The sequence below is a fragment of the Azolla caroliniana genome, unplaced genomic scaffold (genome assembly GCF_043228905.1).
Source record: "Azolla caroliniana isolate FFs.n. ecotype wild unplaced genomic scaffold, voAzoCaro1.0.p SCAF_17, whole genome shotgun sequence".
NCBI lineage: Eukaryota > Viridiplantae > Streptophyta > Polypodiopsida > Salviniales > Salviniaceae > Azolla > Azolla caroliniana.
This window is the reverse complement of record NW_028230452.1, coordinates 10,448,241-10,520,329: the sequence shown is the minus strand read 5'-3', so window position 1 is coordinate 10,520,329 and position 72,089 is coordinate 10,448,241. Positions and strand designations below refer to the sequence as shown.

Here is a 72,089-nt window from a genome sequence, read left to right as displayed (position 1 = left end):
CAACAAATCCAAGCAATGGGTCAGACTATAGTGCTCGCTCTACCCCTTCCCATTTCCAACCCACATGAAGCGTCGACCCAAACAGAACTACCAAGTTTCGTCGAGATGGTTGATATAGCCACTCAAACCAACCCAAACAACCCTCGCGAACAAACGATGGTATCCTCTCAGACCGAGGAAGATATCAGAACGGCCATTCGCAACTATGAAGAAGACATCGCCCTACACAAGGTAGTTGCGGACAAGGTCAAAGAATGCTACGAGCGGGCCTGAGGGGAGGTTGAGAAGATAAAGGAGCAGACCGCAAAAATGGAAGCCAAACTACAGAAATTGTTCCATGATCGGACGGCCCAACTACAGGACGCTGAAAATAACGCCGCAACATCTATTAAGTCTATACAGGACATCGTTGCTGCAAAAGTCGTATCTTTAAACAAGGAGCTCATTGAATTACGGGTATGCTCTAGTCAGTTCCTACAAAAATGGGACCAAACCGAGCAAGAACGATGCCAACTGGCGGACTCCCTTCACGAACATCAAATGAACTCAACGTTGGAATTCGAAAGGCAACGCAAGTAGTATTTGAAGGAATCAGCCGACAATATGGATCCTCTCCTCCGCCGGTTCGACCAATTAAAAGAGAGATCGTCGCCCTCAACACATGCGAGATCCTCAAAGTCAAACTGCAGCGGGAGGCGGAAGAAGCTAAAAGAGAGACAACCACACTCCAAGCCAAGTACGACATTCGTGAGGAACGACTTTGCACGAAGAGATGCTCGCTAGCGGCTGGAAGGAATGGTCGGCTCAAGGTGTCGAACTCCAGGTGTTACAAGCTAACATCGAGAATCGAAAGAAAGAAGGTCGCAGTTTCTACAAAATGGACGAAAATAGTATACAAATGGTCCAAGAAGAATTCACAGAAGACTTCCAAGCCTTGGCCGAAACGCACACCATGGCAATCGAAAGCCTCCTTGAGGAATTCAACGACGACCAATTGCTATTGATGCTAGAAACGGAACGGGCTTTTCACGAAACTGTTCCCAACAAGACCAAGGAAGACGAAATGAAGCTAGCACCATAACCACACCAAGAGTTGGAAACCCCCACCTCACTAGCAATGTAGATAGATATTGACCATGAGCCCGATATTTCGGTTGAGCAAACCCCACAGAACAAGTCGGAACCAGTTATCTCGGTGGTGACGATGGAGGGAACAACTGTGCACCCAACCTCCGAAGGCATCCTCGACATTTTGACAGAGGACTGAGTGTTCCATAGCCATATTACCGCTCTTTGTATTTTGTTCATTTTTGTGGGTTTGAGGTGCCAAGTGTTGTCTATGGGCCAATTTTTGTATATTAAGTGTGAAACGAATCGAGAGGTAGGCAAAGTACGTGAAGGCAATCGTAATTAGAAACATACGTGCAACCGAAAATGATGGAAGACTAAAGCACGCCAAGTGCTAAAGCACACCAAGGGTGTAAAGGAAAAGCTATAAAATGTGAAGGAGAAATGAAAGGAGGGAGTGGAAAAGAGGAGAGAGGATGCCCCCTAGCTAGAATAGGATCCTAGAAGCATACTTTTGTAACTCCGGCCATGAGTCGTATATCATTCATTGTTCCTCCACACATATTTTAAATATGTCATGATATGGCAAGACTCGAACCCATGACCTTATGTCTGTCTCAGTACTAATATTCCTCTCTATTCCTCTTAGTACTAATATTCCTCTCTTAGTACTAATTTCTTCTCTGTCTCAGTACTATTCCTGACAGTTTGAACCGATTTTGTCCTCCTACCATCTCTTCCTTTCCTCCACTTCCTTTTATCTTCTTACATATCCCCTTTTTTCTGGTCTTCTTTCCGGTTTCCCTCATCTTGTTACCTCTTTTTTCCCTTCATACTAATCCTCTTATCCTCCCAAGTAAAATGGAATATGTTAGCGCTCAGGAATACCAATCTGTTTCCACGAAGCTCTAGTTCTTTAAAGAGAAATTTGTATACACTAGAACAAGAAAATCACCGTTTGTTGGGGGATCTTCAACAAATAGCACTAGAAAAACAACAATAACGGGAGCTAACGTTACGTGTACAACAACATAAAGCGACTATTGTATCACTACAACAACAAGGATCAAACACTCAAGGGACTCACAAAGAACCTAAGATCGATCTTGCTGCAAAATTTGATGGGACCCAATCTTAGTTTAGAGGTTTTCTAAATCAGGTACGTTTAGTGATTCAAATGCATCCTTCTCGATATCCCACCGATGCATCACGAGTGGGACTAATAGGCACTCTACTTAGTGGCTCAACATTGGCATGGTTTGCTTCGTTGTTAGAAAAGGAAACTCCATTACTAAACAATTTTGAAGAATTTATAAGTGAGTTTTAAGCCTGTTTTGGAGATATTGACAGCATAAGGACAACAATCAACAAAATCCGACGATTACGCCAAGGTGATCGTCCAGCCTCCGCATACACTGCAGATTTCCGCCTACTCACCACCGATATCCCTTGGGATGATCAAGAATTGATGGAGCATTTTTGTTATGGTTTACGCAACATTGTCAACGATTTACTCTTGACCTTCCCCGAAGAACCAAAGGCATTAACAGAAGCAATCAGTCATGCGGTGAGATGTGACAACCGCCTTTTCAAACAACATTTGGAACAACAATTCTAGATGTCAAGGGCAAGATCAGAACCCACCTACGCGGAGCTAAATCTTGCTTCATGGATAGGAATTTTGCCCAAGCTCATTAGATATCTTTCAGAAAACTCCTGTGTCCAGCCTTTGTAGTAGTCATTGATGGTCGTTCCATTGCTTCCGGAAATATCATAGAAGAGTCAGAACCCGTTAATATTGTCCTAGATAATCTAGCGTGTGTAGTATCATTTAATATAATTAGTATCCCAGAACATCCCATTGTTTTAGGATTACCATGGTTTGAATTACATAACCCATACATAGATTGGAGAACAAGAGAAATCCGGTAACGACAAGCCCGAGGATCTATTCATAAGATTGCAACCATTTCGATGTAACATCAGTTGCGGGAAGAAGGACGCAAGGAAGAAATGTTTCTCTTCACAATATCAGTAAAACCCTCTGACACCATTAAAGAGGAGTATCATCATTATGCCGAAGGTTTTGATAAAGTACAAGCCAATACTCTTCCTCATCATCGACTGTATGATTGCCCCATCGATTTACAATCGGGACAAGAGCCACCATGGGGACCGATCTACAATTTGTCACCAACCAAGCTAGAAGTCCTTCGAGCCTATATAGAGGAGAATTTGGAAAATGGTTTTATTCGACATTTGAAATATCTAGCCGTCGTGGCTTGAATAAGGTCACCATCAGAAATAGGTATGCACTTACCCTTATCTCAAGTCTTTTAGAACGGATGAATGGTGCAAGGTTCTTCACAAAGATCGACTTACGGGAGTGTATAACCTCGTACGGATCTAACCAGGAGATGAATGGAAGACCGCGTTGTCATGAAGATCCGTCACTAAGTGTGAATCGCGAGGAGGAACGATCGGGGTTCTGGACCGAAGGGATTCGAAGTTGGCACAAACTTTAGCAAGAGAGTATTTATGATAATTTGAGAGAGAGAGATTGAGATGAAATGCTTGACTTTAGATTGAGAAAGATTGATATGGCGAAAGAGAGAGATTAAGATTGAGCAATTGACTTTAGATTTCAGAAACAAGTTACACGATCAATTCGATAACGAATTTTCTTCTCTTAATTTCATATAAAAAAAAGTACCCTCCCTTTCTCTTTTTTATTTCCTCTTTTATAGATGCTCTCATGCATATGATGCATGTGATCCATGCTTGTCATTTGGCGCTCATGCGTTACATGTGATGCATGAGAATCATTCTACTCATTCAAGGTCTCATGTATGGAAATTTACATGTAAAAATATAATGATAAAAATATTATTTCAAGAAAATATCTTGGCTTAGTGGTAAACCTATAGACTCTCAACTTAGAGGTCTAAGGTTCAAATCCACACTTGCACTCCTTGTGTTTATATATATGTATATACATATATTTATTTATTTATTCATATACCTATCCGGTCGCCGGATCCCGGTTCACCGGTCTGGTTTTGGTTGGCCAAAACTTGTAGTTAGGCTACACTCATTCATCATATTAACTTTGTTCAAGTCACCTTGAACTCTCTATGCTCCACACAAAGATAATAGCTTTTTCTCTACTTTATATATTGTAGGGTCCTTGTTTGTCCTGTCTATGTGCGATATCTCACAGTTTACTTTTCTCTTCGTCCTTTTACTTCACTCCCACATAACTTGTCACTTAGATGTCCGTTTTTTATGTGGTAAAGCACATTTGAAATCTCTTGAAGACCTCCATCTTTTTGTACCTAGATATTAAACTTATTCAAAATATTATCTTCACTATTATTGTTTTGTTTTTCTCGTGAGAAGAGCCACACTCGATTTCAAATGTTCCTTACAATTTTCACACTATCGCTGAAAATCTTCACAACATCCACCCCACCAAACCGCACGTCCTCCGATACGTGCCAAGAAGAGAGAAAGTGAGATTTTGGCAGTAGTGATCAGTATGACTCCTCCACATCCTCATTTACTTCTGTTGGACTATCTTTATCGTCGAGGTGATCGAGGACAGGAGCCTCGTCTTGTCTTTTCTTGAAAAAATTTACTCTTTTTCCGGCAATGGGTATGACCAACCTTGATCCATCTAGCTCTGCAAGGTGGTATGTGGCATTGTCATTGGCACTTATCACCACATACGGTCCGAACCATCTTCTTGCGAACTTTCTTGTTGTACTGTGTTGATTGTCAAGGCTGCTATCGTAGACCAATACCCAATCTCCTTCTTCGATCTTCTTGGGACACAGTCGATGCGTCTTGTCAAACCGAATTTTGTTCTTCACTCGGGCTGCCTCCATCATTTTTCGCGCATGTTCTAGATCTTCAGGTCTCCTTTCAAGTTGCCTTATTTGTGCCGCTAATAATTCTTCTCGGCTCATCTCGTTCACCCATGGTATCGCTACCCATGAGGCGATCGTCCTTTCGATGGGCATCACCGGCTTTTGTCTATACGTAAGCTTCGTTGGCATATACCCTATCACTGAGTTGTGTGTCATTCTGTCGTCCCACAAGGCATAGGGCAATAGTCGTGGCCAATTCCCAACTCGACCGTTGCATGCTCGTACGATGGCTTTGACGATAGGTCCATGCCCTCGCTTGATCTTCCCATTCGCTTCCGGATTGTAGACAGTCGTGAGGGAGAGCTTCACGCCTAGTCATTCAAAAAGCTCCATTGCTTCATGTGCATCCAACTCCCCTCTATCGGCGACTATCTTCCCCACACATCCGTATCGGCAAACAACCTCTTCAAGTAGAAATTTGCAAATAGCTTACGTCGTCTTATTCGTCAAGGCCCGTCCTTCCACTTGATTTGTCAAGTCTTCTCTTGTCAGCACTAAGTACTTCATTTGTCCCACTCCAATTGGCATCGAGACCAGATCCACCATCCATTTGAAGTGTATGGTGAGTGGGTATGTCGGTCGTAACTCATCACGATGACGTATATTCAAATGTACTTGCCAAGATTTGCATGTGGACACAAAATGGAGTACATCTTTGTACATGCTCGGCCACCAATACTTTTCCTTCAACTTTTCGAACGTCGCCCATGTTCCTCTATGACCTGCCCAAGCACTCTTGTGGAAGTCAGTCATCAGCGTCACTTGCTCTTCTTTCTTCACCACCACTCGACGTGGTATTCCTGTCCTTCTTTTTGGGCGTCACCAAAGGAATCCTCCCTTCAAGAAGTATTGGTAAGCTTTCTTTCGGATTCGTAGGGCCTCCTCCTTCGTCAACGAAGCATTCGTCGTCATTGATCTTAGGAATCTGCCGATTAGTAACCACTCCCCTTCGTACTTGTCCTTGTTGAAGGCGTGGAAGGTTAGCATGTCCTTGTCTTCCACTGATAATCGAGCCATCTTGATTAGTCGAGGGTGACATCTTCATCTTCCGAAACCATGTCACTTTCATTCTCAAATCTTGCCCTCGACAGCATGTCAGCCATGGCGTTCTTCTTCCCTACAATGTGACGGATCTCTAGGTTTAAAGACTTGATATACACGATCCAGCTTAGCATAGCTAGATCTGGGGTCACACATCCCGAGATCATTCCGAGGATTGGGAGACAATCTGTCTCTATTATCACTTCCGTCCTGATCAGGTAATCTTTGTCCGTCTTCACTGTCGACACAGTACCCCAAGGTTCCCGCTTGACTTGGGCGTATCTTTGTTGTCGTTCATTGAGAACCGGATGGCATATCGCGCATTATCTTCTCCTTCTTGGTTGATGACCCACCCAATTCCGGTTGGGCTCGTATCTACAACCACATAAATCGGCTTCCTTTCGGTATAATTGGCCTTTCTTAGTGTTGGAGCTTCAAGAAGTAGTTTATTCAAACTTCGCATCGCGTTTGTATGCTTGCTTCGCCATTCAAACTTCATTCTTTTCTTTAGTAGTCGATATAACGGTTCGACGACATGAGCGTAGTGAGGAATCCAGATATGATAAAACACACATGCTCCAAGGAACCTTCGAACCTCCGTTTGGTTTTCACATTCTTCTTTCATGTCTTGGATCGCGTTTACTTTGGATGGCGAAGGCTTCCGGTCGTATGCTCCATACAAGTGACCTACCACCAAGATCTTTGGTTGCCCGAATGCGGATTTTTCTCCCGAAAATGTCAAATTCGCATCTTCGAGCCTTTGAAGCACCTTCTCGCAATCTTTCATATGATCCGCGACGAACTTTCTACACCCTTCCTTATCTTTCGATTCATCTTCCTCCTCATCCGAACATCCTTTTATTGGAATATCATCCAAGAATGGCATCGTGATGTCCAGGATACAATCCTTCAAGACTTTGTTCATGGCATTCACCATATGAGCGACCGAGTTCGTTGCGCCTTGAGGTAAGGTACACATCCGCACAAGCCCGATCGGAGTCCTCATGGTTTTAATGTCACGATTGTTGATCACCAATTGGAATTGTTCATACCCGGAGTACAGATCGCCAATGGAGTAGATGGACCGGCCCGCAAACGCCTCGGCAAATTCGTCCACACTCAGACCGATTCCGGCATTTCAAATTGTCACCTTGTTGACAGGTTGAAGATCTTGGATGAATTGCAATGATCCATTCTTCTTCGGCACCGTGAACCAACTATTGGAATAAGGAGCATTTGACGGTTCCAGAATTCCCATATTCACTTTCTCCTTTAAGAGCTCGATCAGCTTCGGTAGGTGTGCTCTCGGAACCGGTGTCGTGTGAATTTTCACACACAATGTAAAAAAAATAATGAAATAATTATTATAGATTAGATTAGTAGCTTACTATAGAAAGATGGATATACTCAAGAGCTTCAAAACGTTTTTTACTATATACAAAATGGAGAAATACATATCAAGTTATGTGAAAATAAAGTTTGAGAAGATAGGAAAATTAGAACTATCTCACAAAGATAGGAAAGTTAAGGCCCTGGCTATATAAGCACCTTGAGCTCCCTCATTCTTTATTTGTGCTAAGAGCACTTTGGCCACCTTGTCTTGATGGATGATGGTGGGCAAATTTCTTAAAACCGGAAACCGGCCGGTAAGCAAATCTGGAAACCGGCCGGTAGGTAAACTGGAACCGGAATTGGCAAGCAAACTGGAACCGGAAACCGGCCGGTATGCAAATCGGAAATCGGTTGGTATGCAAACCGGAAACCGGCCGGCAAGCAAAACCGGAACCGGAACCGGCAAGCAAATCGGAATCGGAACCGGAATTGGCCGGTATGCAAACCGGAAACCGGCCGATAAGCAAAACCGGAACCGGAACCGGAACTGGCAAGCAAACCGGAACCGGAACCGGCCGGCAAGCAAAACTGGAACCGGAACCGGCAAGCAAACCGGAACCGGAACCGGCTGGCAAGAAAAACCGGAAACCGGCCGGTAAGCAAAACCGCAACCGCAACCGGCAAGCAAAATGGAACCGGCCGGCGAGGGATTCGGCGATCGGACGAAACCGGCTACCGGACGAGGTTGGACGCGGACGGACGGAAGACTGGATCATGCAACAAACTAAAGTAAAGTGAAGAGAACTAAAGTAAAGGCCATGTGGACGCAAGCAACTAAAGTTGGAGTGCATGCAAAAAGTAAAGGTCAGGTGGACGGTCACATGCAACTAAACGAAAAAGCCATGCAACTAAAAATAGATGCAACTAAAAGAAAAAGCTAAGCAACTAAAAGTAGAGGCCATGCAACAAAAAGTGGAAAGGCTATGATCAAGGGAGAACTCCATATATATTCCATTTTTTTTCCTACACTCGGACTCTCACCATATTATCTCAATTAATTTTCTTTTCCTTCTCAGCTACCTTATCTTAGGGAAGCCATAACTCTCACTAATCCTAATCTTCCCTACGGAAGCCATAACACTGAAAAACCTTAATCTTCCCTATGGAAGCCATAATACTCATATAACCTAATCCTAATTTTCCCTATCTTATCGAAGCCATATCTCTCAAGTAAAACCCGAATTTCCTTACGGAAGCCATATCTTACTCATAACTCTAAATTTTCATACGGAAGCTATTCAACTCATAAAACCATAATCTCTTATCAAAGCCAAAAACCCTAATTTTCTATAGAATTCATATCTTAATTTCCTCTAATCTATTACTCTAGCCATCTCCATTAGCAAACTTTTTGTAATCCTAATCTAGGGATTAATTGTAATTTTCCTTTCTACTTGTTAATGAAATTTGTTAATCTTTCTCATTTCGGTTAATTCTTAGTACATAGATACACGAATTTGATATCCTCTAGTCAAAGGCCCCGGGGTCTTGCCTCAATATTCACGTATCCTCGTCGTATTTTCGCGACACCGGTATCAGTTTCACATTCCAAGGCACATGCGGCACCGTGAAGATCACCATTGGCTCTATCGTCCTTGGATCAGCACATCCGATTTCTCGTGGGAAAAATGCGAAAGCTATCCCATGTCTCTCAAGCATGTCGCGAAACATTCGCTCCTCTTCAGGGAGAAGGAAATCCTCCCTTCCAACTCGTAGTTTCCCTTCGTCTCTTTGGTGAAGACATGACCTATTGTCTTTAGATCTCTTAAGCTTGGATTGTTAGCGACTTCCTTCATCTTTTGCCAGGTATCTTCTGGTAGCGGAACTGCAACTAGCTTGACCTTCTTATCCACCGTTTTATATTTTGTGTTGACGTCAGCTTCCTTCATCAAGATGCTTCAATGATATTCATCGATGATAACGTACATGTTGATGGAGCTAACCGAAATCACGTGATGATCGTGAAGATAGCTCAAGTCCACGACGTCCTCGATTTCGCCGATGGTGTCGTTAAATGAGGCTTCTTCCATAATATGAGTCACGAACTCTTCTTCTTCTATTATGTTTTCTTCTTTCAGCATCTTCTCGAAATTTTGTATCCGATGCTTGTCCTTCTTGTCGGGTAGTACTAGTTTACATGTGCCACTAGGTGTGACACATGTTGCTTCTCCTTGCAATCCACACACTCTACTTTCTTGTGGGGACTTGCGATTGCTCGGACTATTTGTGCCCCATGCTTCAATTGTCTGTTCTAAAATTCCGGGGATTCGCCTCCAAGACTATCTCGATTTCTTTCATGATTCTCTCGCACCATTAGGAATTGGATTGATCTTTGGTTGTCAAGACTCTTTATTCGTGCGAAGGCTGCTCCATTATCGAACACTTTGGTCTCGATCCGAGATGATGTGATATACGGTTGTCCTAGGATGACAGGATGCGACGCCAATTCTTGCATGAAGAAGTGTTGATCCATCTCCACATCCCCGATCATGACTTTAACATTGGGACAAGCTCCGTACAAGTCCTCCGTAGTCTTTGTTGCCGCATGAATCTTCCATCCGTGATTTGTATTGATTGTCCATCTTCCTTTTCTGTAGAAGTCAGTTGACATGAGGTTGATCTCCGAGCCGTGGTCGATCAAGGCTACCACGGTCTCTTTGTTCTCCCCGATCTTCACCGGCGTCTCCGTTGTCGCTCGTGCCCAATGAGGTCGAGTGTAGTGGTTGTCCACCATATCTTCATCGACTTCGTCTCTTGCCATCGTTATGGCATTCGTTTTTGCTTTTTGCGGCTTCTCTTCTTCCTCGTCCGACTGTTGTCTTTTTCTCTTTACAAGGTCCACGATCATGTCATGGAACTCCTAGTTCGTAATGCCAAGCAATTCCCTCAAGGACAAAGTCACATGGCTGTCAAGAACACGTTCCTCGAGAATCTTCTTTAGGTCAGTCGTCCGACCTTAGCTTATAGGTAGGCATAGTCCTTGTCATTCGAGCGGGGTCTTCCACACCAATCTTCACGGGCCGAACCGTTTCTTCAACTCGTTTGCTCGACTCCGCTTTTTGGCTTGCGTCTCCTTCCTCCATTTGCAAGGGTCGACTCGTCTCTACATCTTCTTTCTTTTTCGCGTTCCTTGTTTCATGTCTTTTTTATGGGCCTTGCTCTTCTATTCTTCTTCGACGAACACCTCGTGGTTGTCGCACATCACTCCCGCAAGTATGGTGTTGTCATCCACCGGATCCGACCATCCGGTTATACTTTGTACACTTCGAGCCGCAAGCTCTACTTCGTTCAAAGTGACTTTTCCCTTCTTCTCATATTCGAGAACGGAAGTCCAAAACTTTGCTCCCGCTCTAGCAGCTTCAGTCTTGTCTTTCCCGACTCTTATTCTGGCCGACGCAGCATAAGCATCGCATCCACATGAGTCGCATCAGCATCCTCCATAGCTTAATTCATTCCTCCTCTTCCGAAATTGACCCGTAGGGGACTTCTAGTCTCGCTCGAGCAGATCATGTTGTTATCTATGTACACGATATTTTGTCGAATGGTGTCTCGAAGGCTCGAACAATCTCTTCTCATTTGGTCCATGCCATCGCACCACACGCATCTAAAGGGTTCTTTTCCTTTGGGCCCCCGATGATTCATGTTGGCTAGCATAACCGTCTCGAACTTCTTTGCCAGTTCTTCGATTATGTTGTCATCAATCTTCTTTTCTTCTGGGCTGCTTTGTTTGGGCGTCTCAACTACTTTCGGTTGTCTTGTTTTCTCCGCAACAGTTGATCCCGCCAAGTCGGTGTCATCAACCCACTGACGACGCTTGTCGAGCCTATTGCATGCTCGCTTCACTGTAACCTAGTCCGCCACAAGCCCATTTTCTTGGGTATCATCTTTGAGAAGAGTCCCCAATTCTCGTCTATCCTTCATGTCCAGAACTTTCAAGAAGTACAAAGTCTTGTCCTCCTCAAGAAGCACTTGGTCCGTGTTGGGGAGACGACTAAACATTTGGTCGAATTCGTCGTACACCCCCGAGGCGCTCATCTTCTTATTCTTCTTCTTCTCTATCCACTTCATCAGGGCATGTCGAGTCATCCTCGTTGAGTCTTCAGTCACGAACTCCGCTAATATTGCTTTCTCAAACTTGGACCATGTGACAGAAATTACACGCTCCCTGCGTAATGCTCGGCCTCAACCGAGCTTAGAATCAAACACAGAAAATGGGGAATGAACACACGACGCAAAGGTAAGAGAAGAGTGCACAGGATGTTTAACGTGGAGAACCCTGAGAGGGAAAAACCACGGGAGTCCACTGACTCCAAACTATCACTATATCACAATGATTACAATAGTGAGTTCACGGAGGCAACAACCTTGTGCTGACGATCTTCTGTTGGGAGACAGGTCCCTCCGGATGGGAAGGGAGAAGAACAGTCCTAATGACCAAACCGGATGAGGAGTACCCGGCTTCGGAGAGCCGGATGGTGCAGACCCGGTGAGAACCGGATGAGGAGTACCCGGCTACGGAGAGCCGGATGGTGCAGACCCGGTGAGGAGTGCTCACCGGATGAAGAGACATATTCGTAAATATGTTTCTGAGAGCCCATCGTGGCTATATTTGTAAATAGCCGAAAAGTCATATTAGTATAAATATGACTTAGGGCAAACTTTTAGAGAGTGGTTGTCATTCTTGTTGGCGCAAGAGATCAGAGCGCGTAACTATGTACAGAGAGGGAGAGAGAGAGAGGAAGAGGTCGTTGCCTCTGTTGTAACCGCCGCCTATGGCGAAGATAGAAAGCTCGAGGTTGTTGCCTCGGTGCTTTACTGTTGTACACTGTAACATAGTGATAGTTTGCAGCCTGTGGACTGCCGTGGTTTTTTCCCTAGTTTGGGTTTTCCACGTAAACATCCTGTGTACTCTTCTCTTCACTGTGTCGTGCATTCATTCCTGTTTTTTGTGTGTGTATGATTCTAAGCTCGGTTGTGGCCAAGCGTTGCGCATAGGGGACGGGTAGTTCCCGACAAAGTGGTATCAAAGCGAAACGACACCGAAAATGGACGATTCGTTGGGAGGCATGTTCAAGCTCACCGCGAACTATTCAGTGTGGAAGTCGAAGATGAGGGACATGCTCGTGGTTAAAGATCTTTGGTTGCCGGTTTAGTTTGGGGACAAGAGACCGGACAAAATCGACGCCACGATATGGGAGGTGACGCACATGAAGAAACCGGCCTACATACAGTGCTTCATCGACATGAGTCTATACAACAACTTCAATGAAGAGAGCAAGGCTCATGAGCTCTGGGAGAAGATCGGCATTATGTTTCAGAACAAAAATGTTGTTAATCAGGTTTCGGTATTCCGGAAGCTAGTAAGACTCCGGTACCAAGATGGCTCCAGCATGGCGGAGCACATGAATGCCTTCCAGGGGCTGATTCACCAGGTAACATCATTGGAAGTACCTCTCGCCGATGAGGTACTAGCGCTACTCCTGCTCGGTTCCCTCCCGGATAGCCGGGAGACGTTGGTTGTGACTTTGGGCAACGCCGGGCCGGAAGGAAAACGATTATCCCTAGCAAGAGTGAAGTCGAGCTTGCTAGATGAGGAGGCGCGTCGGAAAGATAAGGATATGAGCTTCGACTCCAAAGCACTCCTTACCGAATCGGAACGCGGAAGACATAGAAACCGTAGTCCCCAGAACCGGGAAAAGTCGGGGACACGTTCAAAGTCAAGGGGGAGGCCATCTTGCTTCTATTGTGGCAAGCCGGCACACTTCCAGAAGAACTGTCGCCATTTCCGGAAAGACAAGGAAACCGACGGTACCGATTCGAAGCGGACACTGGACCGGAACGGTAAAGACCGGAAGGGAACGACGGCAATCACGACAAGTGAAGAAGAGTTGAACAACGGCAATCACTGAGGAGAGTGAGATAAACCTTGCTGGCGACGAGATGACCTAGGTGGTCGACTCCGGAGCGTCGTTCCACCTTACCCCGGATCGTAAATGCTTCTCACCCTACACAGCTGGTGATCACGGTTGTGTCCGGATGGGGAATGAAGGTACATGCCGAATTGTCGGCTTAGGAGACGTGTGGCTGACGACACCAACCGGATGCAAGATGCTTCTAAAGGATGTCCGACACGTTCCGGAGGTTCGCCTGAACCTGATATCAGTCGGTCGGCTAGATGATGAAGGCTACACGGGTAGCATTCGGAACCGTGTCATGAAGTTCAGCAAAGGGAGCATGATTGTGGCTCGGGCCCGGAAGGTCAACACACTGTACCTGATGAATGCTCGGTTATGTCCGGAGGAGGTGAACGTGGCATCCGACACTGCCGGTGAGCTGTGGCACAAAAGGCTATGTCAAATGTGTGAGAAGGGGATGAAGAGGCTTGCAGACGACAACCTCATTCTAGTGAAGAACGTGCACTTAGAGAAGTGCACTGATTGTCTGGCCGGTAAGCAAAACCGGACCTCCTTCCAACCAAGGCCACCAATGAGACGTAATATGCCACTGGAGTTGGTGCATACGGATGTGTGTCAAGTGGACACGAAGTCACATGCCCTAGCGCAGTACTTCGTGACGTTCATAGATGACCATAGCCGAAAGCTGTGGGCCACACCATTGAAGATGAAGGATCAAGTGCTATCTTTCTTCAAAGAGCTCCACGCGAGACTGGAAAGAGAAACCGGCCGGAAGCTGAAGGCGGTTCGAGCAGATAACAGAGGTGAATACCGGGGGCAGTTCGAGGAGTACTGTCGCTCGAAGGGAATCCGGCTCGAATTTACCGTGCCGAAGACGCCGGAACTAAACGGCCTGGCCGAGAGGATGAACCGGACCATAATGGAGAGGGTCTGGAGTATGCTGGTGCGTGCAAAACTACCCAAGAAGTTTTGGGCTGAGGCACTATCGACAACGACATATGTGATAAACAGATCACCCTCAGTACCCTTGGACGGAGAAACGCCACAGAGACTATGGACTGGGAAAGAAGTGTCCTACCGGCATTTGAAGGTATTCGGGTGTCTCGCGTACGTGCATGTAGCTAAGGACCAGAGGGGAAAGTTAGATCCAAAGACCCGGCCATGCATATTCCTCGGTTATGGCGACGATGAGTTCGGCTACCGAGTGTGGGACCAGGTCGACAAGAAGGTATTCCGGAGTCGAGATATTATCTTCATGGAGGACAAAACGCTCGCCGACTGTGAGTCGGAGAAGAAGATAATGAACTCCGAGTCGACCAGTAAGGATCAATTCTACGATGAGCAGACCCAGCCGGCAAGAGACCGGTTAGCACTCGAGGAGCCAGCCGGTTATCATGAGGATACCAAACCGGCAGAAGAAGAAGTAGAGGAAGCTGAAACCGAAACCAGCCAAGACCCCGAATCGGATTCGGATGAAGAGCAAATGGAGGAGCCGGTTACTGAAGACCAGAGACAGAGATATCCTCTCAGAGAGAGAAGGGTCCCCTGGAGATTTCCGGATGCAGAGCATGTGCTGCTAATCGATGAGGGGGAGCCAGAAAGCTTCGAAGAAGCGAAGGATGACACCCACAGCCGAAAATGGTTAAATGCCATGCAAGATGAGATGGATTCCTTGCATGAGAACCATACGTACGAACTGGTGGACTTGCCAAAAGGAAAGTGGGCACTCCGAAACAAGTGGGTGTACAAGTTGAAACTGGGAGATGTCGGTAACCCCCCGAGATACAAAGCCAGGATCGTGGTGAAGGGGTTCCAGCAGAAGAAGGGCGTGGAGTTCGACGAGATATTTGCCCCGGTAGTAAAGATGACCTCCATCCGGACGGTGCTGAGTATAGCGGCAAGCATGGACCTCGAGGTAGAGCAGTTGGACATGAAGACGACATTTCTTCACGGTGATCTCGAAGAGGAGATCTACATGCAGCAACCGGAAGGATTCGTGGTGAAAGGGAAGGAGCACCTGCTGTGCTAGTTGAAGAAGAGCCTGTACGGACTGAAGCAGGCTCCCCGACAATGGTACCGGAAGTTCGACTCCTTCATGACCGATCAAGGGTACCACAAGACGCAAGCCGATCACTGCGTGTTTGTGAAGAAGTTTGAAGGAGGCGACTTCCTGATACTCCTTCTGTATATGGACGACATGTTGATCGTCGGACGGGACCAAGCTAAAATACGGATGCTGAAGAAGGCTCTCAACCGGACCTTCTCAATGAAAGACTTGGGTTCGGCAAGACAAATGCTGGGGATGCATATCATCCGGAACCGGCCAACGAAGCAACTGTGGCTGTCACAGGAGAAATACTTGACAAAGGTGCTTAAACGTTTCAACATGTCAAATGCAAAACTAGTCGGGTCGACACTTCCAGCAAATTACAGGTTATCCGGTAAGCAAAGTCCGAATACGAAAGCAAAGAAGGCTGATATGACGAAGGTTCCATATGCCTCTGCCGTCAGGAGCTTAATGTACGCAATAGTGTGTACCCGGCCAGATATAGGATACGCAGTTGGAGTGGTGAGCCGGTTCATGAGCAATCTCGGCAAGGAGCACTAGAATGCGGTCAAATGGATACTCCGGTACTTCAGGGCACTTCAAACATGTGTCTCCGATTCGGCTCCGGAAAACCACAACTTGACGGTTTCACCGATTCGAACATGTCGGCTGATGTGGATACCAGCTGGTCTACATCCGGGTATGTAATGACATATGCAGGGGGAGCTATTTCGTGGCAGTCGAAGTTGCAGAAGACGGTTGCGTTGTCAACCACGGAGGCGGAGTACATGGCGGCTGTGGAAGCTGGCAAGGAAATATTATGGATGAATGACTTCATCGAAGAGCTCAATATCCGGCAAGATGAATACCGGCTCTATTGCGACAGTCAAAGTGCCATCCACCTTGCTAAGAATGCGGCCTACCATTCCCGGACGAAGCATATCCAGCGAAGGTATCACTGGATCCGGGAAAGAGTAGATGACAAGGAGTTCAAGCTGACGAAGATTCACACGGCCGAGAACGGGTCAGATATGCTGACCAAAGTGTTGATACCCGACAAGCTGGATGCATGCTGGAAGCGGATCGGACTAGTAAGACACCCCATGCCGGAGTGAAGGGGGAGTTTGTTGGGAGACAGGTCCCTCCGGATGGGAAGGGAGAAGAATAGTCTTGATGAGCAAACCGGATGAGGAGTACCCGGCTTCGGAGAGTCGGATGGTGTAGACCCAGTGAGAACCGGATGAGGAGTACTCGGTGTCATGTGAATCTTCACACACTGTGTAAAAAAATAATGAAATAATTATTATAGATTAGATTAGTACCTTACTATAGAAAGATGGATATACTCAAGAGCTTCAAAATGTATTTTACTATATACAAAATGGAGAAATACAAAACGGGAACCGGAACCGGCAAGCAAAACTGGAATCGGAACCGGCCAGCAAGCAAAATCAGAACCGGAACCGACCGGCAAGCAAAATGGAACCGGCTACCGGACGAGGTTGGACGCGGACGGACGAAAGATTGGATCATGCAACAAACTAAAGTAAAGTGAAGAGAACTAAAGTAAAGGCCATGTGGACGCAAGCAACTAAAGAAGGAGTGCATAGAAAAAGTAAAGGTCATGTGGACAGTCACATGCAGCCAAAAAAAAAAGCTAGGCAACTAAAAGGTAGAGGCCATGCAACAAAAAGTGGAAAGGCTATGATCAAGGGAGAACTCCATATTTATTCCATTTGTTTTCCTACACTAGGACTCACTCTCCATATTATCTAAAAAAAAATTTCTTTTTTTGGGGGAGCTCTCTTATCTTATCGAAGCCAATAACCCTAATCTTCCCTATGGAAGCTATCTCTCAAGTAAACCATAATTTCCATACGGAAGCAATCTCTCAAAATCCAAAATTCCTTGTCAAAGCCATATCACTCAAGAATCATAATCTCTTATTTCCTCTTATCTATTATTCTAATCATCTCCATAAGATAAAACTTTTGTAATCCTAATCTTGGGATTGATTGTAATCTTTCTTTCCCTTTTATTAATGAAATTTGTTAATCTTTCTCATTTCGGTTAATTCTTAGTATATAAATACACGAATTTGATATCCTCTAGACAAAGGCCCCAGGGTCTTGCCTCAACGTTCACATATCCTCGTCGTATTTTCGCGACACCGGCTACGGAGAGCCGGATGGTGTAGACCCGATGAGGAGTGCTCACCGGATGAAGAGACATATTCGTAAATATGTTTCTGAGAGCCCATCGTGGCTATATTTGTAAATAGCCGAAAAGTCATATTAGTATAAATATGACTTAGGGCAAACTTTTAGAGAGTGGTTGTCATTCTTGTTGGCGCAAGAGATCAGAGCGCGTAACTATGTACAGAGAGGGAGAGAAAGAGAGGAAGAGGTCGTTGCCTCTGTTGTAACTGCCGCCTGTGGCGAAGATAGAAAGCTCCAGGTTGTTGCCTCGGTGCTTTACTGTTGTACACTGTAACATAGTGATAGTTTGCAGCCTGTGGACTGCCGTGGTTTTTTCCCTAGTTTGGGCTTTCCACGTAAACATCATGTGTACTCTTCTCTTCACTGTGTCGTGCATTCATTCCTGTTTTTTGTGTGTGTATGATTCTAAGCTTGGTTGTGGCCGAGCGTTGTGCATAGGGGACGGGTAGTTCCCGACATCTTCGCGACAAGCGGCGGTTACAATAGAGGCAACGACCTCTTCCTCTCTCTCTCTCTAATCTTGCACCAACAAGAATGGCAACAACACTATTCTCTGTTTGCCCTAAGTCATATTTATACTAATATGACTTTTTGACTATTTACAAATATAGCCCTGATGGACTCTCAAAAACATATTTACAAATATGTCCCTTCATCCGGTGAACACTTCTCACCGGGTACTCCTCATCCGGTTCACACCGAGTCTTCCGTAGGCGGGTACTCCTCATCCGGCGCTTGCCGGGTACACCACATCTGGTTCTCACCGGGTCTTCAGTAGGCGGGTACTCCACATCCGGTTCACACCGGGTCTTCCGTAGCCGGGTACTCCTCATCCGGTTCACACAGGGTCTTCCGTAGCCGGGTACTTCTCATCCGACGCTTGCCGGGTACACCACATCCGGTTATCACCGGGTCTTCCGTAGCCGGGTACTCCACATCTGGTTCACACCGGGTCTTCCGTAGCCGCGTACTCCTCATCCGGTTCACACAGGGTCTTCGGTAGCCGGGTACTCCTCATCCGGTTCACACAGGGTCTTCTGTAGCCGAGTACTCCTCATCCGGCGCTTGCCGGGTACACCACATCTGGTTCTCACCGGGTCTTTCGTAGCCGGGTACTCCACATCCGATTTCAGCCTCGGCCGAGTTTGCTCATCAGTACTGTTCTTCTCACTTCCCATTCGGAGGGACCTGTTTCCTAACACCATGTTGTCTTACCTTCTTGAAGCTCGATGACGCGTGTTTGGATGTTGTTGGTGATTACCCTTTTGAAACTCATGATATATCGTGCTTTAGACACGTCTCTTTGATTTATCTCCCTTTTGTATGCATTAAGGAACTTCGTAACGTTCCTCCCCTCAAATTGGCCCTCGAGCTCTACGACACGGTCAACGGCCTTCTCCACGCTCGCATCGTTGTCTCGAGATCTCATCATTTGTTCGACGATCAACATCATCCTTTTGAAGTCTCCCGCTTGATTGCTCGAGGACGCCATCTCCAAGTATTGGTGTCGACTTGATCCTTCCTACCGCCTCTTTCACGTCGAGTTCACCACTTTATTATGTCGTCAAGATCCGTCACTAAGCGCGGATCGCGAGGTGGAATCGCCGGGGTTCTGGACCGAAAGGATTCGAAGTTGGCACAAACTTTAGCGAGAGAGTATTTCTGATAATTTGAGAGAGAGAGATTAAGATTAAACGCTTGACTTTAGATTGAGAAAGATTGATATGACGAAAGATTAAATGTCTTCGCTTAATGGTAAGCCTATAGACTCTCAACTTGGAGGTGCAAGGTTTAAATGCACACTTGCACTCCTTGTATATACATATATTTATTTATTTATTTATATATCTATCCAGTCGTCGGATGCCGCCGGTTGTCGCCTCCGTCGCCGGCTCACCGGCTCTGTCGTCGGTCCGATTTCGGTTGGCCAGAACTTGTAGCTAGGCCACACTCATTCATCATATTAACTTTATTCAAGTCCCCTTGAACTCTCTATGCTCCACACATAGACACAAAGATAATAGCTTTTGCTCTACTTTATATATTGTAGGGTCCTTGTTTGTCCTGTCTATGTGGGATATCTCACAGTTTTATTTTTCTCTTTTTCCTTCTCATACTTTACTCCCACATAACTTGTCACTTAGATGTCCGTTTTTTATGTGGTAAAGCAAATTTGAAAGCTCTTGAAGACCTCCATCTTTTTGTACCTAGATATTAAACTTATTCAAAATATTATCTTCACTATTATTGTTTTTTTTTTCTCGTGAGAAAAGCCACACTCAATTTCGAATGTTCCTTACAATTTTCACACTATCGCCGAAAATCTTCACAACAGCGTTTCGCACCAGATATGGGCACTTCGAGTATACGGTCATGCCGTTCGGCCTCACTAATGCGCCAACAGTCTTCGAGCACATGGAAAATGATATAGTCCAAGATCTCTTCGATGTTTGTTTGATCACCTATTTGGATGATCTACTGGTTTATTCGAAGGCCCAAGAAGAGCATGACTCTCATGTACTATTAGTACTAAAACCACTTCGAGAACATGGTGTTTATGCAAAGCTAGAAAAATGTAGTTTCGAGGGCAACCAGGTGGAATTTTTGTGTTATGTCATCTCTTCAGAAGGCATCTCCATGGATCCAGCTAAGGTCAAAACGGTGGTAGAGTGGCAAACTCTGTGTCCATTGCGAGATGTGCAATGGTTTTTAGGCTTTGCCAATTTCTATCGCAAGTTTATACATGATTACTCAAAGCTTGTTCTCCCTCTCACACAACTTACTAAGAAGGGACAATCATTCATTTGGTCTGAAGAAGCGGACATGGCTTTTGAGAATCTTAAGAAGGCATTTACATTGGCTCCTATTCTAACTCACGTTGATCTGGAAAAATGATTCATCATGGAAGCAAACATGTTAGATTTCGCATTGGGTAGCATTCTATCATGACTTACATTATGTGGCTTTCCACTCACACAAGTTTGACGCCACCGAAATCAACTATGAAATTCATGATAAGGAGCTATTAGCAATCGTGGACTCTTTTACGCAATGGAGGCATTTTCTAGAGGGATCCTCTCATCAAGTCACTGTATTTAGTGATCACAAAAAACCTTGCCTACTTTTAGAGTGCTCGTGTGTTAAATCAACGTCAACCTCGGTGGGCCCAATTCCTCACGCGTTTCGACTTGAAAATTACATATTGTCTAGGGAAGCCCGAACGCTCCCTTGTCACGAGAGACCGAATTTCAAATGCCTTTGCGAAAAGAGAGGTGCATGGGCAAGCCCGAATGCTCCCTTACCACAAGTCTCACGAACACACAAGTAAGATTTACACTAACACGTAAGACATGATTTCGAACACCTTTGAGAAAGGAGAGGTGCATGGGCAAGCCCGAACGCTCCCTTGCCACAACTTGCATGAACACACAAGAAATATTTACACTAACATGCAAGACCCGATTTCAAATGCCTTTATGAAAGGAGAGGTGCATGGGCAAGCCCGAACACTCCCTTGCCACAACTTCCATGAACACACAAGCAAGAATTACACTAACACGCAAGACACGTACGTTTGAATGCCTTTGTGAAAGGAGAGGTGCATGGGCAAACCCGAAACGCTCCCTTGTCACAAGACACACAAACAAATAAGCAGAAACGAAGATAACATATAAGACACGTAGGTTTGAATGCCTTTGGGAAAGGAGAGGTGCATGGCCAAGCCTGAAACGCTCCCTTGTCACAAGACACACAAACAAATAAGCAGAAACAAAGATAACATATAAGACACGTAGGTTTGAATGCCTTTGGGAAAGGAGAGGTGCATGGCCAAGCCCGAATTGCTCCCTTGTCACAAGACACACAACAAACAGGCACAAATGACGATAACAAATAAGCACAATCAAGATTTACACATAAGACAAGTAGATGAAAGAAAACATTAGTTTATATCAATATAATAGATTCTTTTATAATATAAGAATCATGTTATAATGGGTTGGATGCGAATATGAAGGATTGTTTATAAATGAATGGGGAAAGAGAGATGGAGGAAAGAAGAGAGTGGAGTATAGAAGGAGTTTCTTTGTTGATGATGCTTCTCGATGTTGTTGATCCTTCTTCTTCCGCTTTCCGATTGAGTAGAGCTTCTTCACTAGAATAGGCTCTTATTTATAGGTTTAGGATTGCTTGCCTTTTTCCCCTAAAAGAAAGCTTTTCTATATGAGTTGACTTTTCTTTTCCTCACTATTTCTGTTTTCTAGCCTCAAATTTCACATGCAACAATTTGAGCATCTTGTTCACAGTCGCAACAACCAGGTACAGACTATCGACTATTCGAATGTCATGATGGATTACTATTCTTTAAGAAACTCTTGTATGTTCCTAATGGTTCTTGCCACCTTCGAGTAGTCCAAAACTATCATGAGGTAGGCATTTTGGTAGTACTAAGATATTAGATTTAGTACAACAATCATCTTGGTGGCCGTGTATGCGACGATTTGTTGAAGATTTTGTTCGGACTTGTGATACATGTTATAGATAAAAAATGCCAAGGCATCATCCATATGGTTTATTAGAACCATTACCAAAATCCAAGCAAGCCATGGCAATCCATTGCTCTAGATTTCATCACAGATCTTCCGGTCTCTAAGGGATTCAATGCGATTTTAACAGTAGTAGATCGATATACGAAGATGACTCATTTCCTACCATGTACTAAGGAAATCTCCAGTGAAGAAACCGCCGAAATTGTCATGCGTGAAGTATGTCGGCATGATGGCCTTCCTGATAATATCATCAGCGACCGTGGACCCTAGTTCGTCTCGAAATTCTGGAAGCACCTTTTTTAAATGCTCAAGGTCACTTGTAACCTCTCCTCCGGCTACCACCTGCAAACCTAGGGCTAAGCAGAACGAACAAATCAAACGCTGGAGTAGTATCTTCGGTGCTTTCTAAGCTATCATCAAGATGACTGGGTGGATATTCTCCACTCCGCGGAATTTGCCTATAATAACTCTGTCCACTCATTGACTAAATTTACGCCATTTTATGCTTATACAAGTTGTCACCCCCGGTGGTGTGTATTGGAAACCCCATAGTTACCGACAAATCCTTGCGTAGAGGATCGTTTGGAGCGATTATGCAAGATACAAGCATATTTATCTACTCATCTACAACAAGCTCAACAAACACACAAGGTTTACGCGGATCGTCATCGGCTTCCATCCAGTTTTAACATTGGAGATCGGGTATGGCTACTATGACGACACATCAAGACTACTCGCCCATGCGAGAAGTTGGATTATCGGTGATTAGGTCCTTTCCGTATTATCGAAAAGATTAATGATGTCGCTTTTCGTCTCGATCTACCCCTGCAACTTTGCATACATCTAGTGTTTCATAGTTCTCTCCTCGAACCCTATCAGGACAGCACCATTCCAGGACGTATTCCACAACCTCCACCCCCAATCAAACTTGAAGAAGGACCTGAGTACGATGTTGTCGCCATTGTCCATTCCAAGATTGTTCGCAACAAGCTCTACTATTTAGTCGATTGGCTAGGATATAGTCCCAGCGAGCGTACTTTGGAACCAATAGAGAATGTGACCAATGCTTGTGCTCTTCTTGAAGACTTCCATCGTCAATATCCAGATAAACCAGGTCCTCAATCTAAAATGACTCGTGACACTCATCATTTTAAAAGGGGGATAGTGTCATGATATGGCAAGACTAGATCCCATGACCTTATGTTACAGGGAACCGGCTCTTCTCGAATGTTGTCCATAGAAGATCCTAGGCGGGTAGATTTAGTGGGTAGGAAGTAAAGGGGAAACGGCTCCTTCCTTGCCTATAAAAAGGAGGGAGACGAGAAGGGAAAGGGGATCGCGGAGAGTCGAGGACGAAGTGCTGTCGGTTTGCGTGCGAAGGCTCTCTCTCTCTCTCTGGTTTGCAAACGCCATAGCTTCCTTCTATGCAGGTTTCGGGAGGCTCGCGCTGCTCTGAGGAATGCCCGAGTGCTTCCGGCAGCACCTCCAACCTACTCCTTCCTCTCAGTGCGTTTACGAGCAGGTATCGGCATCTGTTCGCCGGCATGTTCGGTTGTAACCGACATCGTGTTTTGTTGTCTTCGTGTTCTTGTTGTTTGTCTTTGTCAATACATACATACATTCGTGTCTTTCTGTGTCGCTGTCCCACTTGCGTCTTTGCGTCGAAGGGCCGTGTCCCTGTGGATCTACGCTCGCACGTAGAGGGATTCTTCCCCTCCTCTCTTGCTCTTTGGTACAGGACCCCCAAGGTTCCACCTCATTCCACGCATCCGCGAGGAATACCTCGACATCTTGGTGAACCCGACGTGAAAGAGGCGGCAGAAGAGCAGAAGATGAAAGGGTCGGATCTTGCAGAGGCCATGGCTTCGGCCGTGGATCGGATACTGAGCGCACGCGAGGGCTCCGGCGCCCTCGACAGAGCCATTGAGGCGGTCGTCGGTACGATCGGCCGGTTCAGCGGAAAGGATGCCACGAAGTATTTGGCGTCCTACGGGGCAGAAATGTTGATGCAGGACATTCCGGAAGAGAGGCGTCTTGCCGGGTTTCCTCGAGTGGCGATGCCGAGCATCCATGCGGAGGTGCTCGAGGTGCGGGCGGAGAGCCGTACCTGGGAGGAGTTCGAAGGCCGACTCCTGGAAAAATACGGGCTGGACGACGCGCTCCGGCTTTCGAAACGAGACTTCATGGAATGGTGGAGTCCCCCGGCAAGGGAAGAAACGCGCCGGCACTCCTCCGGGAGTTCGAAGAACGCTTTGCGCGCCTTTCGGCGCTTGACCGAACCATTCTAGATACGAGCTAGGTCCTGCTGTTCGTCAAGACGGTGGACAAGCGGGACCGGGATCATGTTGGCTCCTTGCTGGAAACCGAAGACGGGCTGACGACCGACTGGGAAGAGGTTAAGAGAGTCTGTGGCCGTTTCGACAAACGGTGAGAATGGGCTGATAACGGGGCGGCCGGTGCGGGGTTTGTCACAGCAAGGAGGCTTGAACCAACACCGCAAGGGCGAAGGGAAGAAACCCGGGAATGGCTCGAAACTAGCTCGGCTACGACCGGCATGGTCAGTGGCTCGCCCGGAGGAGCAGCGCTGGAGGAGTTGACGCGGGCGATAAAGGATCTCCAGATCGCCCAGACTCGAAGGGAAGGCGGCGAACCGGCTCGTGACCGACGGCCGGCAGTAGGGAACAGGTGCATGTGGTGCGACGAGGTCGTCCACATCCGGAAGGACTGCGGCGATTTCGCAGAAGCGTTGAGGAACCGGGTGGTGTACCTGTGGGAAGGCCGGGTGCACGCCGGCGACACCAGAAGGGCCCTAAACCGAAACGACGGACGAGGAGGTATGAAGAGACTGATGGAAGAGGCAGCGGCCCGACACGTGGAGGCCATCCACTACTCGGCGTTGGCCGGCATTCAGGTCAGGGGCAGCGAGGCCCGAAAGGAGGGCAAAGACGGATTCTGGTCGACAATGCTGGAAGGTCTTGCCGGCGCACGGTTGAAGAAGGATGAAACGGACCGCGCTGAGAGATGGGTCCGGGAAATAATCGGGTGGAGCGATCCGGTCGAGGAGAAGACGGGCTTCGTAGAAGCCGCCTGCCAGAACTACGAGGCTCTGGTAGAAGACAAACGAGTAGGAAAGCCGGAGCGGCCGGGCCTTCACAACGGTACGAGACCCGATTCGGGCAACGACGGAACGATGCCGGCGGGCCCAACTCGCAAGATAACCCCAGGAAGGGCGGATACCGACTGGGGACGGAAATAGAAAGGACTACGGACCTACGGAAGGTCCTAGAGGAATGGATCCTCGACAGCAAGGTGGAGCTGTCATTGCGGGAGGTGCTAGGGATCGCCAAGAAGGAGTTCCATGAATCCATTGTAGACTTGGTGAAACGGAAGAGGCTGTCGACGGAGACGGATCCGGAAAGACCGGTAGAGGTGCGGACGACGCACATTGATGACTCGGCGCTGGCAAATGAGTGGGCGGAGAGCCACTATTCGAGGCCACACTGGGCCCGAGCGACCACAGAGACCCCGGTAAAGATCGGAGATGTTCGGGAACCGGTGGTGGCGTTGGTGGACCACGGTTCGGAAATAAACCTAATGTCCATGGACTTCTATAAGAAGGGGAAGTGGCCGATCAACACCAAGCACGGGTGGAAGATACGGGCGACGACGCGCGCCACCGAGGAACTGCATGGGGCCTGCCCGAACGTGCGAGTCAAGATCGGCGACGTCGAGATTGACCAGCACTTCTTCGTACAGGAAACATCTTCGCACCCGGTCATATTAGGTGAACCATACATCACGGCGGCGCGAATGGAGACCAAGGTGCTAGACAACGGTTCGGCCTACGCAAAGGTCAAAAGCCAGGACGGGCGCCATTCGGTCCAATTTCTGACCGTGAGACCGAACCACGAGCGGAACCGCGAATCCCTCGGTGGCGAGAACCGGGAGGATTTTTAGAGAGGGCTGCCAAGGCGTGGGGCCGAGACAGTCCGGACACTCGGGAAAGACCCCACAGCTGTACGATAGAACCGAAACCGAAGAAACCTTGTACGATAGGTAGAAAATTCTGCTTCTCCGGCAACGGAGGGTGCATGATAGTCGGCATCGTTGGGCGAGAAAAGACAAGGGCGGAAGTGCGACTTCGAGCGTGCGGAGTTCTCGGCCCGGACGAGGAAATCAGCGGAGCCGTGGAGGCGGTCTCCTTCGACGACACCTTGGGGATGCTGAGGAAGGTTGCCGGAGAAGACCTTAACGAAGACCGGACGATACCGGTATGTTCCGAAGAGATGTACGAAGTCATCGCGAACTTCAGTCGGGGGCTCGGGTCGGATCGGACGGCCCGAGTTAACGAAGACCGGAAGGTAAGGCCAGTCGCGGCACCCTTACCGGAGGGCAGCGAGTCCCGGATCAGAGGGGTTGCGTCGGACCCCAGTTTACGAGATCCGGCCTGCATAGGACACACCTTCACCGACGGGACGCTCCGGGAGCTCAAAATCGGTGGGGGCGGGTTCCTACTGCCGGCGGAGGAAGACCGGTTTCGGAGGATGCTCGGAAGGCACGGGAAAGCCTTCGCATTCTCACCGGAAGAGATCGGGTGCGTAGACCCGATGATCGTGGAGCCGATGGTGATATTCACGGTACCGCATGTGCCGTGGAATCTCAAGCCGATCCCGGTACCGAGAGCTCACATCCCGAAGTTGATGGAGCTATTGAGGCAGAAAGTAGATATGGGCATTCTCGAACCGTCGAGTGCCCCTTACTCGAACCGATGGTTTACCGTACCAAAGAAAAACGGAACGATGCGCTTCATTCAAGACCTGCAGCCAGTCAACAGAGTGACCATTCGGAACGCAGGAATCGGACCGACCATAGACGAGTTCGCGGAGGCCTTCGCCGGAAGGTCGATTTACTCGGTCGGTGATCTGTACTCGGGGTACGACTAGTTCCAGCTAGCCGTGGAGAGCAGAGACATTACGACGATGCGAACTCCCCTCGGCCTAGTGCGAATGTGTACCCTGCCACAAGGAGGGACCAACTCGGTGTGCAATGAACAAGGTACTGAGGGATTGCATCCCGGACATCACCATGCCGTTTCCCTATCTGGAAGAGAAGGACGAGACAGTCGGGCCGGACGGATGCCGGCGATTCGTGGCGACACACATCGACGACTGCGAGAAGGTGCTACAAAGGCTAGAGGATGCGAGGCTCACCTTCTCCGGGGAGAAATCGGCCTTCGGGCAATCGGAAATCCTGGTGGTCGGACACCTATGTGGACCCTATGGCCGGAAGCCGTCTCCGGCAAAGGTAGAAGCCATCTCCGCGATGAAGACCGATTGTAGCTCGGTGACGGAAGTTCGGAGGTTCCTGGGGGCATGTGCGTTGTACCACATATGGATCCCGCATTACGCCCACGTGGCGGAGCCGCTATACGGGTTGCTGAAGAAAGGGCGAAAATTCGAGTGGCGAGACGAGCACAGGATTCGGTACGGAAGCTGAAGGAAGCTCTTGCGGCAGCACCGGCGCTTCGGAAGGCTGTCTACGAGAAAGGTACCCCAGTATAGATAACAGTGGATACGAGTCCGACCGGGATCGGGTGGGTTGTCAACCAAGAAGACGAGGACGGCATTCGGTTCCCGATCCGATTCGGCGCGAAGGTTCTCAGTGAACGACAGCGAGGGTACGCCCAGGTTAAACGCGAACTCTGGGGTATTGTTTCGGCAGTAAAGGCCGACAAAGACTACTTGATCGGGACAGAAGTGGTTATCGAGACGGATTGCCTGCCGATTCTCGGCATGGTTTCCGGATGCGCGACACCGGACCTGGCGATGCTCAGGTGGATAGCGTACATCAAGTCCCTGGACCCGAAAATACGGCACATTTCCGGAAAGGACAACGCCATGGCCGACATGCTTTCGAGGGCAAGGTTTGATGACGAGGGCGGCATGGTTTCGGAGGACGAAGAAGTCGGCATGGACTTCTTCGAGGCAGCATACGTAACGGCCGATGGGACGAGCACTCCGGCACTTAACGACTTCGACGAGAGCAAGTACGACGGCGAGTGGCTCCAAATTGGTGGGTTTTTGAGGACGATGACGCCGGATGCGTCATGGACGAGGGACGAGGCAAACCGGATCCGGAAGAAAGCATACCGATTCTTTCTCCAGGACGGATACTTATGGAAGCACCCAAAGAAGAGGAACGGCGTCCCGCTCCGGGTGGTAGGGATGAAGGAAGAACAGGAGGAGCTTCTGACGGCCTACCACGACAGCCCTTGGGCTGGACACCGTGGAACGTGGGCCACGTTCAAGAAGATAAAGGGGAAGTACTGGTGGCCGGGGTTGTACTGGTGCATCGGTTCGTGACAACTTGCGAGAACTGTCAGATGCACTCCATAGTCCGACATCGGGACGAGCTTCACCCTACGTACCCTCCGACCATCCACTTCAAATGGATGGTAGATCTGGTGACGCTGCCGATGGGAGTAGGACAGATGCAGTATTTGGTCCTGGCTCGGGAAGATCTGACGAACCAGGTAGAAGGCCGAGCCCTTCAGAACAAATCGACTGCGGCCGTGTGTCGGTTCCTGATAGAGGACGTGATATGCCGGTACGGGTGCGTCGGGAAGATCGTGGCTGATCGCGGGGAGTTGGACGCTGAAGAGGCCCAGGAGCTGTTCGACCGGCTAGGAGTCAAGCTCTCGCTTACCACTGCATACAATCCGGAGGCGAATGGGAAGGTGGAGCACGGACACGGACCGATCGTCAAGGCGTTGGTTCGGGCATGCGGAGGTCAAGTCGGGAACTGGCCGCGGCTGTTGCCTTACGCGTTGTGGGCGGACCGAACTACGCACAGTTCAGTAACCGGATTCATGCCGGCAGAGCTGATGTTTGGGCAGAAGCCGATCATGCCGATGGAACGTACGATCTCCTCATGGGCAACCGTGGACTGGAGAGACGAGATGAGCCGAGAGGAACTGTTGGCGGTGCGCATACGACAGCTCGAGCGAAGACCAGAGGACGTGGAGTAGGCCGCGGGAAAGCTTCGAGTGGGAAGGACGAGGAACAAAGCCCGGTTCGACCGAACGCACCGGCTCTGACCGAAGAGGATCGAGGAAGGCGACTGGGTGCTAGTCTACGACAGCAGCCTCGACAACCAGCACCGAGTGACACGGAAGTTCGCAAGAAGGTGGTTCGGGCCTTACGTGGTACAAAGCGCCAACGACAACGGGACGTACCATCTAGCGGAACTCGACGGTACGAGAATGGCGATACCGGTAGCAGGGAAGCGGATCAAAGCGTTCAAGAAGCGTCACGATGACGAGCCAGATCCGGTTGGCCTGGACCGCGACGACGAACGATCCGAAACCGAGGAAGAACCAACGGGCGGGGAATGAAGGCTGGACCGGTTTTCTCCGTCCCAACTCAATTTGGCGCATGCCGGTGGATGCGCGGTTAGGTGGGGGCGGATGTCGTGAAGAAAACCGTCCACAAGCGGAATCGGTGCACAGGAGCGTAGGAACCGGCTCTTCTCGAATGTTGTCCATAGAAGATCCTAGGCGGGTAGATTTAGTGGGTAGGAAGTAAAGGGGAAACGGCTCCTTCCTTGCCTATATAAAGGAGGGAGACGAGAAGGGAAAGGGGATCGCGGAGAGTCGAGGACGAAGTGTTGTCGGTTTGCGTGCGAAGGCTCTCTCTCTCTCTCTGGTTTGCAAACGCCATAGCTTCCTTCTGTGCAGGTTTCGGGAGGCTCGCGCTGCTCTGAGGAATGCCCGAGTGCTTCCGGCAGCACCTCCAACCTACTCCTTCCTCTCAGTACGTTTACGAGCAGGTATCGGCATCTGTTCGCCGGCCTGTTCGGTTGTAACCGACGTCGTGTTTTGTTGTCTTCGTGTTCTTGTTGTTTGTCTTTGTCAATACATACATACATTCGTGTCTTTCTGTGTCGTTGTCCCACTTGCGTCTTTGCATCGAAGGGCCGTGTCCCTGTGGATCTACGCTCGCACGTAGAGGGATTCTTCCCCTCCTCTCTTGCTCTTTGGTACAGGACCCCCGAGGTTCCACCTCATTCCACGCATCCGCGAGGAATACCTCGACAACGTAAGACATTATTTTTATTTAAGTTTTACTATAGAAAATAAATGTATGTTCCAGATTTCTCTAGAACATTCTAGAAGCTTCCGGACTACTCCTGAGAACACTATAAAAGGAGGCACAAGGCATTATTTCAAACCAAATCGGTTCAACACTAGTCTTAAGCCTCCTAGCCTTCCTTGTATATTCTTCTCACATAATATATCGTTGTCATCATCCTTTTCTCTCCCTGCATCTCTCGCTCTCTCTCTCCTTCTCTCGAGTGTTCTACACCCTTGGTTCCTCTTAGTACTAATTTCTTCTCTGTCTCAAGACTACTCCTGACAAAATATATATGGTTTTTGGGTCTATTCCGTTCTGGGTTTACGATCATGCTTAGAAGTTCGTCCTTGAATTAAGATCGTCTCTTACAGCTATGTGACGCCAATCATTTCGTTACATGGCACTAATTGCAAAGCCAATCTCATGCACCTTTTGTTTTTCCACCACGTACCACAACCCCTTGATCCGATTTCCGAAAGGACAATTGAGGGTGTTGCTCCCGAAGACGGGGTTAACAAGACGTTGCAAAACATTCTCTGGAAAATTGTAAATGAAAACCGGACGGACTGGGACACCAAGTTACACAACTCTATAGGCATATCATATGGTGTATTAAACATGTATATGGACAACCCCGTTCTGATTGGCATTCAGGTTGGAGGTTGTCATGCCTCTAGAGTCCTAGATTCCTAGCTTATGAATCCTGGCCCGAGAGTGATGGAGCGAAAAAGAGTCTGAAAAGATCCAGTTGGTGACACTGTGTGAACTAGAGGAACACCGGATAGCTAGCATGTTGCAATTGGAACTAGAGCAAAGACGATGGAAAGCTTTCATGGACTGGCATAGGCACGACAATGAGAAGGATTTCGGCACCTGAAGGCCGGTGTTGGTATTCTAGACCCGGATGAGTAGCATGTCGGGGAAGCTGTGGTTCCGGTGGACCGGACCAATCTAGATTACAAGAGAGTTCAAAGGGTCTTACCAACTTGGCACGCTGGCTGATGAGATATTAGACAAATGGGTTAACAGTTTCCAGTTGAAACTATACAAAGAACCGATGCCGGAGAAACCGATCAAAGAACTGGAGGACTTGGAGGACAAAAGGTAGCCAATGACTCTCTGACGACAACGGAGCCGGTACAACTGGGTACAACGGACACTTAGTACCTTAGGCCGTAAACGAAAAAAAAAAAAAAAAAACAATATCATGCAAAAGTTGCATGTGGACAAAAACAAAGGAAGAAGAAAAAAAAAAGATACTATTCGAGATTTTGAATGGTCACAATGAAAAGTTGTGACGTCGGCCATTTAAAGCGCACCATGCGACGTACTCATGCTATGATTGTACACAATGTGCATGCGGGGGAATATAGAAGAGGCGGCTGAGAGAAATGGGGGCACAAAGCTTCCGAACGAATGAAGGATTGTCATTTCGTGAACAGAGGCTTTTGAGAGCACACAGGTTTCCAGACAAGCATACAGAAAGACTTACCTCACCGGGTCTTCTAGGGCAGCAACAACAAAAGGAACGCCAATCAGAGAGGACACCGGAGCAAGAAGCGTTGTTTGCACAATGGCTCAGGGTGGAGGAAGAATAGCGACCAGAGCCAGTGTAGCAGTTCATTGCACTCACAGAGCACAGAACCTATCGACAATGGTTAGAATGTCTTGGCAAGCAGGTATTCGGTGTGGTGGACTAGATGGATGAAGAACAACAGGTGGTGCGGCGACGAGTGGAACTATTGCTGACAACAATCAACAAATTGGATAAGGCTAGATATGAGATTCGGAGCCTGGAGAAGGCGCTAGCAAGGGCTAAGGAGTTCGGGGTCCTCATGTCAAAGATGGGCCAAAGCACAACCTCCGAAACAAAGCTGGCAGAACCGGCTAATTTATAGAAGGAAGCTTCAGAAACGGATGCACAACCGAAGGCCAGCACAGCCCTAGTAAGAGATGTTGTGGACTGTTGTGTGGGTCGGGTGGGAATTGTTGGGGTTTTGGACTAGGAGGAAGAATTTGAGACGAGTCTAGATACAAATAGATTGTAAGAAAGAGAGATAGAAAACTTGTGAATCCCACAAGTATAATGAATCTTATTAATCAATATATAGATAAGAATATGAATTTAGATTGAAAGAGAAGAATATAAAAACCTCGTGAATCCCACGACTATAGTTTATTAATCGGTATTTTAGAAACATATCCAATTTCCAAAATCCCCCCCTCCCCCATTACATTGTGCTCCCCATCCTTATATAGTGATGATAGAGGCTTAGCAATTCATCCTTTTTCTAACTATGGACCCCATGCTTTCTCTATCTATAGACTATATGCTTTCTCTAACATGTTTTCTTTTCTAAAAGCGATCATGCTTTTTCTAACCTCATGCGTTTTTTATCGACTATAGTGTTCATGCACGCTAGATGTGCATGTATAACTTTTTTCTATCATGCGATTTTCTTCTAACCAAAGCTTTTTCCTAGGAAATATGCGTGAAAAAACCTTTCTATGTGGGATATCTTCTTTTCTAACACTCATGATGTGTTAGTATAATGGTAAGCCTTCAAATTAGTAACAATGATGTACAAGGTTCGAATCTTGCCCTATACATGTAATCAGGTTCAAATCTTATAGTTTTTTTGTTTTCTTCATATTTATTAAATCGGGTACTTTATACGTTTTTCACGTAGTGTACGAAATACACTACGACACTCGCCCCCTCCAAACCCGCACATCCTCTGGTATGTGCCGAAGTTGTTCGAGTTCGTTGTCATGAAAATCCGTCACTATGTGCAGATCGTGAGGCGGAACTGTAAGGATTTGACGCTATCAAATCTTTCGCCTCTCGGCCACAACCGAGACAACACGGATCAATGCAGCAGAAAATGGGAAAAAGACACAGAGAGACGAATACACAGGGTATAACGTGGAAAACCCTAAACGGGAAAAACCACGGGAGTGCACGACTCCAACTATCACTATACACTGGAATATACAATGGCGAGCTGCAAGGCGACGACCTTGGGCTCGCTGTCCTCGCCACAGGCGGCGGTATTACACAGAGGCGTCGACCTCTTCGTTTCTCTCTCTCTCTCTCTCTCTCTCTCTCACGGCTGCTCTCACTTCGCTCCCTCTAAGTGGAAAATAGAAAAATGAGCAACAACAACCTTAACTGTTTGCCCTAAGTCATATTTATACACATATGACTTTCGGGCTATTTACAAATATAGCCTCAAGGGCTCTTGGCAAACATATTCACAAATATGTCTCCGCATCCGGATCTCTCTCCGGGTACATTCGTCATCCGGCTCCGTAACCGGGGTCTTCATCATCCGGCTCCGTAGCCGGGGTCTTCATCATCCGGCTCCGTAACCGGGGTCTTCATCATCCGGCTCCGTAACCGCAACCGGGCTTGCCGTCATTCATCTCCGGACATCCCATCCGGAGGGACCGAAATCCCAACAAACTCCCCCTTCACTTCGGCATGGGATGTCTCTCCAGTCCGATCCTCTTCCGGCATGCTTCCAGCTTGTCGGGTGTGAGCACCTTGGTCAGCATATCCGACCCGTTCTCGTCCGTGTGGATCTTCGTCAGCACGAACTCCTTGTCTTCTATTCTTTCCCGGATCCAGTGGTATCTACGCTGGATGTGTTTCGTCCGGGAATGGTAGGCCGCGTTCTTCGCAAGGTGGATGGCACTCAGACTATCACAGTAGAGTCGGTACTCCTCCTGCCGGATACCGAGCTCTCTAATGAAGTCCTTCATCCATATTATTTCCTTGCCAGCTTCAACAGCCGCCATGTACTCCGCCTCCGTGGTTGACAGCGCAACCGTCTTCTGCAGCCTCGACTGCCACGAAACAGCTCCACCTACATACGTCATCACATACCCTGATGTGGACCGGCTGGTATCTGCATCAGCCGACATATCCGAATCGGTAAAGCCGTCGAATTCGGGCTTACCGGAGCCGAATCAGAGGCACACGTTTGCCGTGCCCTTCAGGTATCGGAGTATCCACTTGACCGCGTTCCAGTGCTCTTTGCCGGGATTGCTCATGTACCGGCTCACCACTCCAACTGCATATCCTATGTCCGGTCTTGTACACACCATTGCGTACATTAAGCTTCCGACGGCAGAGGCATATGGTACTTTCATCATGTCCTCCTTCTCAGCCTTTGTCTTGGGGCTTTGCTTGCTGGACAACTTGCAGTTTCCCAGGAGGGTTGACCCGACCGGTCTTGCTTCCGACATGTTGAACCGGTGAAGCACCTTTGTCACGTACTTCTCCTGTGACAGCCACAACTGCTTCTTCTACCGGTCCCGGATGATGTGCATCCCTAGTATTTGCCTCGCCGGACCCAGGTCCTTCATTGAGAAGGTTCGGTGAAGCGCTTTCTTCAGCGTCCGTATCTTGACCTGGTCCCGTCCGACGATCAACATGTCGTCCATGTACAGGAGGAGTATTAGAGAGTCTCCTCCTTCGAACTTCTTCACAAACACGCAGTGATCAGACTGCGTTTTGTGGTACCCTTCGTCGGTCATGAAGGAGTCGAACTTCCGGTACCATTGCCGGGGAGCCTGCTTCAGTCCGTAAAGGCTCTTCTTCAACCGGCATACCAGGTGCTCCTTCCCTTTCTTCTCGAATCCTTCCGGTTGCTGCATGTAGATCTCTTCTTCGAGGTCACCGTGAAGGAATGCCGTCTTCACGTCCATCTGTTCTACCTCGAGGTCCATGCTTGCCGCTATGCTCAGCACCGTCCGGATGGAGGTCATCTTCACTACCGGGGCGAATATCTCGTCGAAGTCGACGCCCTTCTTCTGCTGAAACCCCTTCACCACGATCCTGGCTTTGTATCTCGGGGGGTTTCCGGCATCTCCCGGTTTCAGCTTGAACACCCACTTGTTTCGAAGTGCCCGCTTTCCTTTCGGCAACTCCACAAGTTCATATGTCTGGTTCTCATGCAGGGAATCCATCTCGTCCTGCATGGCACTCAACCACCTGCGGCTCTGGGTGTCATGCTTTGCTTCTTCAAAGCTCTCCGGCTCCCCTTCGTCGGTTAGCAGCACGTGCTCTGGTTCCGGAAATCTCCGGGGGGTCCTTCTCTCTCTTAGAGGATATCTCCGTTCCGGAGCTTCGGTAACCGGTTCTTCCGATTCTTCTTCATCCGAATCCATTTCGGGATCGGGGCCGGTTCCGGTATCATTTTCATCTTCTTCGGCCGGTTCTGTTTCTTCATAGTCTTCGGCCGGATCCTCGAGTGTTAACCGGTCCCTTGCCGGTCGGGACTGCTCCTCGTAGAGTTGATCCTCACCGGTCGACTTGGAGCTCTTCATCTTCTTCTCCGACTCCCAGTCGGCGAGTGTCTTGTCCTCCATGAAGATGATGTCTCGACTCCCGAATATCTTCTTGTCGACCGGGTCCCATACTCGGTAGCCGAACTCGTCGTCGCCGTAACCGAGGAATATGCATGGCCGGGTCTTTGGATCTAGCTTTCCTCTCCGGTCCTTTGCCACATGCACGTATGCGAGACACCCGAACACCTTCAGATGCCGGTAGGACACTTCCTTACCGGTCCACACTTTCTGCGGCGTGTCTCCGTCCAAAGGTACTGAGGGTGATCTGTTTATCACGTATGTCGCCGTCGACATTGCCTCAGCCCAAAACCCCTTGGGTAATTTCGCATGCGCCAGCATACTCCAGACCCTCTCCATTATGGTCCGGTTCATCCTCTCGGCCAGCCCGTTTAGTTCCGGCGTCTTCGGCACAGTAAACTCGAGCCGGATTCCCTTCGAGCGACAGTACTCCTGAAACTGCCCCCGGTATTCCCCTCCGTTATCCGCTCGTATCGCTTTCAGCTTCTTGCCGGATTCCCTTTCCACTCTCGCGTGGAGTTCTTTGAAGACGGACAACACTTGGTCCTTTGTCTTCAACGGCGCCGTCCACAGCTTCCGGCTGTGATCATCAATGAAAGTCACGAAGTACTGGGCTCCGCCATGTGACTTCGTTTCTACCTGACACACATCCGTGTGCACCAACTCCAATGGTGCGCTACGTCTCGTCGGTGGCCTTGAGTGGAAGGAGTTTCGGTTCTGCTTACCGGCCAGGCAATCGGTGCACTTCTCCAGATGCACATGCTTCACTGGAATGAGGTTGTCTTCTGCAAGCCTCTTCATCCCCTTCTCGCTCATGTGGCACAGTCTCTTGTGCCACAGCTCACCGGCAGTGTCGGCTGCCACGTTCAGCTCCTCCGGACATAGCCGGGAATTCATCAGGTACAGGGTGTTGACCTTCCGGGCCCGAGCCACTATCAGGCTCCCCTTGCTGAACTTCATGACACCGTTCCGGATGCTACCCGTGTAGCCTTCATCATCTAGCCTCCCGGCCGAGATCAGGTTCAATCGGACCTCCGGAACGTGTCGCACATCCTTCAACAGCATCTTGCATCCGGTTGATGTCAACAGCCACACGTCTCCTATGCCGGCAATCCGGCATGTGCCTTCATTTCCCATCCGGACACAGCCGTGCTCACCGGCTGTGTAGGATGAGAAGTATTTCTTCTCCGGGGTCAGGTGGAACGACGCTCCGGAATCGACCACCCAGGTCATCTCTACACCGGCAAGGTTCAGCTCCCTCTCTTCGGTAATAAGCATTATCTCTTCTTCACTTGCCGCGAGTGCCGTCGTTCCTTTCCGGTCCTGCCCTCGCCGATCCGGACCTCTCCGGTCCGTGGCTCCCCGGTATGCACCGTTTCTCTCCGGTGACTTCTTCGAATCGGTGTCGTCGGCTCCGTTGTCCTTTCGGTAATGCCGACAATTCTTCCGGAAGTGCCCCGGCTTCCCACAGTGGAAGCATGTTGGCCTTCCTCTTGACTGCGACCGGGTCCCCGACTTCTCCCGTCTTTGCGGACTCCGGTTCCATTGTCTTCCCCGATCCGATTCGGTAAGCAGCATCTTCTGATCAGAAACTGGTTCTTTATCTCTCCGACGCGCTTCTTCGTTCAAAATACTTGTCTTTACCGTTTGTAGGGACAAGTTATCTTCGGTGCAGGAGGTGCTGAGAGTCACCACCAAGTTCTCCCAGCTGTCCGGCAATGTACACATCAGGATGATGGCTTGCATTGCATCCTCCAACGGGAACTTGATCGCCGCAAGCTGGTTCACGAATCCCATGAACGTGCTTACGTGTTCCACCATACTCTCGCCGTCCCGGTACTTGAGGTTCACTATCTTTCTCATCAGGGAGGTCCGGTTCAACGCATTCTTCCTCTCGTAGAGGCCCGACAGCTTCCGCCACATCTCATATGCGTTGGTGTCGTTCGCCACGTGTTGTAGAACGCTCACGTCGACGTATTGCCGAATGGTTGCAACGGCTTTCCGGTTCAGAAGCCTCCACTCCGTCTCAAGTACCCCCTTGGGTATTTCCGACCTGTCGATCGGTTCATACAGGTCCCGAACAATGAGCAGATCCTCCATCTTTATCTTCCAGTCGGCGTAGTTCTGCGCATTCAGCACCATCATCCCCGGCTGCCCGCTGCTGCCGCCTTCCATTTTCTGTGTTACCGTCGCTCTGATACCACTTTGTAAGGATTTGATGCTATCAAATCTTTCGCCTCTCGGCCACAACCGAGACAACACGGATCAATGCAGCAGAAAATGGGAAAAAGACACAGAGAGACGAATACACAGGGTATAACGTGGAAAACCCTAAACGGGAAAAACCACGGGAGTGCACGACTCCAACTATCACTATACACTGGAATATACAATGGCGAGCTGCAAGGCGACGACCTTGGGCTCGCTGTCCTCGCCACAGGCGGCGGTATTACACAGAGGCGTCGACCTCTTCGTTTCTCTCTCTCTCTCTCTCTCTCTCTCACGGTTGCTCTCACTTCGCTCCCTCTAAGTGGAAAACAGAAAAATGAGCAACAACAACCTTAACTGTTTGCCCTAAGTCATATTTATACACATATGACTTTCGGGCTATTTACAAATATAGCCTCAAGGGCTCTTGGCAAACATATTCACAAATATGTCTCCGCATCCGGATCTCTCTCCGGGTACATTCGTCATCCGGCTCCGTAACTGGGGTCTTCATCATCCGGCTCCGTAGCCGGGGTCTTCATCATCCGGCTCCGTAACCGGGGTCTTCATCATCCGGCTCCGTAACCGCAACCGGGCTTGCCGTCATTCATCTCCGGACATCTCATCCGGAGGGACCGAAATCCCAACAGGAACCACTAGGGTTATGTACGGGAAGGAAATAGGGCTCACACGCACAACACAAGGAAGTCTTGCACAAACAAAGCACGAGTATTCAAACGTGTTTGTGAAAAGGAGAGGTGCATGAGCAAGCCCGAATCAACCCCTAGTCACAAGGCAAACGAATGCACGTGAGGAAAGCTTACACATGGACACATAAGAAAAAGGATTACTTACACACACAAGAAACAGAGTTTTGAATGCGTTTGCGAAAAGAGAGGTGCATGGGCAAGCAGGAATGCTCCCTTGCCACAAGTCTCACGAACACACAAGTAAGATTTACACTAACACACAAGACACGATTTTGAACGCCTTTGTGAAAGCAGAGGTGCATGGGCAAGCCCGAACACTCCCTTGCCACAAGTTGCATGAACACACAAGCAAGATTTACACTAACATGCAAGACACGATTTCGAACGCCTTTGTGAAAGGAGAGGTGCATGGGCAAGCCCGAATGCTCCCTTGCCACACGTCGCACGAACACACAAGCAAGACTTACACTAACACGCAAGACACGTAAGTTTGAATGCCTTTGTGAAAGGAGAGGTGCATGGGCAAGCCCGAAATGCTCCCTTGTCACAAGACACACAAACAAATAAGTAGAAATGACGATAACATATAAGACATGTAGGTTTCAATGCCTTTGGGAAAGGAGAGGTGAATGGGCAAGCCCCAAACGCTCCCTTGTCACAAGACACACAACAAATAGGCACAAATGACGATAACAAATAAGCACAATCAAGATTTACACATAAGACAAGTAGATGAAAGAAAACATTAGTTTATATCAATATAATAGATTCTTTTATAATATAAGAATCATGTTACAATGGGTTGGATGCAAATATGAAGGATTGTTTATAAATGAATGGGGGAAGAGAGGTGGAGGAAAGAAGAGAGTGGAGTATAGAAGGAGTTTCTTTGTTTATGATGCTTCTCGATGTTGTTGATCCTTCTTCTTCCGCTTTCGAATTGAGTAGAGCTTCCACGTTCCTTCTCCCTCCCCCCCTTCTTCACTAGAATAGGCTCTTAGTTATAGGTTTTGGATTGCTGGCCTTTTTCCCCTAAAAAAAAGCTTGTCTATATGAGTCAACTATTCTTTTCCTGACTATTTCTGTTTTCTAGCCTAAATTTTCACATGCAATATATTCTTGGAAAGCACTTTATGTTAGCTTTCTTATGCATCTTTTCTTTTCTAATTTGGACATTTGACGAGGAAATTATGAGCTCTTTACTCGACCTTGCTCCTCATATCCACGGCTAGCTTTATTTTCCCATCTTTTTCTCTATTTTTGTCTACTTCTGAAAACCTCTTCTAAATTTTTATCCTTTCATTTATTACTATAGTTGACTTAAGAAAATTAGTTTAGTTGGACCACTATTTTATTCTCTTTTGAGGGTGTTTTAACATTATGTGTCGAAAACATCACGACATCCACCCCCACCAAACCTACACTTCCTCTGGTATGTGCCAATGATTGTTAGCTGCTATTGTTTATTCTTTTTAAACCTCAAAGTCTAGAGGTTCAATTTCAGGATTTGTGATCTCTCTTCTCTTAAAGATCTTGATTCTCTTCCCTGCAATCAGCAAAGCAAGTCGAGTTCCATCTAACTCCGTTATAAAATAGGTTACATTGTTTTCTATTTCCTTAACCATGTATGGGCCAAACCATTGTTTCACAAACTTTCGAGTAGTGCTATGTTGATTAACAAGGACGATGACAATGCTTTTTATCAAAATTCTCCTTGTTCCTCAATCGAGCCTCATGTAACCGTTCTATTTCTAACTTGACATCTCTGGGTCTCCGTTCTAGTTGTTGGATCCTTGTAGCTAGCAAGTCTTCTCGACTCATCTCCTGTTGCCATGGCAAAACCGTCCATGAGGTAACACTTTGATCGATAGGCATTATTGGTTTTTGCCCTAATATGAGCTCGGACGGCATATATCCAGTAGTCGTGCGATGTGTAGTTCTATCGGTCCATAATGCATATGGTGATAATCGTGGCCAGTCCCCCATATTCCCATCGCAAGCCTTTGCTAGAGCTTTTATAATTGCGCTATGTCCCCGTTCCACCTTTCCATTTGCCTCCGGGTTGTAGGCCATGGTAAGTGATAATTTGACGCCTATCCTTGAGAAAAACTCTTTAGCTTCATTTGCATCTAATTCTCCTCTATCGGCTACTATTTTGTTGACACATCCGTATCGACAAATAACATCTGTATCAAAGAGAAACTTGCAAACCGCCAAAGTTGTTTTATTCCTTAGTGCCCGACCGTCTACTTGGTTGGTGAGATCCTCTCTTGTTTGCACGAGGTATATCATTTGCCACAATCCTATTGGCATAACCACTATGTCTATCAACCACTTATAGTGCATTGATAATGGATATGTTGGATGAAGTTCATCCCTATATTGAACATTCGAGTATAATTGGCATCACGCACATGTTTCAACATAGCTTGCTACATCTTTGTAAACACCCGGCCACCAATACTTCTCCTTGAGCTTTGCAAAAGTTGCCCATATACCTCGATGACCTACACACACACTATCATGAAATTCAACAATTAGTGTTTGTTGATCTTGTTTCTTGCATACCACTCGAAGTGGAGTTCCACTCTTCCTCTTTGGAAACTTCCATAGATGTCCTTCTTTGAGGAAGAACTTGTAGGTCTTCTTCCTAATTCGGTAGTAGTCTTCCTTTGACCATGATTCATCCTTTGTAAGAGAGCTTAAGTACTTGCCAATTTCGATGAATTCACCCTCAGAATCTTCTACTTTAAACACCTCTAGCACCTGAGCACAAGAAACCGTAAAGAAGTTTAGGCCAACATCCTCTTCCTCGGAACGTGGATCTTCTTCACCCTCATACCTTGCCCTTGACGACATATTGGCCACCACATTATGTTTCCAGTTCTATGTCGAATCTCAGGGTAGAGCGACTTGATATAGGAAATCCATCGTAGCATAGCAATATCCTGCGTAGCACAACCGGATATCATCCCGAGAATAAGCAGACAATCGGTTTTGATTATGACTTCTGTTCAGATAAGGTAGTCACGATCGGTTTTAACCGCGGATACTATGCCCCATAGCTCTCCCTTCACTTGGGCGTACTTTCTTGTCTTCCGGTCAACACATTTGCACCGAATCAGATTGCATACCATTTTTGTCTTTGTCTTCTTGGTTAATCACCCATCCAATTCCGGTTGGGCTCGTATCCACTGTCATGTATATCGGGGTACCTTTGGTGTAGTCAACTTTGCACAATGCTGGAGCTTCCAATAATAGTTTCTTCAACTTTGAAACCGCGTAGGTATGCTCGTCTTCCCATTCAAACTTCTTCCTTTTCTTTAGTAGTCCATACAATGGTTCAACGACATGGCCATAGTGTGGAATCCATATGTGGTAGAGTGCACATGATCCCAAGAATGTTCTTACGTCTGTTTGGAACTCACACTCCTCTTTCATCTCTTGGATAGCATTCACCTTGGATGGAGATGGCTTCTGGCCATAAGATCCACATAAGTGTCCTACTACCAATATTTTTGGTTGACCGAATGCGGACTTCTCTCCCGAAAACATGAGATTTGCATCCTCAAGCTTTTGCAACACCTTCTCGCCATCCTTTATATGATTGATGATGAATCTTCGACAACCATCTTCATATTTTGATTCATCTTTTTCTTCCACCGGAGCATCCTTTGATCGGAATGTCATCTAAGAAAGGCATTGTGATATCAGGAATACAATCCTTTAACACTTTGTTCATGGCATTCACCATGTGGGCTACGGAGTTTGTCGCACCTTGGGGTAAGGTGCACATCCATACCAACCCAATCGATGTCCTCATTGTTGTAATGTCTCTACTATCGACTGGAAATTGAAATTGATCATAGCTCGAGTAGAGATCACCAATGGAATAGATCGATCTTCTCATGACGGCTTCGACAAATTCATCCATGCTTGGACCAATTCTGGCATTTGGGATCGTCACCTTTTTGACAGGTTGGAGATCTTGAATAAAGCATAAGGACCCATTCTTCTTCGGCACTGTAAACCATCTATTGGAGTAGGGAGCATTGGATGGCTCAAGAATTCCCATCCTAACCTTTTCCCTTACAAGCTCAATCAACTTTGGAATGTGAGCTCTTGGAACCGGTATCAGCTTGAGGTTCCAAGGCACATGCGGCACCGTAAATATCACCATTGTCTCTATCATCTTCGGATCGGCACATCTGATTTCTTGTGGAGAGAAGGCGAAGGCTTTCCCATCTCTCTCAAGCATCATCTGAAACCTTCTTCTTCTTCGGGGAGAAGGAAGTCATCCTTCCCGACTTTGAGTTTCCCTCTTGATTCTCCGATTAAGGTATGGCCTATCCCTTTGGGTCTCTATGACTTGGATCCTTGGTAACTTCTTTCATCCTTTGCCAACTATCCTCCGGTAACGGAATAGCTACTGGCTTGACCTTCTTATCTACTGATTTATATTTTGTGTTTACTTTGACCAACTCCTCCATGACCCCTCGACAACATTTGTCGATGGCGGTATACATGTTGATGGAGTTGACTTGAATAATATGTTGCTCATGAGGGCTCAAGTCCACGATACTCTCTATTTCACCAATTGTATCGTTAAATGAGGCTTCCTCCATGACCCATGATATGTTGTCTTCTTCTTCTAATATTCCTTGTTATTTTAGCCAATGTTCAAAGTTTTGAACTTGACGCTTTTCTCTCTCATTGAGTGTAGTCATCCCACATGCACCATTAGGTGCTAAATATAGAACTTTTTCCTTCTTGCTTCTTTCTTCTTTTTGGGGACTTACTTTTTCTCACAATATCTTTTCCCCATTCTTCAATAGTCCATGTTAAAAATCCGAGGCCTCATCTCTGAGGCTATCTCCGTTCCTCTCATGATTAGCTCACACTGTCAAGAATTGAACCGACTTTTGACCATCAAGACTCTTCACCCAAGCGAATGCTGCTCCACTGTCGAACACCTTAGTCTCCATCCTTGATGATATTATGTAGGGTTGCCCAAGAATCACCGAATGGGAAGTCGAATCTTGCACAAAAAAGTGTTGCTCGATCTCTACATCCCTGATTGTGACTTGAATGTTGGGACATGCTCCATGTAAAGAATCAAGAGATGGATTCTTGTGAAGCAGAATAGGTGTGAACTGTGTGTGTGTGTGTGTGTGTATGAGATAGAGAGAGAGAGAGAGAGAGAGAGAAAGAGAGAAAGAGAGATAGAGTATACGCAAGGTTAAGTATATTAACAAAGGGGAAAGACACAACTAAATACAAGGTGGGAGGAGGGTGCTTTATATAGTCACCCTCTCTCTTCATTAACTACAAGGCTCATGGAGCATGGGGAATGTGAAAGCTCATAAGTTATGTGTCATAGAATATGATTCTATGACTCATACTAAATGCTAGAATACAAAGAGGCGACTTAATGGTGACTCTTGACCGTTGGAGTGTCTATTCACTCTCAAGGTGAGTTCACACACTAGACCAAGTTGAGCTTGATTCTCAACACGCCCCCTCAAGCTCAAGTCAGATACTACTCATGTTGTCGCAGTAAAGGGAAGTCGGATCCTTGATGGGTACGCCCAGATCCTTCAAAATCCTCTTGAGCCATACAGCTTCACACGCAGCTACGGCTGCGCCCCTGTATTCCGCCTCCGTACTCGAAAGAGCGACGGTAGGCTGCTTCTTGCTACTCCAGGATATTGCTCCGCTGCTGAGGGAGAAAACCAATCCAAAGGTTGATCTTCTATCGGCTTTGTAGCCAGTCCAATCGGCATCTGTGTACCCCTCGAGGCGTATTGGCATCGCGGTCTTGTAGAGGATGCCGCAATCCATTGTGCCGCTCACGTATCGTAGAACTCGCTTTGCACAATCCAAGTGAGTATCACGCGGTGTTTGAATGAATTAGCTAAGGAGACCGACTGGATAATTGAGATCGGTTCCTGTGATCGTGAGGTAGATGAGACTCCCGATGAGTTGCCGATACTAAGTTGGCTCACACGCTTTGGTGCCAGAGTTTGCATCGAGTTTGAGATTGCGATCGAGCGGGGTTGCCACGGATTTGCACTTAGCCATACCGAACTTGTATAACAAGTTGAGGATGTAGTGCCGTTGAGAAATCATGATTCCGGCCGGAGTCCGAATTACCTCGATGCCGAGGAAGTAGTGGAGCTCCTTCATGTCCGTCATCTCGAACTTGTCGGAAAGGAGGGATTTGACCTTATTGATTTCAACAAGATGCTCACCTCCAATGACTAGGTCATCCACATATAAGATTATGACGATTGGACTTCCGGAATCGCTTCGTATGTAGAGGGAGTTGTCCGATTTTGACATACGGAATCCAATTTGATGAAGATATTGCGTTATCTTCGAATGCCGAGCACGCGGTGTTTGCTTGAGGCCGTAGAGTGGCTTCTTGAGTCAGCATATAGCTTTCGGATGGGTGCTCGAGTTGAAACCGGGTGGTTGTATCATGTACACCTCACCTCCTCTTCTAATTTTCCTTGTAGAAAGACGTTCTTGACGTCCATTTGATGGAGGTGCCACCCTTTCACCGCGGCAAGCACAATTACGGTCCGCACCGTCGTCATCTTTGCCACTGGGGCAAAGGTCTCTTCGTAGTCGAAGCCATGCGTCTGAGCGTATCCTTTCGCTACGAGTTGAGCTTTGTAGCGGTTTACGGAGCCATCGGCATTATACTTCACCTTGTAGATCCATCTGCATCCGATCGCCTTTTTGTGTGGTGAGGTGGAAACGAGATCCCACGTCTCGTTCTTCCGTAGTGCCTACATCTCCTCGTTCATTGCTTCGATCCATCGCGGGTCCTTCGCGGCTTCCGAAAAGGTTTCCGGCTCCCGTAGTGTCGCTACCTTCATCATAAAGGCATAATGGTACGCCATATAATCGTTGTAGCCGAATCGGCTTACGGGGTTCTTTTCACGGGTGGATCGGCGGAGTTTTTCATTTGCAGAGATGAGGGCTTTCTTAGCTCCGATTGGTACCCCGAATCCGCCGAACTCACTGTCAAGTGAGTGAGGCGACTCATTATCGTCGAAGCGAGCGTCTTCGTATTCTGCCATTTTCTCCTTGCCTTTGTCCATTTTCGGGCTAGGCCATGATGTGCTTTGATCGCTCAAAGGCTCTTGTCGTCCACTCAGTCGGGTCGTGATCGGACTTTCTTCGAACATGTGCGTAAGGAGATCTTCATCCTCTATCTCTTGTTCGGCGGATTCTAAATCGAGCGGAGTCGGAGTTTGAGTTGTCTTTGGTGCGTACCAGGATGCGAACTCGTCGAAAACGACGTCTCGACTTACTCGAGATTTTCGAGTTGAGGGGTTGTAGCACTTGTACCCCTTTTGCTCCAATGAGTATCCTACGAGGATACATTTCTCCGACTTCGGGTCAAGCTTTTGACGCTTCTCGTCGGGGATGTGCACGTACGCTATCGCTCCGAATATGTGGATGTGAGATAAGTCTGGCTTCTTTCCGAAGTATTTTTCGTGCGGAGGGACCTCGTGCACGCCAGATGTTGTGCACCGGTTCATTAGGTAGACAGTCGTATTTGCAGCTTCGGCCCAATATGACTTGGGCATATGCTTCTCGTTTCATCATGGGCCGCGCTACTTCGAGGATGTGCCGATTTTTGCGCTCGGCTACCCCGTTTTGTTGCGGAGTGTGTCAGAAAGTGAATTCTCGCCGACTTCCTTCCTTTCGGAGATACGCCGTGAAGTCGTCCGAGAAGTACTCCTTGCCGCCATCCGATCGAAGACCACGTACATGTCGGCCCGTGGCTTTTTCAACTTCATTCTTGAAAGTTTGGAGTGTCCGAACACTTCACTCTTTTGCTGCATCGGGTAGATCCAAGTGTGCCTGGAGAAGTCGTCGATGAAGAGCACGTAATATTGGCATCTGCCGAATATAACCGTCCGCGCCGATCCCCATACGTCGGAATGGACTACGTCGAGTGGGACTTTGCTCACGTTTCGCTCTTTCGAGAATGGGTGTCAGTGTTGCTTGCCGAATTGGCACGCTTTGCATACTCCTTCAATCTCCTTCTCTTTGAATGTTGGGAGACCGATGTCAACTCCTTTCGATTTCATTGCTTTGAGCTTTTGGAGATTTATATGGCCAATCCGCTTGTGCCATAACTCTATCTCGGAGTCGGCTTTCATGCCCTTTGCGAACATGGCGGATTTCATCTCGTGTGAGTCTAGAATAAACATTCGTCCCTCTCTTCGTCCACGTGCGATGAGTCGGCCCTCTTTTTCAATGAAGCAACTGCCTTGATTAAATCGAACTTGCATCCCTTGCTCTACAATTTGGCCGACGGAGACCAAATTCTTCGTAATGGTCGGTACATGCAAGACATTTTTAATGTAATTTTGCTTACCTTCTTTTCCGAACGGAACATGCCGATGTGCCGAATCGGGTGAGTAGTGTTGTCTCCGGTTTCGACATAGCCGGGTCGGTCCGGCTCTCGAAGTTCTCGTAACCATTCTTGATGCAATGTCATATGGTTTGATGCACCGGAATCGACGAACCATACGTCTTCCGGACCGGAGGCACTAGTTGAGGTAGAGGCCGACATAGAGCTTGCTCTATGTTTCCTCATGAACATTCCGCCACTGTCGGAGTTGCGTGCATATATTCCACCATGATCTTCGTAGTCGGAGTTATTCCCGTACATTCCGCTATACTCTTCGTAGTCGGAATTGTGTGCGTAATTCGTGAGTTGTTGGTTTGTGGAAGCCGATTCACGGATCTTCTTTCGGCACTCTTCTTCGTGGTGGCCGAGCTTTCCGCAATATCCGCATTCGGTTGTGTTTTGACGGCTCGGGCCAGAGTGGAAGCTCCCCCTTCTTGCAAAGGTTCCTCGTTGGCCTCCGTTTTGTGGCCAAAATTGGGAGTTGTTGTCGTAGGTCGAACCTCGTCCGGCTTGTCCTTGGCCGAATCGGCCTCTCGCTCGTCCGCGTCCTCTTCCTCCATTAGAGTGCGTGGAGAGCATGTGGCCTTCCGACTCATTGCTCCTTGTACGCACGAGGTTTTCTTTGACCAATAGAATTGATTGGAGCTCGAAGAAGGAGGGAGATTTCTCCCGTGCTAGAACGGCGTCGCTCTTCCTCTCAATAAGGTAGATCCACGTATGCTGCGTGTGGTTGTCAATGAAGGAGACGAAATATCGGCTCCCGCCAAGCCTAACGTTTTGTGTCGGCCCCCATACATCGGAGTGTATAAGGTCGAGCTTGTTCCGAATCCGGTTTCGCTCGTTGGGGAAAGGAAGTCGGTGTTGCTTCCCGAGCTGGCAGGCTTCACAAATTTGTGCCTTTCGGCCACTAAATTTGGGCAATCCGAACACTACCTGTTTCGATTGTAGATCTTGAAGCCGCTGGTAGTTGAGGTGGCCTATCCGCTTGTGCCACAAGTCGATGTCCGACTCGAATTTTTGTCCCTTCGCGAACATTGTGGTGCCACCGTCAGTGGAATCGAGGATGAACATCCTCCCGTCTCTGCGCCCTTGCGCAATCACACGGCCTTCTTCCTCAATGAAGCACCCGAGGTGTGTAAACCGAATCTCCATCCCTTGGTCGACGATCTGTCCAACCAAGACCAAGTTCTTCGTGATTGTCGGAACGTGCAGCACGTTCATGAGTTTCCCTTTCTGCCCGACATGGCTAAGGGGAACTCCTCCGACATTCGCGATCGGATGCGGAGTGTCGTCTCCAGTTGCGACTACTCCAGGTTGTATCAGTTTTTCAAGGTACGAGAACCACTCCATATGGCTCATCATGTGGTTTGACGCGCCGGAGTCTACGTACCACACCTCGTCCGATCTCGGGGTGGTCCGTTTCATTGAGTTTGCTTCGTGTCTTGTCGCGAAGGCAGACCCTTCTCCGGCTCTCCCGGAGTCTTCGGCATAGTGCGATCGTTGCCGATATCCCTTGTCGGTATGTCCGGAGCCATTTCCGGAACCGGTTCTCTCGGAATTGGCGCGCTTCTTCCAGCACTCACTTTCCCTATGGCCTTTCTTGCCACAGTACCAGCACTCGGCGATGGCCTTCCCTTGCCGGTTCTCATCGCTTCGACTCCCCCTGTTTCCGGAGGGTCCGGAGTTGCTGTCGGCATCACTTTGGTGCCTTCTTCCTTGATCTCGTCGGCCGCTTCCATTGCGTACGGACTCGCCTCGTCTGCCACGACCCCGGGGCCTTTCTCCCTCCATGTACAACATCTTTCTGTCGGTGTGCCTGCTCGTCGACACACCCGCGTGGTTCTCCTCTACCAGGAGCATCAACTGTAAGTCGAAAAAGGACGGCGTATTCTCCCGGGTACACACAGCCGTTCGGAACGCTCCGAACTTCGACGCCAAACCTCTGAGACAGATCTGGACCATCTCGCTCTCCTCGATGTTCACCTCTATGGAGGCGAGGGAGTCGCAGATATCCTTGATCTTCGAGGTATAGTCCGCCACCGACAAGTCGCGTTGTCGTAGGCTGCTCAACTCCTGTCAGAGCTAAAGCTTCCTGGCTATGGTGCTCGCGGCGAAAATCTTCTTCAGATTTTCCCACGCACCCTTCGGCGTCTTTGCATCCCGAACATAGCTCATTAGTTGTTCTCCCACACAGGACGCGAAGCAGTATAATACCCTGCTCGCCGATTGCTCCCACGACGGAAAGTCTCTGTGTGTCGATTCGGGTGCCGCGTCATTAGCTCCTTCGACATAACTCCAGTAGTCATGCCCGAGCAAGTTCTGGTGCATCTTGTAGGACTAGGACGCGTAGTTGGTTCTGTCGAGCTTCTCTGTTGGAAGCGAGCTCGCCATGCCTCTATCCATCGTTCTTCTTGTTCTTCTTCGTCAAGCTGTGTCGGCTGCAGAGAGGTTCTCAACCCTCGCGCTCTGATACCATGTAAAAAGTAACGTGCGGAAGCAAGTATGAAGACCGAACAGAAGGAAGAAAACACAGGTTTAATGGAGAGCTTGAGCTTACGCAGTATACGCGGGAGAGACAGAGAGAGTAAGAGAGAGAGAGGAAAAACAAGAACTATATTCAAAGAGGGTACTCAATCTCTATTCACCACGCTCTATACATATGTGTGTTCAATGAACACTTTTATACAAGTCCTAGAAGGACTGACCGAAGTACTAACAGTACTTCAATGCTCATTAAGAGCTCCTACACTAACTCCCAAATATATTCCTCATGGAATATCTTTCCTAACGGCCTCCCGGTTTACGCACCGATCCGGCCCTACCTACGCACCGGTCTGCGTATCGGTTTACGCATTCGGCCTAACCGATCGGTCCCAACCGATCCGGTCCTCGGCTTCTTCAGCCGATCCGGCCGATGTTGAGCTTGTCTCTCAACAGCCCCCATGCATATGATGCATGTGAGGGTGCAAGACATGCATGAGATGCATGTTTGCCATTTGGCGCTCATGCATTACATGTGTTGCATGATAACCATGTTACTTATTCAAGCTCTCATGCATGAGAATTTACATGTGAAAGTATAATGATAAAAATATAACTTAAAGAAATGACTTGGCTTTTTCGTTTCACACTGAAAATCTTCAAGACACTGTGTGTCACGATCAACCTATCTGACTAACCTGATGGATCCGTCTGTCCAGATCCGGTTCTCCAAAACATTTTTGAACAACTTGGTCGCATCTATTCATCCAATTTATACAACCTAACCTTTTTGTGCTCCTAACAAATAGAAAAAATATAAAGAGATATGGTTCTATTTATATACTCTTGAATCCTAATGGTGTCCTATCTGTTAGGAAACAGGTCCCTTCGGATGGAAGTAAAAAGAAACGGATAACCAGTACCCGACTACGGAGAACCCGATGAGAACCAGATGACGAGTACCCAGCAAGAGCCGGATGGTGAAGACCCCGTGAGAACCAGATGTGGAGTACCTGGCAACGGAAGACTCGGTCAGAACCGGATGACGTGTGCCTGGCAAGCGCCGGATGATGCAGGCCCGGTGAGGAGTACTCACCGGATGAAGGGACATATTCGTAAATATGTTTCTGAGAGTCCATCGGGGCTATATTTGTAAATATCCGAAAAGTCATATTAGTATAAATATGACTTAGGGCAAACTTAGTAGAGGGGTTGTTGTCATTCTTGTTGGCGCAAGATTAGAGCGCAACAGTGTACAGATAGAGAGAGAAAGAGACGAAGAGTTCGTATCTCTGTTCTAACCGCCGCCTGTGGCGAAGATAGCAAGCTCGAGGTCATTGCCTCGGTGCTCCATTATTGTACATTCTTATATAGTGATAGTTTGCAGTCTGTGGGTTGCCGGGGTTTTTCCCCTAATTTGGGTTTTCCACGTTAACATCCTGTGTACTCTTCTCTCCATTGTGTCGTGCGTTTCATTACCCGTTCTCAGTGTTTTGATTCTAGGCTCAGTTGTGGCCGAGCGTTGTTCATAGGGAGCGTGTAGTTCCTGTCAAAGTGGAATCAGAGCAAAACGACACAAAAAATGGACAAATCGTTGGGGGCATGTTCAAGCTCACCGGCTCCAACTATTCGGTGTGGAAGTTGAAGATGAGGGACATGCTCGTGGTTAAAGATCTTTGGTTGCCGGTTCAGTTCGGGGACAAGAGACCGGACAAAATCGACGCCACGATATGGGAGGTGATGCACATGAAGACAACGGCGTACATACGGTGCTTCATCGACATGAGCCTATACAACAACTTCAATGAAGAGAGCAAGGCGCATGAGCTTTGGGAGAAGATCGGTATTATGTTTCAAAACAAAAATGTTGTTAATCAGGTTTCGGTATTTCGGAAGCTAGTAAGACTCCGGTACCAAGATGGCTCCAGCATGGTGGAGCACATGAATGCTTTCCAGGGGCTGATCCACCAAGCAACATCATTGGAAGTACCTCTCGCCGATAAGGTACTAGCGCTACTCCTGCTTGATTCCCTCCCTTCCTTCTGTTCGGTCTTCATACTTGCTTCCGCACGTTACTTTCTACATGGTATCAGAGCGCGAGGGTTGAGAACCTCTCTGCAGCCGACACATCTTGACGAAGAAGAACAAGAAGAACGATGGATAGAGGCATGGCGAGCTCGCTTCCAACAGAGAAGCTCGACAGAACCAACTACGCATCTTGGTCCTACAAGATGCACCAGAACCTGCTCGGGCACGGCTACTGGAGTTATGTTGAAGGAGCTAATGACGCGGCACCCGAATCGACACACAGAGACTTTCCGTCGTGGCAGCAATCGGCGAGCAGGGTATTATACTGCTTCGCGTCGTGTGTGGGCGAACAACTATTAAGCTATGTTCGGGATGCAAAGACGCCGAAGGGTGCGTGGGAAAATCTGAAGAAGATCTTCGCCGTGAGCACCACAGCCAAGAAGCTTCAGCTCCGACAGGAGTTGAGCAACCTACGACAACGCGACTTGTCGGTGGCGGACTATACCTCGAAGATCAAGGATATCTGCGACTCCCTCGCCTCCATAGAGGTGAACATCGAGGAGAGCGAGATGGTCCAGATCTGTCTCGGAGGTTTGGCGTCGAAGTTCAGAGCGTTCCGAATGGTTGTGTGTACCCGGGAGAATACGTCGTCCTTTTTCGACTTACAGTCGATGCTCCTAGTAGAGGAGAACCACGCGGGTGCGTCTACAAGCACGCACACCGACAGCAGAATGTTGTACACGGAGGGAGATAGGCCCCGTGGACGTGGAGGACGAGGCGAGTCGACACGCAATGGAGGCGGCCGACGAGATCAAGAAAGAAGGCACCGAAGTGATGCCGACAGCAACTCCGGACCCTCCGGAAACAGGAGGAGTCGAAGCGATGAGAGCCGGCAAGGGAAGTCCATCGCGGAGTGCTAGTATTGTGGCAAGAAAGGCCACAAGGAAAGTGAGTGCTGGAAGAAGCGCGCCGATTCCGAGAGAACCGGTTCCGGAAATGGCTCCGGACATACCGACAAGGGAAATCGGCAGCGATCGCACTACGCCAAAGACTCCTGGAAAACTGGAGAAGGGACTGCCTTCGTGACGAGACATGAAGAAAACTCAATGAAGCATACCACCCCGAGATCGGACGAGGTGTGGTACGTAGATTCCGGCGCGTCAAACCACATGACAAACCATAAGGAGTGGTTCTCGTACCATGAAAAACCGATACAACCTGGAGTAGTCGCAACAGGAGACGACACTCCGCATCCGATCGCGAATGTCGGAGGAGTTCCCCTTAGCCATGTCGGGCAGAAAGGGAAACTCATGAACGTGTTGCACGTTCCGACAATCACGAAAAACTTGGTCTCGGTCAGACAGATCGTCGACCAAGGGATGGAGGTTCGGTTTACACACCTCGGGTGCTTCATTGAGGAAGAAGGTCGTGTGATTGCGCAAGGGCGCAGAGACAGGAGGATGTTCATCCTCGACTCCACTAACGGCGGCACTGCAATGTTCGCGAAGGGACAAAAGACCGAGTCGGACATCGACTTGTGGCACAAGCGGATAGGCCACGTCAACCACCAACGGCTTCAAGATCTGCAATTGAAACAGGTCGTGTTCGGATTGCCCAAATTTAGTGGCCGAAAGGCACAAATTTGTGAAGCCTGCCAGCTCAGGAAGCAACACCGACTTCCCTTCCCCAACGAGCGAAACCGGAGCCGGAACAAACTCGACCTTATACACTACGATGTGTGGGGGCCGGCACAAAATGTTAGTCTTGGCGGGAGCCGATATTTCGTCTCCTTCATCGACGACCACACGCGACACACTTGGATCTACCTCATTGAGAGGAAGAGCGAAGTCTTCGACTGTTTCCGGGACCTCAAAGGGTTCGTGGAAACCGAAACGGGACGAAAGATCAAGTGCCTGCGGTTGGATGGTGGAAAAGAGTACTTTTCCAGTCAATTCAACGGTTATATACAACAAATGGGAATTCGACGCGAATTCAATTGTAGATACATGCCGGAGTAGAACGGCGTGGCCGAGAGAAAGAATCGGTCGATTGTGGAAGCGGCACGGGCAATACTGGAGGAGAAGAGCTTGCCCAAGTTCTATTGGGCCGAGGCGGTAAGGACCACGGTATACATCCAAAACCGGATCGGAGACAAAGTGTCTGCGCACGAGCTATATTTCGGAACGAAACCGAACTTGCGACACTTGAGGGTGTTCAGTAGCATTGCGTATGTGCATGTACTGAAGGAGAAAAGGAGGAAGCTGGACGCAAAGGCCGAGAAGTGCATCTTGGTCAGTTACTCGGACGAGCAGAAGGGTTATAAGTGCTATAACCCTTGCACCAAACAAGCGCGTGCCAGCCGCGACGTTGTGTTTGACGAGTCCGCGTCCTGGTACCTGCCCCCGACTCCGAACCCTGCCCCCAATCCGAGCTCTAACGATGAGGTCAGCGAGGCCGAGATGCCTCCGGATGAGCCCGAAATCGAGACCTGCGAAGAGAGTCCGATTTCACTCCGGTTAAGTGGACCGATTGGACGACTGGGTCGGTACGACCAATCCGACGAAGAGCCGACGAGTAGTGGAGACTCGGCCGGGCATTCCCCGCGCAGGAAGCCGAGGAGACGGCTTACACGCAAAGAAAAAGGGAAGAAGAAGGTGTCGGATTCCGGCACGGATAGGAACGAGTTAGACCGACGCGAGTCCAACTCCGAGGGAACCGGTGACGGGTCTTTAAAGGTGAAGACCGCGTCGACCGAGAAGGCCTCAACATCGGCTAATGTGAGATTACGCCGATCTACCCGCCAGAAGAACCCAGTTGTGCGGTTCGGATACAACGAGTACATGGCGCATCATTATGCGTGCATGACCCGTGTAGCGGAAGTGCGTGAGCCGGAGAGCTACGTAGAAGCGGCTAAAGACGCGAATTGGCGTGCCGCGATGGAGGAAGAGATGCAAGCATTGGCGGAGAACGAGACCTGGGACATGGTTGACGCACCGAAGGGGGTAAAACCGATCGGGTGTACGTGGGTGTACAAGGTCAAGTACAACACCGATGGCTCGGTCAACCGGTACAAGGCTCGGCTAGTGGCAAAGGGCTACGCGCAGAAACACGGCATCGACTACGATGAGACGTTTGCACCGATCGCGAAAATGACGACCGTTCGTGTTTTGCTCGCAGTAGCCGCGGCCAAGGGGTGGCACCTACATCAAATGGATGTAAAGAATGCGTTCCTGCAAGGTAACCTTGAGGAACAAGTGTACATGGTACAACCCCCCGGATTTCACTCCGGAACGAACTCCTCGGCAGTATGCCGACTGAAGAAGTCCCTTTACGGACTGAAGCAAGCCCTGCATGCCTGGAACGCGAAGATCACGCAACAACTGCGTCGGATGGGTTTCGTCACGTCAAAATCGGATTCTTCCCTGTTCATCCGGAAAGGTCGACTCGGCCCGGTTAGTATTCTACTATATGTCGATGACTTGGTCATCACCGGCGCCGACCTAGGTGAAATCGACCGCGTGAAGCTCCAGCTTGCGGCATCGTTCGACATGAAGGATCTGGGAGACCTTCATTACTTCCTCGGGATCGAAGTGATCCGTACCCCCGAAGGCATATTGATAAGCCAACGTCATTACATGCTGAGTATGCTCTTCAAATTCGGGATGGCCGACTGTAAGTCCGTCTCGACTCCTCTGGATAGAACCGTCAAGCTTCGTCCCGATACGGGAAAGGTATGCGACCCGATGAGGTTCCGATAAATTGTCAGAAGCCTTATATACTTGACCATCACCTAACCCGACCTCAGTTATCCGGTCGGGGTGATCAGTCAGTTCATGGCGCGACCTACCGAGGAGCACCTTCAGTGTGCGCAACGCATACTTCGGTATGTCAATCGCACTAAGGACTGGGAACTACTATATAGGACCGGTGCAGCCACGCGGTTAGTCGGCTACACCGATGCTGATTGGGCTGGCAACGCCGCCGATCGCCGATCCACATCTGGATACGCGTTCTCCCTCGGGAGTGCCGCGATCGCGTGGAGTAGTAAGAAGCAGCCGACAGTTGCACTATCAAGCACCGAAGCCGAGTACCGAGGAGCGGCTGTCGTGACATGCGAGGTCATATGGTTGAAGCGGCTACTTAAGGACCTGCGAGAGGAGGTGTCTGATCCAACGACGATCTACTGCGACAACCTCAGCAGCATCCAACTCGCGAAGAACCCAGTCTTCCACGCACGGACCAAGCACATTGAGGTGCACTACCATTTCGTCCGTGAGCGTGTCCTTTCCGGTGAAGTCGAACTTCAGTACGTTCCGACGGATCGGCAGACTGCCGACAGCTTAACCAAGCCTCTTGTTCTGGACAAGTTGCGGCAATTCTCAGGTGCGCTCGGATTGTGTCACCTCGACGTGCCAAACTTGAGGGGGAGAACAGTCCCGAACGACCAAGCAAAGCAGCAGCGCGGACACCGCGACACCGAGTCGGTTGACAAGTTCGACTTCGGATCGGTTGAAGAAGCCGAGGGCGGACCCGCCGAATAGTTCGGAAGCGGACAGAAGGGGAGCAACCGAAGGAGAGAGCCGAAGCCAACCACGCATGAGGAGGATGAAGCCATCGAGGGCGAGAAGACCGAAGACGAGTTGGAGACAGCCAACTCGGATGAGAGCGAAGACCGATCGGAGGTAGCCGAGTCGGTTCGGATGTTTGATTCAGACACGTTGAATCAACCGAGGCCCAAGCGGAAGAAAAGGCAGCAGAAGAAGCGTCAACACCGCAACAACAGAAGAGCTGATGAGGGCCACATGAGCAGACAAGCCGACCAGAAGGGTCAAAGCGCGCGGAGTCGAACAGGTCGAGGAGCGCGAGCGAGGCGAGAAGCCAGGAGGAACCGGTGCTGTGAAGATCCCGAAGAGCCTCAAGTTGAGCTTGAGGGGGCGTGTTGAGAAACAAGCTCAACATCGGCCGGATCGGCTGATGAAGCCGAGGACCGGATCGGTTGGGACCGATCGGTTAGGCTGAGTGCATAAATCGGGAGGCCGTTAGGAAAGATATTCCGTGAGGAATATATTTGGGAGTTAGTGTAGGAGCTCTTGATGAGCATTGAAGTACTGTCAGTACTTCGGTCAGTCCTTCTAGGACTTGTATAAAAGTGCTCACTGAGCACGTCTTATGTACAGATTGAGTATTATTGTTGAATATAGTTTTTTGTGTTTCTCTCTCTGTCTCTCCCGAGTATACTGCGTAAGCTCAAGCTCTCCATTGAACCTGAGTTTCCTTCCTTCTGTTTGGTCTTCATACTTGCTTCCGCACGTTACTTTCTACAGAAACCAACGGTACCGATTCGAAGCAGACACCAGACCGGAACGGTAAAGACTGGAGAGAGCCGGACTTGAAGGGAACGACGGCAATTGCGGCAAGTGAAGAAGAGTTGATGCTCATCACCGAGGAGAGTGAGTGAAACCTTGCCGGCGACGAGATGACCTGGGTGGTCGACTCCGGAGCGTCGTTCCACCTTACCCTAGACCGGAAATGCTTCTCATCCTACTCAGCCGGTGATCACGGCTGTGTCCAGATGGGGAATGAAGGTACATGCCGAATTGTCAGCATAGGAGACGTGTGGTTGACAACGCCAACCGGATGTAAGCTGATGCTGAAGGATGTCCGACACGTTCCGGAGGTTCGTCTGAACCTGATATCAGCCGGTCGGCTAGATGATGAAGGCTACACGGGTAACATCCGGAATGGTGTTATGAAGTTCAGTAAAGGGATCCTGATTGTGGTTCGGGCCCGGAAGGTCAACACTCTGTACCTGATGAATGCCCGGTTATGCTCGGAAGAAGTGAACGTGGCATCTGACACTGCCGGTGAGCTATGGCACAAGAGGCTGTGTCACATGAGCGAGAAGGGGATGAAGAGGCTTGGAGACGACAACCTCATTCCAGTGAAGAGCGTGCACTTGGAGAAGTGCATTGATTGTCTGGTCGGTAAAAAAAACTGGACCTCCTTCCGATCGAGGCCACCGATGAGACATAATGCACCACTAGAGTTGGTGCACACTGATGTATGTCAAGTGGACACGAAGTCACATGCCGGATCGCGGTACTTCGTGACATTCATAGATGACCACAGCCGGAAGCTGTGGGCCACACCGTTGAAGACGAAGGATCAGGTGTTATCCATGTTCAAAGAGCTCCACGCGAGAGTGGAAAGAGAAACCGTCCGGAAGCTGAAGGCAGTTCGAGCAGATAATGGAGGTGAATACCGGGGGCGGTTTGAGGTGAATACTGTCGCTCAAAGGGAATCCGGCTCGAATTTACCGTGCCGAAGACGCCGGAACTAAACGAGCTGGCCGAGAGGATGAACCGGACCATAATGGAGAGGGTCCGGAGTATGCTGGCGCATGCAAAATTACCCAAGACGTTTTGGCCTGAGGCGCTGTCGACAGCGACGTATGTGATAAACAGATCACCCTCAATGCCCTTGGATGGAGACACACCACAGAAGGTCCGGAGAGGAAAGTTGGATCCAAATACCCAGGCATGCATATTCCTCGGATACGGCGATGAGTAGTTCGGCTACCGAGTGTGGGATCCGGTTGACAAGAAGGCTTTCCGGAGTCGAGATATTATCTTCATGGAGGACAAGACCCTTGCCGACTGGGAGTCAGAGAAGAAGATAATGAACTCCGATGAGATTCGGACACACCCGGCTAAGAGCCGGTTGACACTCGAGGAACCAGCCGGTTACGGTGAGAATACCGAACTGGCAGAAGAAGAAGTAGAGGAAGCTGAAATTGGAACCTGCCAAGATCCCGAATCGGATTCGGATGAAGAACAAATAGAGGAGCCAGTTGCCGAAAGCCAAAGACGGAGATATCCTCTCAGAGAGAGAAGGGCCCCCCAGAGATTTCCGGATTTAGAGCATGTGCTGCTCACTGATGAGGGAGAGCCGGAAAGCTTCGAAGATGACCACAGCCGGAAGCTGTGGGCCACACCGTTGAAGATGAAGGATCAGGTGTTATCCGTCTTCAAAGAGCTCCACGCGAGAGTGGAAAGAGAAATCGGTCGGAAGCTGAAGGCGGTTCGAGCAGATAACGGAGGGGAATACCGGGGGCAGTTCGAGGAGTACTATCACTCAAAGGGAATCTGGCTCGAATTTACTGTGCCAAAGACGCCGGAACTAAACGGGCTGGCAGAGAGGATGAACCGGACCATAATGGAGAGGGTCCGGAGTATACTGGCGCATGCAAAACTACCCAAGAAGTTTTGGGCTGACGCATTGTCGATGGCGACATATGTGATAAACAGATCACCCTCAGTACCCTTGGACGGAGACACGCCACAGAGAGTCTGGACCGGTAAGGAAGTGTCCTACCGGCATCTGAAGGTGTTCGGGTGTCTTGCGTATGTGCATGTAGCTAAGGACCGGAGAGGAAAACTAGATCCGAAGACTTGGCCATGCATATTCCTCGGTTACGGCGACGATGAGTTCGGCTACCGAGTGTGGGACCAAGTCGACAAGAAGGTACTCCGGAATCGAGATATTATCTTCATGGACGACAAGACGCTCACCGACTGGGAGTCAGAGAAGAAGATAATGAACTCTAAGTCGACCGGTAAGGATCGATTCTACGATGAGCAGACCCAACCGGCAAGAGACCGGTTAACACTCGAGGAACCAGCCGGTTACGATGAGGATACCAAACCGGCAGAAGAAGAAGTAGAGGAAGCCGAAACCGGAACCGGCCAAGACCCTGAATCGGATTCGGATGAAGAGAAAATGGAGGAGCCGGTTACTGAAGCCCAAAGACAGAGATATCCTCTCAGAGAGAGAAGGCCCCCCTGAAGATTTCCGGATTTAGAGCATGTGATGCTCACCAATGAGGGAGAGCCAGAAAGCTTTGAAGAAGCGAAGGATGACACCCATAGCCGCAAATGGTTAAGTGCCATACAGGATGAGATGGATTCCCTGCATGAGAACCATAAGTACGAATTGGTGGAGTTGCCGAAAGAAAAGTGGGCACTCCGAAATAAGTGGGTGTACAAGTTGAAACCAGGAGATGCCGGCTACCCCCCGAGATACAAAGCCAGGATCGTGGTGAAGGGGTTCCAGCAGAAGAAGGGCATGAACTTCAACGAGATATTTGCCCCAGTAGTAAAGATGACCTCCATCTAGACGATGCTGAGTATAGCGGCAAGCATGGATGTCGAGGTAGAGCAGCTAGACGTTAAGACGGAATTCCTTCACAGTGACCTCGAAGAGGAGATCTACATGCAGCAACCAGAAGGATTCGTAGAGAAAGGGAAGGAGCACCTGGTTTGCCGGTGGAAGAAGAGCCTATACGGACTGAAGCAGGCTCCCCAAAAATGGTACCGGAAGTTCGACTCCTTCATGACAGATCAAGGGTACCACAAGATGCAGGCCGACCAATGTGTGTTTGTGAAGAAGTTCGAAGGAGGCGACTTCCTGATACTCCTTCTGTACGTGGACGACATGTTGATCGTCGGACGGGACCAAGCCAAAATATGGATGCTAAAGAAGGCTCTCAACCGAACTTTCACAATGAAAGACTTGGGTTCGGCAAGACAGATGTTAGGGATGCACATCATCCGGAACCGGTCAAAGAAGCAATTGTGGCTGTCACAGGAGAAATACGTGACAAAGGTGCTTCAGCGGTTCAACATGTTAGAAGCGAAACCGGTTGGATCGACACTCCCGGCAAACTACAGATTATCCGGTAAGCAAAGCCCGAAGACGAAAGCAAAGAAGGCTGATATGATGAAGGTTCATATGCCTCTACCGTCGGGAGCTTAATGTACGCAATGGTGTGTACCCGACCGGATATAGGATACGCAGTCGGAGTTGTGAGCCGGTTTATGAGCAATCCCGACAAGGAGCACTGGAACGCGGTCAAATGGATACTCCGGTACCTGAAGGGCACTTCGAATGTGTGTCTCCGATTCGGCTCCGGTAAACCTCAACTTGACGGTTTCGCCGATTCGGACATGTCGGCTGATGTGGATACCAGCCGGTCTACATCCGGGTATGTAATGACATATGCAGGGGGAGCTATTTCGTGGCAGTCGAGGTTGCAGAAGACGGTTGCGTTGTCAACCACGGAGGCAGAGTACATGGCGGCTGTGGAAGCCGGCAAGGAAATATTATGGATGAAGGACTTCATCAGAGAGCTCGGTATCCGACAAGATGAATATCGGCTCTATTGCGACAATCAAAGTGCCATCCACCTTGCTAAGAATGCGGCCTACCATTCCCAGACGAAGCATATCCAGCGAAGGTATCATTGGATCCGAGAAAGAGTAGATGACCAGGAGTTCGCGCTGACGAAGATCCACACGACTGAGAACGGGTCAGATATGCTAACCAAAGTACTGATACCCGACAAGTTGGATGCATGTCGAAAGCGGATTGGACTAGTAAGACATCCCATGCCGGAGTGAAGGGGGAGATTGTTAGGAAACAGGTCCCTCCGAATGGAAGTAAAAAGAACCGGATGACGAGTACCCGGCAAGAGCCGGATGGTGAAGACCTAGTGAGAACCGGATGTGGAGTACCCGGCAACAGAAGACCCAGTGAGAACCGGATGTCATGTGCCCGGCAAGCGCCGGATGATGCAGGCCCGGTGAGGAGTACTCACCGGATGAAGGGACATATTCGTAAATATGTTTCTGAGAGTCCATCGGGGCTATATTTGTAAATATCCAAAAAGTCATATTAGTATAAATATGACTTAGGGCAAACTTAGTAGAGGGGTTGTTGTCATTCTTGTTGGCGCAAGATTAGAGCGTAACAGTGTACAGATAGAGAGAGAAAGAGACGAAGAGTTCGTATCTCTGTTATAACCGTCGCCTGTGGTGAAGATAGCAAGCTCGAGGTCGTTGCCTCGGTGCTCCACTATTGTACATTCTTATATAGTGATAGTTTGCAGTCTGTGGGTTGCCGTGGTTTTTCCCCTAGTTTGGGTTTTCCACATTAACATCCTGTGTACTCTTCTCTCCATTGTGTCGTGCGTTTCATTACCCGTTTTCTGTGTTTTGATTCTAGGCTCGGTTGTGGCCGAGTGTTGTTCATAGGGAGCGTGTAGTTCCTGTCACTATCTATGTGGGATATCTCATAATTTTGTTTTCCCCTTCTTCTTCTCAAACTTCACACTTACATAACTTGACACTTAGTTGTCCGTTTCACATGTAGTAAAATGCATTCGGAAACTCTTGAAGACATCCAAGATATTAAACTAATATAAAATAATGTCTTCACTATTATTGGTTCATATTGTGTGTGAAAAACCACACTCGATTTTGTACATTCCATGCAATTTTCACACCGTTGCCGAAAATCCTCAGAGCATCCACCCCCATCAAACCGCATGTCCTCCGGTACGTGCCAAGAAGAGAGAGTCTGAGGTTTCAGCTATGGTGATTAATCAGATTCCTCCATTCGTCAACATAACTCAGGTCTATAAGTTCAATCATAATATCCTCATTGTTGGGGTGATCGAGGTCAAGATCCTCGTCTTGTCTTTTCTTGAAAATCTTTACTCTTTTTCCCGCAATGGGTATGGCCAACCTTGATTCGTTTAGCTCCGCAAGGTGGTATGTGGCATTGTCGTTGGCACTTGTCACCACATATGGTATGAACCATCTTCTTGCGAACTTTCTTGTTGTCCTGTGTTGATTGTCAAGGTTGTTGTCGTAGACCAATACCCAATCCTCTCTTCGATCTTCTTGGGACATAGTCGATGTGTCTTATCGAACCAAATCTTGTTCTTCACTCGGGTTGCCTCCATCATCTTTCGCACTTTTTCTACATCTTCAAGCCTTCTTTCAAGCTACCTTATCCGTGCTGCTAATAATTCTTCTCGGCTCATCTTGTTCTCCAATGGTATCACTACCCATGATGCGATCATCTTTTCGATGGGCATTACCGGCTTCTGTCCATACATCAGCTCTGTTGGCATTTATCCTGTCACTGAATTGTGTGTAGTTTTGTCAGCCCACAAGGCATAGGGAAATAGTCGTGGCCAGTTCCCGACTCGACCGTTGCATGTTCATACAATGACTTTGACGATTGGTTCATGCCCTCGCTCGATCTTCCCATTTGCTTCTGGATTGTAGGCAGTCATGAGGGAGAGCTTGACGCCTAGTCGATCGAAGAGCTCCGTTGATTCGCATGCATCCAACTCCCCTTGATCGGCCACTATCTTTCCCACACATCCGTATCAGTAGACAACCTCTTCGAGTAGAAATTTGCAAACAACTGATGTCGTCTTATTTGCCAAGGCTCGTCCTTCCACTTGATTTGTCAAGTCTTCTCTTGACAGTACTAAGTACTTCATTTGTCCCATTCCCATAGCATCGAGACCAAATCCACCATCCATTTGAAGTGTAGTGAGCGGGTATGTTGGCCGTAACTCATCACGATGATGTATGTTTGAATGTACTTGGCAAGTTTCGCATGTGAACACAAAATGGAGTACATCTTTGTACATGCTTGGCCATCAATACTTTTCCTTCAACTTTTCGAACGTCGCTCATGTTCCTCTATGACCCGCCCAAGGACTCTCATGGAATTCAATCATCAGCGTCACACTTGCTCTTCTTTCTTCACCACCACTCGACGTGACATTCCTGTCCTTCTTTTTGGGTGTTGCTAGAGGAATCCCCCCTTCAGGAAGTATTGGTAAGCTTTCTTCCGGATTCGTAGAGCCTCCTCTTTTGTCAACGAAGCATCTGTCATCATTGTTCTTAAGAATCTGTCGATCAGTAACCACTCCCCTTCGTACTCGTCCTCGTTGAAGGTGTGGAGGGTTAACGTATCCTTGTCTTCCGCCAATAGTCGGGCCATCTTGAAGAAGTCAAAGGTGACGTCTTCATCTTCCGAAACCATGTCACTTTCATTCTCAAATCTTGCCCTCGACAACATGTAAGCCATGGCGTTCTTCTTCCTTGCAATGTGGCGGATCTCTGGGTTTAAAGACTTGATATAGGCAATCCACCTTAGCATAGCTACATTTGGTGTCGCACATCCTAAGATCATCTCGAGGATTGGGAGACAATCTGTCTCATTTATCACTTCCGACCCGATCAGGTAGTCTTTGTCCTTCTTCATTGCAGATACAATACCCCAAAGTTCTCACTTGACTTGGGTGTATCTTTGTTGTTGTTCGCTGAGAACCTTTGCTCCGAACCGGATGGCATATCGCACATTATCTTCTCCTTCTTGGTTGATGACCCACCCGATTCCGGTTGGGCTCATATCTACAGTCATATAAATCAGCTTCCCTTCGGTATAATCGGCCTTCCTTAGTGCTGGAGCTTCAAGAAGTAGTTTCTTCAATCTTCGCATCGCATTTGTATGATCGTCTCACCATTCGAACTTCATTCTTTTCTTTAGCAATCCATATAATGGCTCGACGACATGAGTGTAGTGCGGAATCCAGATATGATAAAACGCGCATGCACCAAGGAACCTTCTAACCTCCGTTTGGGTTACGCATTCTTCTTTCATGTCCTGGATCGCATTCACCTTGGATGGCGAAGGCTTCCGGCCGTATGCTCCACACAAGTGACCTACCACCAAGATCTCTGGTTGCCCGAATGCAGAGTTTTCTCCCAAGAATGTCAAATTCGCATCTTCGAGCCTTTGAAGCACCCTCTCGCAATCTTTCATGGGATCCACGACTAACTTTCTACACCCTTCCTTATCTTTCGATTGATCCTTCTCCTCATCCAAACATCCTTTTATCGGAATATCATCCAAGAATGGAATCGTGATGCCTGGGATGCAATCCTTCAAGACCTCGTTCATGGCATTCACCATATGAACCACCGAGTTCATTGCACCTTGAGGTAAGGTACACATCCGCACAAGCCCGATTGGAGTCCTCATGGTTGTAATGTCACGATTGTCGATCACCAACTAGAATTGATCGTATCGAGAGTAGAGATTGCCAATGGAGTAGATGAACCTGCCCATGAATGTTTCAGCGAATTCATCCACACTCTGACCAATTCTAGCATTCCGAATTGTCACCTTGTTGACGGGTTGAAGATCTTGGATGAATCACAATGATCCATTCTTTTTCGGCACCATGAACCACCTATTAGAAACCTTATTCAAAGGTTTCTAGCTCCCCCTCATCGGTTAGCAACACATGCTCTGCATTTGGAAATCTTCGGGGGGCTCTTCTCTCCTGGAGAGGATATCTCTGTCCTTGGTTTCTGACTGTTGGTTCCTCCATTTGTTCCGAATCCGAATCCAATTCGGGATCATGTCCGGTTCCGGTGTCTTCTTCTTCTTCTTCTTCTTCTTCTTCTTCTTCTTCTTCTTCTTCTTCTTCTTCTTTGGTCGGTTCGGTTTCCTGTCCGTATCCGGCCGGTTCGTCGAGTGTCATCCGGTTACCGGCCAACATCCGGTTTTCAACCAGGTATATCCTTTTGTCCTCAAGCCGGTTTTCAATGGATGATCCGGAGTTCGTTACCTTCTTCTCCGACGCCCAGTCGGTAATGGTCTTGTCTTTCATAAAGACTATGTCCCGACTCCGGAACACCTTTCTGTCGACCAGATCCCACACCCGACAACTTGTTTCATTTGCAGTTCATGAAGCCTCTGATAGTTGATGTGGTCGATCCACTTGTGCCACAAGTCGATATCCGAATCAACTTTTTGTCCTTTAGAAAACAATGCGGTGAAGACGTCATTTGTGTCAAGGATGAACACCCTCCCTCCCCAGCGCCCTTGCGAGATAATCTGGCCTTCTTCTTCGATGAAGCACCCAAGGTGGGTGAACCGGACCTGTATCCCTTGGTCGACGATCTGTCCGACCGACACCAAGTTTTTCGTTATTGTTGGGACATGCAATACGTTCATAAGTCTCCCCTTCAATCTGACATGACTCAAGGGGATATGTTCGATCGGATGCGAGGTGTCATCACCAGTTCGATGACTCCTGATTGTTCCGGTTTCTCAAAGTATGAGAACAACTCTTCGTGGTTTGTCATGATTCGATGCTCCCAAGTCTACGTACCACACCGCGTTCAGTTTCGAGGTGCTCTTCTTCATCGGATTTTCCTTGTCCTTCATCACAAAGTTTGGGCCCTTTCCAGTTCCAGATCCTTCCGATCCTTCAGCGTAGTGCGATCATTGCTGATATCCATGTTCGGGTTTCCCGAATCTGGATTTGTCTTACGAACATTCTGTCTCAGCTTTCCCTTGCCAATTTTCAGCATTGCCTTGACTCCCCCTGCTTGTGGAGGGTTAGGAACTTTTGTCGGCATGTCGATTATGCCTATTATTTTGATATTGTCTGTCGCCACCATTGCGTGCCGAACCACCTCATCATGCGTGCCCACGGGGATGATCCGCCTCCATGTACAACATTTGGCTGTTGGTGGTTTTCTTTGACCAAAAGCATCAATTACAAGTCAAAGAATGATGGTGGTTTCTCCCGTGTGAAAATAACCGTCCGGATCAGCCCGTACCTCTACGCTAGACCACCGAGGCAGATTTGTACCATCTTGTCCTCCTCCACCATCACATTGATGAATCCCCAGGCATCGAAGATCTCCTTTATTTTGGTGGTGTAGTCGGTCACCAACATATCCCTTTGTCAGATATTGTTGAGCTCTTGCCGAAGCTGTAACTTTCGAGTCGTGGTACTTGCGGCAAAAATCTTTTTCAGATTTTCCCAGGCCTCCTTCGACGTTTTTGCATCCCAAATGTAGCCCAATATCTGGTCGTGTACACAAGATGCAAGGCACTAGAGAACTCTGCTCGCTCCTTGTTCCCAAGCTGGGAAATCCTTGTGTGCCGAAGATGGCGCTACTTCGTTCAGTCCTTCCACGTAACTCCAGTATCCGTGTCCAAGAAGATACGAGTGCATCTTGTAAGACCAGGATGCATAGTTTCTCTTGTCGAGCTATTCCTTCAGAAGCGAGCAAGCCATTCCTCTGTCCATTTTCTATTCTCAATTGGGTGTTAGGGTTTGTCTATGTTTGAGCGTTTGTCGGCACCTGCAGAGGATTCTCAACCCGCGCGCTCTGGTACCATGTAATGAGTAGCGTGTAGAAGCTAACAGACACAACCGGTTCTATCGGATAGCAACAAAAAGATTCAAGGATTAATGGAAAACTCAGAGAACACGTGGACAAAACTCGGGAGAGAGACAAAGACAGCAGAACACTAAAACTCAATTTCAAAATAATACTCTATCTGTACATACAATTGTGCTCTATGAGCATTTTTATAGAAGTCCTTAAAAGGACTAACAAAATTACTGACATGTACTTCAATGCTCATAACTGAGTGACTGACACGAACTCCTAAAAATATGTCTATCTACTAAGCTAGGATTGTAGGCCTCCAACAGCCTACCGGCTCTCGACTTGTTTAACTAATCTGGCCCATGTTGAGCTTGCTTCTCAACAGGATGTCAATGTGAACATCAACATCCCTAAGCACTCTGAACTTAAAAGACTTGAGTCAACCCATTCTCTTTGAATCAAGTCCCCAGTGTCCTGAAGTTACCAGTGTACGTGTGCGACTTTCTTTCCCACTTACGTGCTCAACTTTTCTCTATTTTGACCCTTGATAATTTTTAATTTGTTGTATTGAACTCTAACTCAAAATATGTCTTTTTTATCACACCGTCAATTTATCAATGAACCTTTCAAATATTTTGATTTCAACTTATTTCCTCCCATGTGCTCCCCACATCACGACATTGGTGATCCCACTCTAATTCACATGGATGCACGTAACTTCATGACATTGGTGTCCCATACCACCGTGTATGGACATGGTTCATACCTTGGGTTGAAGGAGGCACAAGTGCGTGAATCTAGAGTTTTACCACACTATCAAAGTCTCTATCTCAAAATAATAAAGAAAAGAGATTCCCGTTTGTGAAGGTATCTAGCCTTCTTATATAGGCTCAAACCCTAGGCCCTTGTGTGTTTCACACTAGGTTGCTTTTTGGATAAAAAAACATTCAACTACTGAAACGCTCTAAAGTTATCTCCCAATGTAAGATTGAGATAACTTAGTCTTCACCGTTCATCCTTAAAAATTAGTCCATAACTACGATTACAGTTATACTTGTGTGTGTGTACTAAGTCACATGGAAGCAATGGTTCAGATGATTAACAATAGGAGGGGCTCTAACATGTATCAATGTGTATAATTTCCTTTTTAGGCAAAGAATATTGTCTCGATGTGTACGATTCCCTGTCCTTGCTTAGTTCATCAATAGTGTTATTGAAAAATTTGAAATTCTATTACCCATACGCAACATATAACCTTCTCATAGATTTGGGAAATTGCAAACATTTATTTACGTGGCACCCCGAGTTCTTCCATTTGCCTCCAAAAATGATTATGAGGTACCTTATCCAAGGCTTTCTTGAAGTTTACGAAGTAACAATATAAATCCTTACCTCTCAAGCGACTTTCGTCCATTAATGCTTGAAGGTTGACAATGTGATAGACAACACTATGGTGTTTTTCAAAGCTAGGTTATCCATAAGTGTTGTTACCATTTGTTTTCCAACCCATACAAATACGTTGATGTCATTATACACCCAAATAATTTTCCAATTAATGAACTGACTATGATGGTTTGATAGTTGTTTACAATATTTACATCTCCACCTTTATATAAAGGTTTGATCCAATCTGTAGTCCAATCCTAGGGCATATCATGTTGCAATTCATGATTAAACATATTACTTAATCATGCATGTCCTTCCTTTCCCGTTCATTTGAGAATTTCAGGTATTATGGATTAAAGATTGCTTGTCATTCTAGAGGCCAATCTCGTAAGTCCTATACATAAATCTTCAATTGTAAAGAAGGGAGACATGTAAAAGAGAACCATGACACATTGCCTTTCTAACAATAGACAACCCTTATAAATTCTTACAATGTATAGACAAGTCAAGAAGAGTTATGTCACTGTAACCCTCAAAATGTTTACCCTTCACATTTTCTTGTGTTTGGAGAAATTATTGAATAACTTCCCATATTTTTCTTTCTTTGAATAAGTCTTCTGTACTCATGCAAATTATGAAACCTATATATTGATGTGTAGGCCAACGCCAATGAGGTAACTCAATGTAGCATCTACTGTGAGACTACATTAAGAAGAATCAAATCGTCTACTAAAGGTGCAAACATTTGAAAAAATTGCATATGCATCAACCAAGACTTGATGTGTTGCCGCGAAGTGCACATCACACGTGCATGGACAAGCATTAGGCGTAGAAATAGGGTAGCAAAATGATGCTACATTAAAATGTTTTTTGTTGAATTAGGTCTCAAACCTACAAACCTCGACATAGATTAACATAATTGAATGCAACATGATTGTTCATGTTTATTAAACTATTAACATTACTATAGAATAGGGGCACTGCGATGGGAAAACACATCACTATGCCCATTGCTATGCACATTGATATGCCCATCTACATCATACATGTTCCTCGCATTGATTTAAGCCACAAAGTGTTTTTTATCCAGAAATACATGTTAACACCAATCTTGCAAGCTTCATATTTCCCCATGTTTTACAAGCACCTAGCTAAGAGAGCAGTCCACGCTGGAAGATGATCATTGCTAGGTATTTGTTGGATCATTGCTACAGCCTTGCAGAAATGGCCAGCTCGGCTGAACAGATCTATCATGCAAGTATAATGTTCTATTGTCGGGGTGATGCAATAGCGTGTGCACATTACCTCGAAATAACCTTCACCTTTCTCTAAGAGGCCTGAGTGACTACATGCATTTAGGACAACTGTAAATGTGACTACATCTGGTTCTATACCATCTTCAATCAGTTTATCAAATAGATTGACCACCACATCATCCTCCCCAATCTGACAATATGCTGCCATAAGTGCAGTCCATGAGATCAGATCACGAAGAGGAAGCTGCTTGAATACTGCATGTGCTTCAAAAGGTTCAGCACACTTAGCATATATATCTAGCAACGCATTGCCAACAGATATATCTCTTTCCAAGAAACGTTCTCCCATTATCTCAACATGGATTTCTTTGGCCTTCTTGGATGCTCCAATGATGCCACAAGCTTTCAAAGCACAAATGAACGTGGCTGCATTTGGAAATATACACTCACTCCGCATTTGCTTAAAACAATTCAGCGCTTCCTCACTATCACCCTCTTCAGCATATCCTGCAATAAGGATATTCCATGATATTAAATCCTGTATTTCGAGCTGGTCAAATGTTTGCCGTGCTTGGACTAGTGCACCACATTTGGCATACATATCCATGACTGCTGTACCAAGTAAAGTGTCTCCCTTAAAGAGACCCTCTCTGACAATCTCTGCATGTATTTCTCTACCCTTTCCAGCTGCTCTTATATTGCTACAGGCTTTCAAGGTGTAAATGAAGGTGGCTGAATTTGGAGAAAGACCCTCATGTTTCATTCTTTCAAAACAATTCAGTGCTTCCTCACTAAACCCAAGTTGAGTGTATCCTGAGATTAGGGTGGTCCAACAAATTACGTCATGGGCATGAAGTTGGTCAAAGACTTCTTGTGCTTTTAAAATCGCACCACATTTTGCATACATGTTGAGCAAAGCATTGCCAATCAAATCATCTGTTCCCACCAAACCTTGCATAATAACCTCTGCATGTATTTTCTCACCCTTCTCAGCTGATGCTATGCTTCCGCAAGCTTTCAAGATGCAAATGAATGCGACTGGGTTTGGAGTGAAACCCTCCACTTTCATCACTTCAAACCAATGCAATGACTTTTCAGGATAGCCATGTTCAGCATACCCTGCAATTAATGTACTCCATGAGACTATATTACGGATGGGAAGGAGTTCAAACACATCCTGAGCCTCTGTAAGAAGACCACACTTGGCATACATATCGACCAACGCATTGCCAATCAATACATTTCTTTCCAGAAGTCCGTTCCTTTGTATCTCAGCATGTGTTTCTTTTCCCTTGACAGTTGATTTGATGCTACCACAAGCTTTCAGGATGCAAACAAATGTGACTGCATCTGGAGAGAGACCCTCAACCCGCATCACTTCAAAGCAGTCCAACACTTTTTCCCCCTGCCCATAATGAGCATATCCTACCATAAGTGCATTCCAAGACACTACATTCCGAACCCAAACCTGATCAAACACCTCGTGCGCCATTATAAGTTTCCCACATTTCGCATACATATCTATCAATGCAGAACCAACCAAAACATTTCTTTCCAATAGTCTCCCACTCACAATCTCTATATGTATTTCTTTGCTCTTTGACCCAATTTCATGGAACATGGTATCACAGACTTTTAAGATGCCGAGAAAGGTTACCTCATCTGGGGCCATGCCCTCATGCTTCATGCATTTGAAGCAGTGCAAAGCTCTCTGGACGTTGCCATGTTGGGCATAACCCATGATGAGTGCATTCCAAGAGACCACATTTCGGATGTGGAGTTGGTCAAACACCTTCTGTGCACTTGCAAGAGCATCACACTTTACATAAAGACTGATTAAGGTGTTTGCAATGCAGGTGTCTTCTTGAAGCTGGGAACCCCGCTCTGCAACAATAGACGCATGTGTTGTGTAGCCCTTGGCTAGATCTTTTTCCTTTGCACAGTCTTTGAGAAGGGCCACAAGAGAAGCGATTTCTTGAAATTTCTGCCTCCTGCCACTCATCACATTTCATAAGGACAAATCCAAGTGATGATCTACCCAACGATGGCGCTCATTGTGCTGAATTTCATATATGATTGTGAAGCATCTATCTATTGAAGCAGACTGACTGGTGACAGTCATTGGCAACTGCGGGAGAGAAGGAGATGGTACGGTATAACTTATGATGTACATACATGGATGGAGCAGTGGTGTCGGCTCCTTTGTCTTAGGCGCACTCCATCCCTCCTTCTCCTTCTCCTTCTCCTTCTCCGTCTCTCCTTCTCCTTGGTTAGAGACGGAGAAGGAGAAGGAGAAGGAGAAGGAGGGAACAGTCTGTTGCGGTGCTTTGCTTTGCTTTGCTTTGCTTTCCTTCCTTCCTTCCTTCATAAATAAAGAACAGCCAGCATTTTGAAATAATATATGAGCCACGCATGCATGCATGCATGAGTTAGTTGTGCATCCACACCCACCCCACCCACAATCCAAAAGAAGAGTCTCCAGGAGCACCGCCAATAACGATATGACTTCCATTCTACCTCGGCCAATATGACTTTCTGAGGACAGCATCAATTTTTTATTTTTAACTGACAAGTAGGCATCAGCATACGGGTATGATCACCTCAAGGTTTCTTCAAAATTGAATTGGTTGGCATCTACTATCTGTGGCCCACGAGAGAGTTTCAGAATTGTTGTATTCTTGGCATGCTTTTTATGATTTATCAATACAATATTGTAGGGAAATTCCAAAAGCACCTCAATGGAGAGTTCATTCCACTTATGTCGGTTGAGAGAGAATCGTTTGGGAATGTAAAAAGAAGTGTGGAAGCTTTACAAACAAAGCAACTTAGCCGGACAACATTAGACAGTTAGGAATACACAGAGA

At 47.8% G+C, this 72,089-nt stretch overlaps 2 protein-coding genes across 2 annotated transcripts; both read right to left on the bottom strand.

Moving 5' to 3' along the window:
* Nucleotides 1-40,053: 40,053 nt before the first annotated feature.
* On the bottom strand, nt 40,054-41,440 carry LOC147853109 (uncharacterized). Its single transcript, XM_087332833.1, has 3 exons — nt 41,292-41,440; nt 40,338-40,958; nt 40,054-40,246 (listed from the first exon to the last, which is right to left on the bottom strand). The coding sequence occupies exons 1-3, from the start codon at nt 41,438-41,440 to the stop codon at nt 40,054-40,056; spliced, it is 963 nt and encodes a 320-aa protein (XP_087188959.1).
* A 27,448-nt stretch (nt 41,441-68,888) lies between these two features.
* On the bottom strand, nt 68,889-71,292 carry LOC147853108 (pentatricopeptide repeat-containing protein At2g39620-like). The gene has a single exon (XM_087333633.1). It carries the CDS (start codon nt 71,225-71,227, stop codon nt 69,107-69,109), a length of 2,121 nt encoding a protein of 706 aa, XP_087189759.1. The 5' UTR covers nt 71,228-71,292; the 3' UTR covers nt 68,889-69,106.
* Between the last annotated feature and the right edge of the window lie 797 nt (nt 71,293-72,089).

Bases quoted from the DNA above. Each gene is read 5' to 3' on its own strand.
- LOC147853109 (XM_087332833.1), bottom strand. From the start codon at position 41,440: ATGTCGTCAAGGGCAAGGTATGAGGGTGAAGAAGATCCACGTTCCGAG. The intron at 40,959-41,291 runs GTACTTAAGCTC...TGTTCAATATAG, and splicing joins GAATTCATCGAAATTGGCAA to GGATGAACTTCATCCAACAT. The intron at 40,247-40,337 runs GTTAGAAATAGA...TAATCAACATAG, and splicing joins CGGAGACCCAGAGATGTCAA to CACTACTCGAAAGTTTGTGA.
- LOC147853108 (XM_087333633.1), bottom strand. From the start codon at position 71,227: ATGAGTGGCAGGAGGCAGAAATTTCAAGAAATCGCTTCTCTTGTGGCC.